Source organism: Ipomoea nil, unplaced genomic scaffold (genome assembly GCF_001879475.1).
Source record: "Ipomoea nil cultivar Tokyo-kokei standard unplaced genomic scaffold, Asagao_1.1 scaffold1735, whole genome shotgun sequence".
Lineage (NCBI taxonomy): Eukaryota > Viridiplantae > Streptophyta > Magnoliopsida > Solanales > Convolvulaceae > Ipomoea > Ipomoea nil.
Window position 1 is genome coordinate 258,768 of NW_017618163.1, and position 72,089 is coordinate 330,856.

The 72,089-nt window shown below is 34.2% G+C and overlaps 3 protein-coding genes and 2 non-coding genes across 5 annotated transcripts; 1 reads left to right on the forward strand and 4 right to left on the reverse strand.

Moving 5' to 3' along the window:
* The first annotated feature begins 1,350 nt into the window (after positions 1-1,350).
* Positions 1,351-7,740, forward strand: LOC109191993. Its single transcript, XM_019342622.1, has 4 exons — positions 1,351-1,360; positions 3,071-3,674; positions 5,128-5,209; positions 7,672-7,740. Exons 1-4 carry the CDS (start codon positions 1,351-1,353, stop codon positions 7,738-7,740), a joined length of 765 nt encoding a protein of 254 aa, XP_019198167.1.
* A 1,657-nt stretch (positions 7,741-9,397) lies between these two features.
* LOC109191977 (prefoldin subunit 6) lies at positions 9,398-12,584 on the reverse strand. Its single transcript, XM_019342614.1, has 5 exons — positions 12,391-12,584; positions 12,236-12,306; positions 12,023-12,147; positions 10,362-10,422; positions 9,398-9,746 (listed from the first exon to the last, which is right to left on the reverse strand). The coding sequence occupies exons 1-5, from the start codon at positions 12,470-12,472 to the stop codon at positions 9,690-9,692; spliced, it is 396 nt and encodes a 131-aa protein (XP_019198159.1). The 5' UTR covers positions 12,473-12,584; the 3' UTR covers positions 9,398-9,689.
* A 2,527-nt stretch (positions 12,585-15,111) lies between these two features.
* On the reverse strand, positions 15,112-15,183 carry TRNAQ-CUG. Its single transcript has one exon. It is a non-coding gene; the product is annotated as a tRNA-Gln (tRNA).
* A 14,049-nt stretch (positions 15,184-29,232) lies between these two features.
* On the reverse strand, positions 29,233-33,752 carry LOC109192016 (phospholipase A1-II 4-like). Its single transcript, XM_019342644.1, has 4 exons — positions 33,748-33,752; positions 31,723-31,971; positions 30,761-31,115; positions 29,233-30,072 (listed from the first exon to the last, which is right to left on the reverse strand). The coding sequence occupies exons 2-4, from the start codon at positions 31,953-31,955 to the stop codon at positions 29,440-29,442; spliced, it is 1,221 nt and encodes a 406-aa protein (XP_019198189.1). The 5' UTR covers positions 31,956-31,971; positions 33,748-33,752; the 3' UTR covers positions 29,233-29,439.
* Positions 33,753-51,930: 18,178 nt separating this feature from the next.
* TRNAQ-CUG lies at positions 51,931-52,002 on the reverse strand. Its single transcript has one exon. It is a non-coding gene; the product is annotated as a tRNA-Gln (tRNA).
* Between the last annotated feature and the right edge of the window lie 20,087 nt (positions 52,003-72,089).

Here is a 72,089-nt window from a genome sequence, read left to right on the forward strand (position 1 = left end):
TTTTCCACTTTTTGAAAATAGGAAAAGCCTGATTTTTGTGTTTCAAGAAATAGACCCAGACCTTACGAGAAAAGTCATCAATAATAGACATGAAATATCTACAGCCTCCCATAGACTGGAATTTAGTCGGTCCCCATACTCTTTTGTTTCCCAAAAACACAATGCTCACAAAATTGTAATTTACCCGTACCTGAATCACCAATGAGGCCTTTCTTGCTTAGGAGATGCATGCCTTTCTCACTCATATGCCCCAGACGCATATGTCATAGTTGAGTGAGATCTGCATCAGACATCGATGAGGATACCGCTACTGAACCTGTCACAGTACTGCCATGCAACACGTACAAGCTTCTAGATCGAGAAGCTTTCATGAGAACAAGAGAGCCTTTTATGACTTTCAGAACTCCACCTTCAGCTATGTACTTGCACCCCAGAGATTCCAAGGTGCCCAAGGATATCAGATTGCGTTTCAAATCAGGAATATACCGAACATTGGTAAGAGTCCTGACAACATTATCATGAGTTTTAATCTGAACACTTCCAATTCCACTAACCTTGCATTGGGTATCATTACCCATCAAGACAACTCCACCATCAACTGGTTCCAGAGAGACGAACCAGTCTTTGTGAGGACACATGTGGAATGTACAACCAGAGTCCAAAATCCACTCAGTCTTGCTCCGTTTGTCACCGGAGCTAACAGATAACATAACATCGCCTTCTGAATCACTTTCAACAACACTAGCTTCAGCAAACTTCTTTTCTCTCTCTTGCTTGTTTTTCAACTTGAAGCATTCAGTCACATCGTGACCCTGCTTCTTGCAGTACTTACAGGATTTGTTGGACTTACGTCCTTTGGACTTGGATCTAGATTTTTTATTGCTACTCTCTGTTTCAAGTGAACGACCCCTTACAGTCAAGCCTTCACCTTTGTCCTCAGACTTAATTTCAAAGTCAAACTTTTCTTTGGACAATAGGTTTGACTTAACATTGTCAAAAGTAAGGGTATCACTACTATTACCATACAGCATAATTTCTTTGAAATGTACGTTTATCCGTTACTATTATTATAACATTAGGATGAGTTATGATAATATTCAGTATTTGATATGTGGTGCAACACTAATAACCTAATAGCTAGACTACCATTATGATTAGGAGTCTGGTTAGGGTTTAGGAGACCTAAAGACAATCAACCACAATGATGGCCAGTGGTTATATAAGGTCACTAGTCCTCTCACTGCTCACATTACATACCTCATACACCATCTAGAGAGAGCTGAGTAAAGTGAGAGACAAAATACTCGTTATCTCTGCAGCAGTCTGGATCGCTCATCCGTATCAAGAACTATGGCTGGAGGTTAGTCGATCCTATTATCACATATTATATGATGCATGTGATACTTTAGTCTAACAGTTGGTATCAGTTGCCTGTATAATCTCTGCCTAGTTTGTTTAATTGCTTAAATATTTGCACATTTATATATTTTGTTATATAATTGAGATACATGTGTAAATATTCTTGAGTATGCAATTAAATTTTCTGGACTGCTGAAAATAATTTTCCGCATTAAGAATTAATTAAAAAAAATTATTATTGGATAATTATTTTGGCCTACTGCTTCGCCATTTTTTCTCATGCCGACATCCATTTTTTCTGTTGGAGCTGCTTACGGTAGAAAATTGAAGAAGATGATGATGTTATGTTAATGGGCCAGGTCTGGCCCAATTTGGGCTAGACCTGGGCTCATTAAGAAAAAAAAAGAAAATTATAATTTTTTTTTAATCTGGGCCTGTTATGGTTTTGGATCAAACCTGAATTGATATTTGGATTACATCAATTCATTCAGATTAACATCTTCATCATATTTGGACTTCTTCTAATTAAATTATCCAATTGAAATTTTTTTATTAAGTCTATTATTAAATTATTATTCAACTTTGAATAATTATTCAGTTTTAATTTTTCAGTTGAATTTTAATTTAATAATGTTTCAGATTAAATTGTATTAAGTGTTGCAATTTAATTATGGAGTATTTTGTGAGTAATATGCATAATCTGAGCATGCTATGTATCTCTTTATTGCAATAATTATTTGACTGTTATAATTATATGCCTAGAAAAGCATGCTCATTAAGGAAAATTTAGAGCCTTTTAGGTCTGAATTATATGCTTTGCATGATTTAATGCCTTTAGGTGAATTAGTGACTTTCAGGTTAGATTATGCATATTATTACTCACTCTTCAGTTATTACTCCATTCGTGTTTTATAAAGTTCCTAAAGCACATAAAGTACATAAACAATTCGTAGTTTACCCTATTCAAAGCCTTATCCATAGGTGAAACTACTCTTTAGATCTCTCAAACGATTTTACTTCAAAAATGAGAACACATGAATTAGGGAAGTTTCTTGGGGAGGAATACTAGTTCTATGGCCCTGGCTTAAACGCCTTGTTGCTACTAGTCCCCTTGCGACGCTACTCTGTCTAAGGAGCTGGTTTTTAACCGAGCTTCGTCTCGACCAACTTTCCTGGGAGTATACCTAAGAATTGTCTATCATATTTTGGTTTAATCTGTTTGTTTATTAGGTTTTCTTGCTAATGTGATTATGTTCTTTGGTTAATTAAAGAGTAGCCACAGCATCTTTAATTTTTCCAAAATTACATTTAAGTTTTACTCACATAAAGTTAATGCAAGAATATTGTAATTCACTCTGCGTGATATGGCAAAATTTAGCCCACAGGCAATTTTGTTATATTTGTAGGGTTAATTAGGATGAAATACCATGCTATGATCATAATTTGCCCACAGGGATTATGTATCGGCATATAGTTTTGGTAGTTTTGTCATTAAGAGTGGAAAAATTAAAATCGCACCCATTCCGTTTCCACCATTCAGTTTTGGTAAATTCATTATGCATAAAAATTTAGCCCACAGGCAATTTTTATGGCATCCAAATTTATTTTTTTGCATAATTTTACATTGGTAATATTATGTACTTCAGTATCTCTCTCTAATTTTTTTGTGCCTCGAAAATTCTAACCAAGCATTAATTATTATTCTTTACAGCAACTCATCCTGTCACCCAAACACAAATTAATGTTCCAATCCTTAATGAAGATAACCACAAAGAGTGGAAAGATGCTATTCTCTTGCAATTAAGATTATTAGAGTTGGATTACGCTGTTCTCAATGAGGAACCCCCTGAGGTTACTGAAGAAAGCACTGGCGAAGCCAAGCAGCTTCGCGCACAATGGGAGAAATCCAATGGATTATGTGTGCTCTTCATTAAGTCAAGAATTTCCAAAAAAATTCGTTTTTGCTTTGAGGACATTAAGAAAGCGAAACCCTTGCTCAAAGCTATCGATGATAACTTCATTGAATCAAAGAAAGTTTTGGCAATGACTCTAATCATGAAGTTGAGAAATTTGCGTCTTTCCACTGTCAAGGGAACGCGTGAACACATTATGCAACTCAGGGATATTGCGGCTCAATTAAAGGAGTTGGAAATCATTCTACCAGATGATTATTTGGTGCTTTTTGCACTTGATACCCTCCCTCAGGAGTACAATCCTTTTAAGATTTCCTACATCACACATAAAGAGGACTGGTCTATCAATGAGTTGATAACCATGTGTGCAATGGAGGAACAAAGGCTTGTGGCTAAGCTTGGGTATGTTCCATCTTCTTTTGTTTGTTTCGAATCTAATATGTCAGAAGTTAATACTAATTCTTGGTGGGTTGACTCTGGTTCAACAATCCACATTGCAAACTCTTTGCAGGATTTGACAAAATTGAGACAGCCAACGGGAACTGAGTGTAGCATCTTCTCTGTAAACAAGATTGCGTCACCAGTCGAAGCTGTCGAAGTTTGCAATTTAGTTTTGGACAATGGTTTTGTAATGACGTTAGAAAAGACATTTTATGTTCCTAGTTTTTCTAGGAACTTAGTTTCAGTATCTAGACTTGTACCATTCGGATATTCTTTTGAATTTAATACCAATAATATCAAGTTATTTCATTATTATACTTGTGTTGGTACTGGTACATTGTCTAATGGTATTTTCCGTCTTAAATTAAAGAATGATTCAGTTTACAATTCTTTACATGTTCTAAACGGCACCAAACGGTGCAGTATTAACGACAATTCCTCAATGTTGTGGCATCGGAGATTAGGTCATATCTCCCTTGAGCGTATTAAAAGGTTGGTAAAGGATGGAGTACTTTCTACTCTAGACTATACTGACTTTGAGACTTACGTTGACTGCATTAAGGGTAAGCAGACAAACAAGTCAAAGAAAGGTGCCAATAGAAGTACAACGTTGTTGGAAATTATTCATACTGACATATGTTGTCCTGATATGACAATACCTGGTCAGAAATATTTCACCACCTTTATTGATGACTTCTCAAGTTTTTCCTATGTGTATTTACTTCATCATAAACATGAAGCATTGGATGCCTTTAAATCATTTAAAGCTGAAGTTGAAAACCAATGTAACAGGAAAATACACATAGTTAGGTCTGATAGGGGTGGTGAATACTATGGTAGATACAATGAGAATGGGCAAGCACCGGGTCTATTTGCTAAGTTTCTTCAAGAGCATGGGATTGTTGCCCAATACACCATGTCTGGTTCTCCGGACCAAAATGGTGTAGCTGAAAGAAGAAATCTGACCCTTCTGGATATGGTGCGGAGTATGCTTAGCAACTCTAAGCTTCCTAAGTCGTTGTGGGATGAAGCACTTAAGACGGCAACGTATATATTAAACCGTGTTCCAACCAATGCTGTCCCTGAGACACCGTTTGAGTTATTCAAAGGTTGGAAACTGAGTTTGCAACATATGCGTGTTTAGGGATGTCCGTCTGAGGTGAGGATATATAACCCACACGAGAAGAAACTTGACCCAAGGACGATTTGTGTTTTCTTTATTGGATATGCACAATCTTCTAAGGGTTATAGGTTCTATTGTCCATCTCATACTACTAGGATAGTGGAATCAAGGAATGCTGAATTTCTTGAAGGTGACTTGATTAGTGGGAGTGATCGGTTTAAGGACTTAGTTCCTTCTTTCGATCATATTGACTCTCACCCTTCTACGTCATCTGGTGGTACTTATCCGCAGTGCTCCTTTAGTTCTGCCTGCAGATATACCACCTACCGTTCAGATTCCACAAGCTGTTGAGGATCAACCTTTGGAAGAACCAGTTCAGGACTTACAGCAACCGCCTGAACTAGATTTCGAACCAATGGTTGAACCAACTCAGGATATACAGCAAGATTCTGAGCCGATGCAGACTGAACCGATTCAAGAACTGCCACCAGTTCCTGAAGAGGTAGTTGCCCCGCAGCCTATACAAGGTGATGAGGGTCCAACTTTAAGACGGTCTACTCGGATAAGGCGATCAGCAGTTCCTAGTTATTATGTTTCGTATCTACAAGAATCTGACATAGGGGCTGAAAATGATCCTGAAACATTCTCTCAAGCCACAAATTGTGCACAGTCTGACTTATGGTTAGAAGCCATGAAGGATGAAATGAATTCCATGAAGGACAATGGAGTTTGGGATCTTGTTGAGTTGCCTAATGGGGCCAAGGCCATTGGCTGTAAATGGGTTTTTAAGACTAAAAGAAACTCATTAGGCAACATTGAGAGATACAAGGCCCGGCTTGTTGCCAATGGATTTACTCAAAAAGAAGGAATCGATTACAAGGAGACTTTTTCTCCTGTATCAAAGAAAGATTCACTTCGGATCATTCTGGCATGAGTTGCACATTTTAATCTTGAGTTGCAACAAATGGATGTGAAAACCGCTTTCCTAAATGGTGATCTAGAAGAGGAGGTTTTTATGAAACAACCTGAAGGTTTCTCTTCTAGGGGTGGTGAGCATTTAGTATGTAAGCTTAAGAAATCCATATGCGGTTTAAAACAAGCCTCCCGTCAATGGTACATCAAGTTCGATGGGGTAATTTCTTCATTTGGTTTTGTTGAAAATCCCTCAGATGACTGTATATACCAGAAGGTGAGTGTGAGTAAAATTTGTTTCCTTGTTTTATATGTGGATGACATCTTACTTGCCACCAATGATAAGGGGATGCTTCGTGAAACAATTTCTTTCTAAGAACTTTGATATGAAGGATATGGGTGATGCCTCTTACGTTATCGGCATTAAAATTCATAGAGATAGGTCCCGAGGTATACTGGGTTTATCTCAAGAAACCTATATAAACAAAGTTTTAGAGAGATTTCATGTGCAAAATTGTTCATCTAATGTTGCTCCCATAGCTAAGGGTTAGACTTTTGGAGAGCTGTAAAGAGGGTTCTAAGGTATCTAAGATGAACCAAAGGTTACAAGCTTGGGTTTAGGCAGACCGACAATTTAGATGTTGTCGGTCATTCAGACGCGGACTTTGCTGGCTGTGTTGATTCTCAGAAATCAACATCAGGGTGCGTCTTTATTATGGCCAGTGGGGCTATCTCATGGAGAAGTGTTAAACAGTCCTTAATAGCTACTTCTACCATGGAAGCCGAGTTCGTTTTCAGTTTCGAGGCAACTTCATAGGGTGTTTGGCTAAAGAATTTTATCTCTGGGCTTAGAATTATGGATTCCATATCTAAGCCATTGAAAGTTTACTGTGACAACTCAGCTGCAGTCTTCCTAGCTAAGACCACAAAAGTGGGAGTCGAATTAAGTACATCGACATCAAGTTCTTAGCAATTAGGAATCGTGTCAAAAATAAAGTTATATTCTTTGAACACATTCATACTGAGTTGGTGTCAGCAGATCCCTTGACTAAATGCATGCCTTCAGTTAAATTCAAGGATCTGGTTCAGAAAATGGGACTTTTTCCCACTATGGAATTTGTATATACATTCAGTTTAAAATTCTTTGGCATTCAGACATTTTCTCAATTAAGTGTGTACACCTTCATTTGCTTCATATTGATGAGAAAATGTACTTCAGGGACTTGGAATAAACATAAGGTTTATTTCGTTGGGTTTTGTTTCCTAATTAAGTGCTCAATGGCAGTTTGCATTTGATCATAATGGATACTACTCGTGCTAATGAGACCATATCATTATGGTTGGTGTTTTTTCTGTTATTGAGTGGTAGTGCTTGCACCAAGTGGGAGAATGTAACGTTTATCCGTTACTATTATTATAACATTAGGATGAGTTATGATAATATTCAGTATTTGATATGTGGTGCAACACTAATAACCTAATAGCTAGACTACCATTATGATTAGGAGTCTGGTTAGGGTTTAGGAGACCTAAAGACAATCAACCACAATGATGGCCAGTGGTTATATAAGGTCACTAGTCCTCTCACTGCTCACATTACATACCTCATACACCATCTAGAGAGAGCTGAGTAAAGTGAGAGACAAAATACTCGTTATCTCTGCAGCAGTCTGGATCGCTCATCCGTATCAAGAACTATGGCTGGAGGTTAGTCGATCCTATTATCACATATTATATGATGCATGTGATACTTTAGTCTAACATGAAATGCTTGTACGATTTAGGGAGAGAGACAAGCAATAAAACAGCACGATCCTCATCTTCAATTACAACATCAATATTCTCCAAGTCCAATAAAATAGAATTAAATTCATCCAAGTGAGATTTAATCGAAGTACCTTCCGTCATACGGATTGTGTACAGGCGCTCCTTCAGGCGCAGCTTGTTCGCCAGAGATTTGGCCATATAAAGCGACTCGAGCTCAGACCATAAATCTGGCGCAGTCTTCTCACTCACCACCTCACGTAGAACTCTTTAGACAGGTACAATTGAATGGTTGAACGTGCTTTGTCATCCAAATCTTCCCAATCTTCATCTGTCATTGCAGCCGGTTTCTTCTTCTTACCAGCTAGCGCTTTCTTCAAACCGTTCTGGATTAGAACGGCTTCCATCTAAACCTTCCAGATAGAAAAGCTAATTTTTCCGTCGAACTTCTCGATATCGAACTTGGTGACAGTCGACATTTTTGAAAATAATTCTCAATTAAACCGCTCTGATATCACTTGTTAGGAATATAGCGGAATAATGCAGAAGCAAAGAATCGAAAAGTGAGAATTATAGAAGTTAAATAATAGGGAAAATATATAAATGACAGAAAGAATTTAATAAAGTGGAAAAAAAAAAATATATATATATATATATATATATATATATATATATATATATATATATATATATATATATATATATATATATATATATATATATTAATGCATACGTGAGAAAGGAAGAAAGAATTCAATATTGATGATACCTTAATTACAAAGCTATGACACTATTTATACAACAAAAATGAGAGCTATGCGGCAATAGTAAGGAGGAGATTAGAAGGCGGATAACGTGCAAGAGAGGTGGACAGCATGCGATGCGGAAGGTTGAAGAAAAAGTCTTCATGCATTAATTAGAGCCACATAATTTGAACAATAATAATAATAATAATAATAATAATAATAATAATGATAATAATAATAATAATGTTCTATTTTATATGTCTTACTATTAATTGGTTAGAACAACTCTTTCTTTTTTGTTTATTTTTTTAGTATTTTTTACTTATTTTTAAATTTAATTTTTGTGTGCTTAATAGTACTTTTAATGTAGTTTATTAATATATAAACTTTATATACTAATACTGAACTTAATATTATGAAAAATTGGATTAAACATAACTTTAGTTAAACATCGTTAACCGAATCAGACACATAAAATGGGACAAATGGAGTAATAATTAGTAGTGGTGGTTGCTCAGATGGGGGTGGTGTAGTGCTAGTGGTGGTGATGGTGGTTATAGTTGTGGTGGTAGCTATGGTGATGTGGTGGTGGTGACGTGTTGGTTGTAGTGGTTGGGGATGTGATTATGTAGCGGTGATGGTGGTGGTAGCAATAATAATAATAATCTAAAAATTAACTTGAAAAGAGATAAGAGAGAAAATAAATAAATAAATAAAACTAAAAAAATCAAAAAGTATCTTACGACAAAATCTAGAGAGTAATTTTTCACCAAATTAAAATTTTCCGTTGCCGAGAATATATATTTTCATTTTTTTTTTTTTTGAATGCGAATATTTTCATTTGACTTTATTTTTCATTCATGAATAATAACTAAAACACAAAAATATTTAAAAATTGACTTCCGGAAATTATTTTTCGAGTTCCCAAACAGATCCTTAGTGTGATCTAATTGCACAAACCACAATTGATGACCTCAAGACTTTTTCTTATTAATATGCCTTCTAAAATGAAAATTTTAAATAGTTGATAGCTTATTTACCATTTCTAAGAATATTAAATTACTAATTTTATTACAATTTTACCCCCCACATTGGCCATACATAGCATTATACCATGAAGCATTCTCATACAAATCTTGACACTACCATGCCTAAAATCTTAAATTTCACAAGCCAAAACTTCAATAGTTTTAGTATAATAAGGAAAGAAGCTTCACACATAACGTTTGTCCAGATGAACTAAATGTACTCTGTTCCATACAACTGAAATCAATGGAAGGCCCAACCCCAAGATACCGAGATCTTAAAAACTAAAAATAACACAGATTTGATTACTGTGCATCACTGCAAATGTCAACTGGGAGAGAATGATATTCATGTGCCACAGCAATCAAAAATAGCAGCTACATAATCTTCAAGCTTGCCGGTATATTACGCTTTGCTTTTTCCTGCCTGGGTTGATTGAATTCGTTGTTGTAATTTAAAGATCTGCAGTGCACAACACAAACATGTTATTATGAGCTTCCAACTGTTACTTTTTCCAGAGAGAATCTTGGTGAACTCTAAATTTTTGGAATATCGGATCAGAATGAAAACTGGAGGGTGGTTTGGTAATTCCGGACTATTTAATAACTTTACCTGTTGCCTGTTGGGTTAAGGCCAAAAAAAAAAGTAATAGACAACCTTAACCACACATGAAGTTTACTAGAATTGAAAATGCTGCATTTGGTATGAACTAGAAAAAAAAAATGTACTCTTTACTAAAGACGAAGAGGCAAAATACCCTCCATATTTCCAGGCTCAGCACTTTTAACTCTTTATGGCTCAAATTTCTTAACGTTAATTAGTCCTTCTGATATTACTTTAACTTATATGACAGACAAAACGCATCAAACTGTACGTGTTCTGTGGACCCCACCAGTCAAAGTTTAAATTTTTAATTATACTTTGTACTACTAAGTTCCTTCCAAATTGCCAGATGTTACCTCTGTTGGTCAGTTAAAATCAACAGCAAATGCATTATATATTTATATTATATTATACTGACCATGGAAAAGCAGTTCCTATAAATGCAATCGCATGAAACATAAATGCAAAAGTTACCGTTTCTTTCTTGCTGTTTTGCTTTTCTTCTAAATCTTGAAGGGTGGCATCCAAACGCTTCCTGTTAGGAAACAATCAAATGAATTTGTAAATAATCTAATTGTGCAGTTTGAAAGTTAAGTATAGATGTAAATAAAGGTTTAAGTACTACATTAGTCCTTGAGCAATACAATTGTTAAATGTATAATTTAGTGACTTTATTGCCTATAAAATTAAGTTGGTAAATTTTAATCTCTCGACTACTAAAAATGCAACAATTAAGTAAAATTAAAACAATGTCAGCAAGACTGTTAAGTCTGCTTACATGGCTAGTTTATAATTTTACTTGGTTATAATTTTGATAGCACAGAGATAAGAATTACCAACTTCATGGTATAGGGACTAAATAGAGCATTTTAATTTAGTACAAGCACTAAATCCACTAATGTAGTACTTAACTTGCAAATAGACTACAAAATAAAATATGCAATAAGTCAGAACTTGTGGACTACAGAGTATGTTATATATGAAACACTGCGGAGAAAAAATAGTTATGGTGAGCAGCAAAAACTTGCGTGAGACCGTCTCACAGATTCTTATCCGTGAGACAGGTCATGTCAAGATGTATTACACTTTCCCTTATAAGTAAGGGACACTTTATTCCTGATTAGTATTACATTTCCATATTGACACGACCCGTCTCATGGATACCTTATCCGTTAGACGGTATCATAGGAGAGTTACTCATAGTGAGCATGTCTTTTCCTGTAGCCTACATAAATGCCGGTTGAACTATTTCTTCTACTTTAAGGTCACAATTACTATATCCCATTCCATTATCTCAAACCCTCCTTCCATTTTCAATCCAACTCTAACTTTACAAAGTGTGCTTTATTCAATTGTAATAGAGTAGTCACATACCTTACAGTCAAGAAACTTGTATCTACAGCTAAACCAGAAGTTCTTAAACTACCCAAAGAAAGCATGAAAGAACCTAACTTTTCAAAACTATGCTGCTATAGAAGATAGGATTTTTACTGTAATTAAGGATTCAGTTGGTAGCACCAAGCTCTTTGTCTATCGGTCTAAAGTTCCAGACAGGCAGCATGAATTCAAACTTTAAGTTGCAAAAACAGTGGAGCATAAAAGATTTTACATCAGAACCACAAAGCAAGGATCAGAGCAGAGGATGGAAGGAAATGAATAAATATCTTCCAACAACTCAATGTTTTTATAATGGGGTATGAGCTATTGCACGAGTGCATGAAAATTGCCTACTGTTATCTTGCTCCTTCCCCCCCCCCAAAATACAAGTACACAAAAATCTCGTGAGTATCATCCACACCCAAAACCAAAACGAACACGAAATTATAACTTACTCCAATTCCTCCCCCCACCTCCCCCCAAATCACATTTCATCAATGTAAACCCCACCTAATTTTACAAAAATTTACAGCTAAACAGTGGGCACAATTCCCTTTTTTTTCCCGAAAATTGCAAACAAGGCCCCCTCTTTTATAACTCCAACCTAAGCCTTATACTTCCTGCTTCTACATGTACAAGGTAGGTTCAAGACAATATGCACACAAAGGCAAGCACCCAAATTAATGGAAAATGCAATTAGAATCACAACACATTTGAAACTAACAATAACCAAACAAAAGAAATACTCCGTAACATACAATTCGGCCGAGATGTACTCAATTCGCTTCTTGACATTGGCCCTGGCCTCTGCCAGGTCCTGCTTTACCAGCACGGGCCCGATCAGTTTGTACACATTCGCTTCTTCATTCAACAGATCCAATTCCTTCATTCCCAAAAAAAGGTAAACAAATAAAATTGATAATCCCAAGTACCAGAAACTATCAATACATGAAACATAGAACGCAAGCGACCTTAAGGACAAGCTCGTTTTCACCGAGCTGAATGGTGTACTTCTTTCTGACTTGGTGGTTTTTGGCTATATCTGAAACACAGGAGAACGCATATTTGAGCAAACATAGAAGACAGAGACTAGGGTTTATTGGAAGAAAAGGATGGAGAAGATTGCCTTTTTGTAGCTGGCTGAGATCGTTAGCTTTGCTTTCTAGGTCACGCTGCAGGTCCCGTAGAGTATTTGAGGAAGACGCCATCTTCGCTGATTCCCGGCGGAGCTCTGGGGACTTTCGTCGTCGACTGGACTGAATTTACAGTAATTTAGGGCAAAATAAATATTGAACCCAGAATACAAGCGGAAAGAAGAGGAAAATAAAAATAAAAATCCCTCTTTCTATTTGATTTTTGACCCCCTTTTTCTATATAATTCATGTAATTTCTACTCCGTACTATACTGTTTTGTACCAAGTAAATTCATATATGTGTAGTAAAAAAAATATTTATTATTATTTCATAAATTATAACTAGTAAAAAACAGACAATTTTATTTTATTATTATACTTGTGTAATCGTTAGCGTCACATTTCAACAATAGAATGTTGGTTTGGGCCCACCAATATTCCGCCCCAATAATATATGCTCTTTGACAAGACACTCTCACACTTTGAGCGCAAATTATGCTGTGGACTCATGTTCATAATGCATTGTGGACACAAGTCATGCATTGTGGACATGAGTCCAAAACGACGTCGTTTTTAGGGAAAACGCGGCATATCAGTTAAAAAAAGTTAATTTTGTCTCGCCGTTAACGGCGTTATTCGTTTGTGGAGTTATGAATGTAAAGTTATGGAATTATGAATGTACAGTTATGTAATTATGAATGTACAGTTATGGAATTATGAATGTAAGTTATGGAATTATGAACACATAGCTCTGACATTATGAACTTACAATTATGAACATATAGTGATAAAATTATGAACATAGAGCTTCGAAAATTATGAATGTATAGTTATGAAATTATGAATGTACAGTTAGGGAATTATGAATGTACAGTTATAGAATTATGAATGTACAGTTATGGAATTATGAATGTAAAGTTATGGAATTATGAACACAGAGTTCTGACATTATGAACTTACAATATGAACATATAGTGATAAAATTATGAACATAGAGCTCTAAAATTGTGAATATAGAGTTTCGAAAATTATGAATTTACAGTTATTGAATTATGAATGTACAGTTACGGAATTATAAATGTACACTTATTGAAGTATGAATGTACAGTTATTGAATTATGAACACAGAGCTCTAACATTATGAACTTACAATTATGAACATATAGTGATAAAATTATGAACATATACTCCTATAACGAAGCGGTCTGAAATTTAAAAAAAAAAAAAAAAAAAAAAAGTGGAAGATAACGGTGCCACTAACGGCACCGTTACCGTGTCCACAATACATGCTGGACATGGGTCCATAGCATAACGATTGCACTTTGAGATATTGGTAGGAAGGCTTCCTACCTTTCCACAGCTCGTAGGAAGTCTTATCAAGTTTCTTGCAGGGTACCCTATTTAAAAGGTAATTACTTGTCAAAATCGCCTCACCCCACATATTTTGAGGTAGGTTGGAACTTATAAGCATCGCATTCATCATATCTTTCAATGTGCGATTCTTGTATTCAGCAACACCGTTCAATTGATGTGCCTTAGGGTGTCGTGTGCTTGTGTACGATACCAACACTAGAACAGAAGCCACCAATAGGTGTTTCGTACTCACTACCTCGAACGCTTCTAACACTACAATAAATTTCATATTTAATGACAACACAATTTGTCACCAAACCTATAGATTTTGGTCACTAATAAAATTAGTGATCAATTTTTATGTCGTCACCTGTTGTCTATGTGTGTGTGTATGTTTATTTTCAAGTGAGAACTTACTTTATTCTGTGAACCTGAGAACCTGTGTACATTCTTAATGTTACATCATCCTACGACCTAGAACATGGTGCATGCAAAAAGTCAAACCAAAACATGATGCACATGTATGAATTGTGTTTGCAATACAGTGTGCATTGTGTTATAGATATATACACCATCCACTAGTCTAGATAAATGATCCAAATTCATTTTCATGTTCACATCTTAACATAGGTTTTCATTTCAATATATATATATAGAATTAATTTCACTTTTGGTCCCACGACTTTTGAGTTCTTATCACTTTTGGTGCACAACTTTAAATTTTTTCAATTTTGGTGCCTAACTTTGTTATTTTTATCAGTTTAGGTCCTTCTAGCCAAATTGACGATAAAATATTTCCAGATTTTTATATTTTAGGGGCAAAATCGTCATCCCATGGAAAGATCTTCAATATTTAAACAAAAGAAAAATCATATTAAGAGGAAAAGAAGAGTTTGCCAATGGTCGAAACTATAAATCCCATAGATCTGTTTGGTTTCTGCCCATCTTCCCCATTATTCTCATCATCAAACACCTATAGATATGATTTTACGGTGATTTTGTTTAGATATTGAAGATGTTTCCTTGGGATGACGATTTTACCCCTAACAATATAAAATCCAACAACATTTCGCTGTCAATTTGGCCGAAAAGACCAAAATTGATAAAAATAACAAAGTTAGGCACCAAAATTAAAAAATTTTAAAGTTGTGCACCAAAAGTGATAGAACATCAAAAGTCGTGGGACCAAAAGTGAAATTAATTCTATATATATATATATTAAAAGTACAATAACTGGGGGATCAAAAAGGAGAAAAAGAAACTCTTTTGAAAAATATTACTCCGTATAAAATTGATATTTGTTTGATATTTTTCGGGAGAAAGACACTTTTTTATGTCACAGGACAAAACACTTTTTAAAAAGGTTCCACCGAGATTTGAACTCGGGTTACTGGATTCAGAGCCCAATGTCCTAACCACTAGACCATGGAACCATTTGCGCTTGATTAATTTTTGTTATTAATAAGTATATAATGGGAAATTGGGAATATGGGATATTGGGCAATAGGTTAGGCCAATAGTCTGAAACTCTCAATCCACTGTCAAACAATCAGATCCACTAAAGTAGCCCAGATATTGGTTCAAATAAGGAAGCAATAAGCACGCTTAAAAACAATAACAAAATGAAACTACATACAAAAATAGATCTCATGCAATAATGTATATTATCAAATGAAATTGTAATAAAATTAAAATGACATTTTAGTTTTGTTATAATAAAATTAGTGTACATTTCAAATGAGACTGAAGTGTAATTAAAATGATATAACATCGTTTTGCTTTATGGTTCATGTTGCTACATGGACCATGATCCAAAGTAAAATTTGACTAGAGTAATGCTACTCACTCCTAACAATTATAAAACATGCCATGGGAGGAATTTAGGAGGGAAAATTAGAATGGGTAAGAAGAATTTTTCATTTTAATAAACTAGTATTTTCACCCGTGTGATGCACGGAATGGATTCGTTATAATATTTTAAGAATATTTGGATCAATATACAATTATATAAATTATAACATCGAATATTATATAATGCAATTGAAGAATTGAGTTGTATCGACTATATTTTCGGATGTTATCATTGTTTGAATTCGAGCAAATTATTGCCCAATTAATAGCTAACGTGTAGATGTACGCATCCGGTGTTGAAACTTTAGAGATTTTATATATTAGTGTTTAGGATTTGTATTAAGTGGCAAATTTGCTCTTTGTCTAGCAACTCAGTTATATAAATCATTTGCTATCCAAATTTATTTGTATGGAAGATATATTTTTTGTGTAGATATATACCAATTTTGTTATCTTTACATAAAAAGAAAACATAATATCACTGGTTGGAATTACACATTATTGAAAACCTCTTTGTAGACGACATTGCTAGTAGAAACGGAAACTTGTCCATCATCGTCTAGAGCTAACACCTTTAGGCCATCTGGATGGGTGGCTCGGGAAAAAGCCACATACAATTGACCATTGCCCATTGCATTACTATTTTCTCTAGAAAATCAATGAGCTCGGATCCATATGTATCTCATATAATACATATACTATAGTTAATCCGTTTTCTTTTTGAAATAGTTAATCGGGGATCACTTAAAATTTTGAGTCAAATAGGAATATTCATTTTCTTTTTCAATTGGCCTAATTTATGTGTTATTTTTAATCATAGTCAATTACTTTTTTTTTTTTTAAAATACATATGAATTGGTTAATTATTAATAACAGGTTTTTTAAAAAAATATTTTCAATGAATTATTAATAATAAATTCTTTTTTTTTTTTAATTTACCTATACTATTGTTAATTCGTTTCCTTTTCGAAATAGTTAATCGGGATCATTTTTAATTTTCAGTCAATTATTAATATTCATTTCCTTTTTTAATTGCCATATAATTAGCATAGTCATGCAATAACGTAGTAATAATCTTTTCTGTGCAAAGTATTCTCAAAATAGTTTACCCATTGCATGACTATTTCCTCTGGAAGTCAATGAGTTCAGATCCATATGTATCTCATATAATACATGTTGGTCCCGGTAGGTCAAAGAGAGTCTAGAGGGTGGGGGGAGGGGGGGGGGGGATGAATAGACTAATCGATTCTTTTTCAAAGAATCTCCTTTCGGAGATATGCACAGTGGAAATGGTATTCTGTTTTAATTATTCTTTGCACACTTTCGTGTTAGTAAAAACTTAGCGTTTGGTCGATATGATATGATATACAATGCACGAAAGTAATAGCTGAATGTAAAGAGATGAGAGAGAGAGAGAGAGAGAGAGAGAGAGAGAGAGAGAGAGATTTTTATAGTGGTTCGGCTGTTAACGAAGCCTACTCCACTCTTCTTTCACAACCCATGAAAGGGTTTGCACTATCACTCCTAGTACAAACTACTTCAAGCTGGCTTCCTTGATCACTAAGCCGGACAGCCACTTGAAAGATTTTCAACTCCTCGAGTTTACTCCGCCTCTATCAACTTCTTCATAAGTTGAGATGTTGGAAAGATAATCAGATGTTTCTCCAACAGGTTGAAGCTTGTCTTGATGTCTGGATTAATCTTCACTTGAGAAATTACAAGACTGCTTCAAGTTGTGAAGTATGTAGAAGAACATGCCTTTGAAAACTTCACAAGATCACTGGTTATGAAAAGCTTTTGTAGATGAGACTGCTTAAAGAGCTTTTCTTTTGATTGCAAGAGTGAATTAACCAGCCCCTTCTTCAATGGTGAAGAGAGGTATTTATAGGTGGAAAAATCCATCCGTTGGAGGGAGATAAAAATTTCAAACCTAATAACCAGTGAGTATTACCCAGTGGGCATTGGGCTTTTAATGCCCTTGTACTGTATAGCCGTTGGAGCCAAAAACATTATAACTTTTGTCCTTGATCTCTGACAAAAGTTAGTCTTTTAATGCTCCTTGTCTTTAGTGAATATCATTCCTAGGACACTTTTTGTCCGAATGATTTACCTATCTGAGTGATAGACAACATTCTCATTGCTTCACTTAATGAGTGTTGTCTGTTTACAAGTCTGTCTTTGACTTGTTTACTTGGAAATGAGGAACGAAAGATTGTCCTATCTTTCGTCCTTCCTTCTTAGATGAACATTCCTTTTGTAAAATCAGTCTATCCGAGACTTGCTTGAACCTTCTTTCGTCTGGTAGCATCTTTTTATCATCTTGTAATCTTCGAATCTTCATGTTGACCTATTATACTAGTCTCGTGCATGATTGAACATATCATGCCTTTGTTATACGAGACTTATCTAACAAATGAAAAATAGGGGTCTACATTCTAAGACAGTTTGGTATCATCAAAATCTAAATACACTTGTTCGTAACAATACATATACTTAATCAGTTTTCTGTTCGAAATAGTTAATCGGTGATCATTTTTAATTTTCAACTAATTATTAATATTCATTTTTTTTTTGTTTCAATTGGCATAATTTTCATGTCATTTTTTATCTCAGTCAATTATTATCTTGTTACTACATATCAATTAATTAATTATTAACAATAGCTTTTTTTTTTTTAATATTTCCAGTCAATTCTTAATAACACATTCATTTTTCAAATTATATATATACTATTGTTTGGGCAGTCTAGCCATTTCTTTTTTCATTTGAATCAATTTGTGATCATTTTTAATTTTTAATCAAATATTAATATTCATTTCCTTTTCGAATTGGCCTAATTTCTGTGCCATTTTTATTCTCAATCAATTATTCTTTTTAATACATATTAATTAGTTAATTATTAATAACAGATTTATTTTTAATATTTCTAGTCAATTATTAGTAACAGATACTTTTTCCAATTTATCTATACTATAGTTAATCCGTTTACTTTTCGAAATAATTAATATTGGGATCATTTTTAATTTTTAGATAATTATTAATATTAATTTAGTTATTCAATTGGCCTAATTTCCGTGTCATTTATATTCCCAGCCAATTTTTTTTTATACATATCAATTAGTTAATTATTAATAACAGATTCTTTTTTAAATATTTTCAGTCAAATATCAATAATAGATTCCTTTTCCAATTTACATATACTATTGTTTGGGCGGTCTGACTATTTCCTTTTTTATTTCGGTTAATTTGGGATCATTTTAATTTTCAGTCAATTATTAATATTCACTTCATCTTTCAATTGACCTAATTTTCGTGCAATTTTTATTCTCATTTCTCAGTCAATTATTCTTTTTAAATACATATCAATTAGTCAATTAGTTAATTATTAATAACATATTCTTTTTAAATATTTCTAGTAAATTATTAATAACAAAATACTATACCAATTTACATATACTATTGTTTGGGCGGTCTGACCATTTCCTTCTTTCTTTTTTTTTTTTTTTTTTTTTTTTTTTTTTTTTTTTTGCAATTGAGTCAGTTTGGAATCATTATTAATTTTCAATCAATTATTAATATTCATTTCCTATTTCAACTGACCTACATTCCATGTTGTTTTTATTCTCAATTAATAATTATTTTTTGTAATATTTTTTTTAACTATAATTTCACATTTGAACATGGTGTAGATAAACAAATAAAACATATGCATATTCAAAGAATGTAAAACCATGCAATCTTACAATTTAAACAAAATACACAAATTTAAAATTATAAATATAAAATATAACAAAAATATTGAAATGACTAGGGACAAATGCCTGTAAAATGTCAACCATCAATCATAGAAACAATGTTTAATGACCAAAGACATAAATGGCTAGACTCTCAACAGGAAAACATTTTATTAATAATTAATAATTTCAATCCAGGTTCTCAAAATTCACAGCTCTTAACAAATCCACCATCCTTTGCATCACATTTCTTATTTCTCTCCATCCAGAAAGTCTTAAAGGGCAAGAAAAGTCAAATAACTTAATAAAGTTACACAAAAAGAAAAAATGTTACTGACAAATAAGTAATCACAAATGTAAACAATACTGCACCTCATCAAAGAAATCATCATCTTCTTTGTCACAAATATGCCTAGGAAAAACTGCATCCTTGAATTCTCTCACAACTGTGTTAAAATAGAACTTCAAAAAATTAGCCATTACCAAAAAAAATTATACAAAAAACTCGGCCTTCTTTAAATCTATTCGAATACTTTTGAACATTGACGGTAAATATGTTACCGGACAATACTATCGTATAACTGAGTAAAGGTAATTGTGTTGCTATAGTTTCAGTACAGAAATCAAAGTGTGTCCCTGCTCAGCTATGGACCTTCTACTTATACTAAGTTCCCCAACGGTAAGTAACAGTAGTATGATGAGGAGCCGAGCAATTATTACCCTGTGTTGAATGAGCGTAGTAAATGGTCTGTAATAATCATCTTTGTCTGTTGGACTTCTGCCTGTTGTATTTTTGCCGTAGGACTCTTCTTTAGTGTTTCCGGGTTCGATGTTTGTTAGTGGTCTGGGTCGGGTGCTTGACCCATTACTCTGTCACCAGCCCCCCTACTCCCGAGTTTGCGAATGTAACTAAGTTGGCTTGGGAGTAAAAACTGCATCAAAGATCCTTTTTTTCCTTAACCGAAGCCACGAAGGCCCGGATCTCAGCTCGAGATTCGACCAGTTTTGGCCGAGGCGGACCTTGGCCAGTTTGGCCGAGGCGGGCCTCGACCAGTTTTAGCCGAGGTGGACTTGGCCAGTTTTGGCCGAGGTGGAAGGCGAAACTCGGCCAGTTTTAGCCGAGGCGAACCTTTGGTCGAGGCGGACCTCGACCAATTTTGGCCAAGGCGAACTCGGCCAGTTTGACCGAGGTAAACCTCGACCAATTTTGGCCGAGGCTGGCCTCGACCGATTTTGGCCGAGGCGGCCTTGGCCAGTTTGGCTGAGGCGGACCTCGGCCAGTTTAGGCGGAGGCGAACCTTGGCCAGTTTGCCTCGGCCAATTTTGGCCTAGGCGCGACCTCAGCTAGTCCCGCCTCGGCTAGTTTAGGACAAGGCGGACTCAGCCAGTTTGGCGTGGCCGAGGCAGACTCGACAATATTTTTTATTTTTTTTCGTGTGTGTGTTTGTATCTTACTTCGACCGGTCGTAGGCTCGATCAAAGGTCGGCTCTTCCGTAGGGTAGTGAGCGAGGTTAGACCTCGTACTATTCCTTTGGGGATAGCGTTTTCGTAACCAAACTTTGAGTTAGACCAAGAAACGTCGTTCTGTCGGGTAGCTAGCTAGACCGAATCCAGTGCCGACCCTTAGGGAGTTGAGTGCGGTAATTAATAACTTTTATTATTATTATTATTATTATTATTATTATTATTATTGAATCAGAGCCCCGCCTCCGCTACCATAGCCGGGGACCATGGTAGAGGCCGAGGCCGAGCCTTGGCCATGACATCTCTTCTTTGTTTCTTGCCTCTAGCATGGTGGATGAGGACAAGCCTCCTGCTTTACTAACACAAGGGCTCCATGATTTTTTTTTCTTATTCAACAAAATTGATCAGGGCGGACCATGAACAATAGTTACATCAATAATTATATTGTTGATCTTGTTGTGTTTTAGCGAATAACATGTTTTTTGCGCTGCACGGGTTCCACCTCTAGCTCCTTGTCTCTTTCTTCCATGATCTGATCGTACTTCATCTTCGTGTCTGATGAGGATGGCTCAGGGCCCTCTCTATTTCGCCACACGTTTTCGTTCACGGATTGGCCTTGTTGTTGATGCTGTTGTTGTTGCCCTGGATACTTCACAAACTGAGTGAAGTATTCCCTTTGAATGAGCTCCTCTATTTGTCTCTTAGGGGAAACTTTCATGCACTCTTCTGGAAATTGCACCATCTCCATATCCTCGGCTTGGTCTAGGATTATGGCATTACGCTAACCGGATGGGTAAGTGGGGTCAAATGACACAAAGAGATCAAACGGGGTCCTCTTGAAAATTGGTCTCTACTTCCCTTCTTCGATGGAGCTGCGTTTGACACCTGGTTGGTTGGACCCATTTTCTCAGACTTTCCTCCTGTCTTGCCTTCCTCCTCTTCCCTTTTCTTCTTATCGGTTTCTTCTGCTTCTGCATAACGGTTGGCTGTCTTCATCAAATCCTCATAAGAGCGGGGGTGATGGGCATTCAGTTGCTTGTGAAGATCTCTTGATCTTAGGGCATGGATAAATATCGGGATTGCCGCCTTGGAGTTAAATTCGTAAACATTGTTGACATCCTTTTTTCCATTTGCTCAGGAAATCTTTCAGGCTCTCGCCTCTATCTTGCTTTACTACGCAGAGGTGAGAGAAGGGTTTCTTATGTTGTATATTGCCGGAGAAGTATGTCAAGAAACTTTTGGATAATTCTCCAAAGTTTTGGATCGACCCATCCGAGATGGTATTGAACTAGTCTTGGGCCACCACATCCAAAGTGGACAAGAATGCCATTCACATGACAGCATCCCCCGCCATGATCATTACCATAGAAGCCTTATACCTTGCCATGTGGACACGCGGGTCGGCGGTCCTTGTGTATGCTTTGATGGCGGGCAACCTAAAATCCTTCGGCAGAGGCGTGTCCATTATATTTGGGGAAAATGGAACTGCCATCCTCACTTCGGGTTCCAGCGATTGCTCCCGCGCTTCCACTTTCTTTGCTAACTCTTCAATTTTTCTTTGCAGTTTTTCGACTAGGGCCGACTCATCAAGGATCTGGCGTGGGGCCGGCTCATCAGGGTGCCAGCGTGGGTTTCCGGCTCATCAAAGTGCCGACGCGGGGCCGACTCATCAGGGTGCCGGCGTGGGGCCGACTCATCAGTAACAGGCGCGAGGCCGGCTCATCATGGTGCCGGCGCGGGGTCGGCTCATCAAAGTGCTGGCACGGGGCCGACTCATCAAAGTGCCGGCGCGGGACCGACTCATCAAAGTGCCGACGCGGGCCGACTCATCAAAGTGCTGGAGTGGGACCGACTCATCTGATTCGCCCATTTTCTCCGTGGGTGATTTCTCCGCTACTCTACTCTCGTGTCGGTGAGGGCCTCTGGTGGAGGACCCCTCAGCCCGCGATCCCAACCTTTGCCGAACGGACGCCCTGTATCCCAACCGTTCCGGGGCAGACTGGGAAGGGCCTGGTTGTCGTCTGTCCGGTCTACTTCTTTGGGCGTTCTCCTCGATCTGGACCCCTGTCCTGGTGTGACGGTTGTGTCTTGTCGTTGCTGGGTTTCTTCCCTTCGTGGGGATTCCACTTCTATTTTCTGGGGCCGTGGCGGGAGAACTTGTCCTTGCAATCCCGCTACTGCCTGCTCTAGCGCTGTCGCTGCTTGCTGGATGGCTTCGACGGTCACCTGGAGGTTCATGATTTGGATGGATGCCCCTGTTCCTCCATTGTTGAGTTGTTCTCGGAGGTCCCCTACTCTTCCGCTAATGAGTAGTTCTTGGAGGTCCCCTGAGGTGTTGCCGTTGTTCAAGTTGCGGGAACCGTGGGCACCGTGGGAGCTGCAGGATCCTGAGCGTGCCATTGCTTCAAGCTTGTTTGCTGGAAGAGAAAGATGTATGTATTCGCCTGCTTGAGAGTTGATCTCAGGCTCTCAATGAAAGCACCAATGGCGATAAATATGTTACCAGACAATATTATCGTATAACTGAGTAAAGGTAATTGTGGTTCTATAGTTTCAGTACAGAAATCAGAGTGTGTCCCTGCTCAGCTATGGACCTTATACTTATACTAAGTTCCCCAACGGTAAGTAATAGTAGTATGATGAGGAGCCGAGCAATTATTTCTCTATGTTGAATGAGCGTAGTAACGGTCTGTAATAATCATCTTTGTCCGTTAGACATCTGCCCGTTGGATTTCTGCTGTTGGACTCCTCTTGAGTGTTTCCGAGTCAGGTGTTTGTTGGTGGTCTAGGTCGGGTGCTTGACCCATTACTCTGTCAAACATAATCTTTAGGAATATGTGCATGAAGAAAAGTTCCCTGAAATTGAAGTGTTACAAAAAAATATAGTAAAAATCATATGCATAAACAAAACATTTTGAATTTAAAAATATTCAAACGATAGTACAAAAAATACAATGCCTCATGGAATACACACTCTATAGACTTTATTGTTTCAACACCTCTTCTATTGCATTCCTCTATTCTTAGGAGAAATTTCATGCCCAACAATGTCGATTGAAGTTGAAGCCATGCGTATTTGGTGTAATAAGATTTCTACGCTAATTTGTACTCTGTTCAGATTCAAATGTTTATAACCGAGTGGAATTGTTTATAGCTATATGATTAGCATAATGAAGTGTATAAATAGGACTCTACAGCTATACATTTTGCAAAATCGTCTATTTAATTACACAAATTCTAGAAGAAATGGGATTCTTGCTTTATTTGTTTTTCATGAGAAGTGACAAAAATGCCCTTACTAAAATAGAAAAAATTATGAGAAGGACTAAAAGTGTCCAAAAAATGATAGTCTGGGATGTAAAATGGCAAAAACGATAGTTTAGGACTAAATTTGGAATTGCCACCAAAGACAAGAGACCTCCGGTGGAATTAACTCATATTTTTTCTCACATTTATTTCTCATTTCTAATCGTACTAACCAATTGTATTTTTATTGACAAAAAAGGTAGTCACGAATATTATCAACAAGAGTGACCAACAACTATTTGTCACAAAAAGTACAAAAAATTGGTGTCCACATTATACTTTGTCACAATTACAGTCGTTCCCGCCATAATTATAATGCCACCAAAATAAACATATATTTAGTGACAACAAATAGTGACAACGCATGTTACGACACTATTATTCTAGTAATAGTGACAACTTATTCGTAACAAATATATACTTGTCACAATTACTATATTATCTGTGACAAAAAAAAAAAAAAAAAAAAGTTATCACAATTACTCCACACAATAGTGTCGAATTATTTTTTTAGTCACAAAAAGAGTATTATTTGTGGCTAAATTATGAAGTGTTACAAAAGATTTGTCACTAAATGTCTTATTTCTTGTAGCGCGGCTTCCCGAGTACTTCACACCAAGCTGTACTCCTACACCACGAGAACTACACACAAAGCTACGTTCTCACGGGATTTTCACACTCCCGTTGTTACTCCACCCTCACAAGTTACTAAGAAATTAAATAAAGTATTTCTCTCTCAGACTTAAATAATTTATTTCTAATGAAGCTTAGATCCCCCTTTTTGGCTAATTTGTGTATTGTTTTCTTTTTCTCTCATTCGTATTTGCGTTGGGAAACTTCGTTCTTGTAAAATTGGTGATGGCCTTCAAGTCTGCTTGGACAATTTAAAGCCAATGTAAGCTATTTGCCCGTTGATCAACTTTCGATCTTGATCGTCCATCTTCGTATGTAATTGATCAAAAAGTGTCAACTTGATCTGCAATATTAGGTAGTAGTCTTTCCACCGCTTGTCAAATAATTTAAATAATTTTGACCGTTGCTCGTATGTGGATCTAACATACTATCCCTTGAAAATTGTAGCCTCCAAAATTTGAATAAATTCTTCATGTGAAAGTTTGACAATCCACGTGGATCATGGTCCATGGAATAATAAATTGATAATATACATTCACAGAATTAAGTTCCAGTGTGGGTGCATGTTTCCCGTGCAGTTGTGCGGTGAGTAATGTGCGTGTGTTTTGTACTTAAGGTGCGTGAGACTTGTGTTTAAGGTGCGTGAGTTTTGTACTTAAGGTGCGTGGGTGTGTACTTAATGTGAGTAGTTGTTGAAACTTAAGGTGCATGAGTTTTGTGCTTAAGGTGCATGAGTTTTGTACTAAAGGTGTGTGAGTCTTGTGCTTAAGGTGCGTGAGTCTTGTGCTTAATGTGAGTAGTTGTTGAAACTTAAGATGCGTGTGCTTTTGTACTTAAGGTGCATGAGTTTTGTGCTTTAGGTGCGTGAGGGTTGTGCGTAAGATGCGTGAGTTTTGTGCTTAAGATGCGTGAGTTTTGTGCTTAAGATGCGTGTGTTTGTGTTCTAAAGGTATTTTATTTGTGTGCTTAATGTGCGTGTGTTGTGTACTTAAATTGCGTCAGTTTAATGCTTACTGTGAGTCCAACCGCACGGGAAGCCCTCTCCCGCACATGATCCCTTCCCTACATTCACATTTTAAAAACATAGTTTTTTTTTTTAATGAATTATCTACTCAATGTAGTTTTTTTTTTTCTTTTTTTTTTGAAAGCCAAGAAAGCCATTATATTAACTCAGCAAAACGGTTCAGACAAGCAGGTGGAGAACCTCTCCAGACAGAGTGAGCGGTTAAAGCACCCTCCTCTTTAGCTAAACAATGGGCTACCCGATTGGCATCCCTGCTAATAAAGCTATCATAACAATTGGGAATCAAACTAACTAGCTGTAAACAAGAATGAATAACATGGCCAACATACGAACGAAAATTAATGCATTGATGGAAACTCGAGCAGAGGGTCTGACAATCAGAATATAAGACTACGTCTGTAAAACCTTGCTCTTTTGGCCAAGACAACGCCTCTTGGACTGCCATCGCTTTGGCCAATAACGAATTGTTGGGGCAACTCAGGGGTCCATTCATCACTACTTCAAAGGAGTTGTCGCCATTCTATAACAAGAACCCGAATGTCGCCGAGCCACTATGAGCGTAAATACCTGCATCCACAAAACCAAACCTACCGGTGAAGGCTAATTGATGTGGTGGAGGGATAAAAGTAGCGGACGGTGGTGTAGCTGATGAGGGAAGCCGTAGCTGGTTGATGGATCGCCATACAACCCACCGCGCCTACAAGCTCTGACAAACCGACTTCGGAGATGGTAAAGAGGACGAAATCGTATTTAGAAATTCTATTGTGCGTCATCGTATTCAAACTAATCTAAAAAAAAAAAAACCTGAAATTAATCTAACGAAAAGAAAAAGTATTTATAAATATAATATCAATATAGAAGATGTGTGATTTATAATCTGTTTTCTATTCAAATTATTTTATCCAATTAATTATGTTTCATATTTTATTATGAATATCTTTTATCATGTTTACAGTGTTTTTGGTTTATTGCTTCCAATAATTAAGATTTCATGTTATGCTCTTATTTGTAAGTTTTGTTTTATAAATTTTTATTAATAATTACTTTATTATTTAGGTTCAATTTGACAGAGCTTATTTAGAAGCTTATAGTATAGGCATGGACGAAGCCAGAAGAGGCAGCTGCCCCCCTCACCCCACCCCCACCCAATATATAACCTTTGTATGTATTCAAAACGGGCCGGCCCGCCCCACCGCAGGCTTTTGTGGGCCGGCCCGCGGGCTAGGGTTCGTGCAACCCTAACCCGCCCCGCGCGAGTTGGCCAGCTACGCGGGCCGGCCCGCAAATTTTTTTTTAGTGTTTAAAAATTTTTTAAATTAATATTTTAAAAATATTAATCTCACACACACACACACACACACACACATACACACACACACACACACACGTTACACAGTAAGGCAGAATTTTATATATATAATTATATATATGATGTTACACAGCAAGGCAAAATTCTGCCTTGTTGTGTAACGTATATTTATTTATTTATTTTTTTATAATAGGTCTAGCTCGCGGGTTGGCTCGCAGTCCGCGTGGGTTAGCCCGCGCGGGTTGCAGGTTAATTTTGGCTCGCCCCGTTAGGCCCGCATGTTCACGGGCTTGCTTTTCCATGACTCTAACCCGTCCCACTGTGGGGCGTGTGCGGACCAACCCGCGGGCTTCGGCCCACTTTAATAGTACTATGTATATATGTATATATAGTACAATTTTTAGTATTAGTATAAAAAACAGAAAGATATTAACAAGTATTGAGTTAGATTAGTTATGCAAAGCATGTGTTTGGTTATAATGAAGGTAATGGGTTCAAATTTTTGCATAAACACATTTTCATAGTTTTTTTGGCTTCAACACAATCACGTTTTTAATAGTTTTTTGTTTTTAATATTTAATACACACACATATAACATTCTTTTATATTAATAATGAGATGCATAATTTATAATGTGTTTTTTTATTCAAATTATTTTATCAAATTAATTATGTTTCATATTTTGTTATAAATATTTTTATATAGTTTAGATGGGTTTTATTTTCTGCGCATATCCAACAATATTTATACCTATATTTCTTAGATATTTTTTTTTTCAAATTATCTCTTTTGTTTTAACGTTTCGCCTTCACTGGAAAAAATTTCTGGATCCGTCCCTGCTTCTTCGCCCCCACCTCAATGGAATTCCTGGCTCCGTCCCTACTTATAGGTTATTATTTTAAAGAGTTAATACCTCCGATGGTCCCCCGAGTATTAACGATTTACCAGCTGTGGTCATCCGAGTTTTAAATGACCTCCAATGGTACGGTCCTCTATGTTTTAAAAAATAACCACCCGTGGTCCTAATTCTTAAAAAAATCCGAGTTTAAAATGACCACGTGACGTCCTAAATGGACCACAAGTGATTATTTTTTAAAACATGGAGGACCATTGGAGGTCATTTAAAACTCGAATGACCACAGTTGGTAAATCGCTAATACTCGGAGGACCATTGAGGGTATTTACTCTTATTTTAAACTATTTAAACTATAAGTTATAAGGTATGTTTGGTAATGTTTCCAAAATAAGCTAGTACCTTAAAATACGAGCTTATTTTGAAAGGTAGCGTTTTAAAAATAAGCTAATAGTTTTCTAACTTTTTTTTTCATCTTTATCCTTATTATTTTAAATAAATGACATCATTTATCCTCCCAATTATAACCCTTTTGGCCTTTTCACTTCTCCAATATTTTTTTTCATCATCTTCCTCAACTCTTCATTGCCCACCAACTCCTTAAAGTTACAACTCTTCACCGGCCAGTAATATCTCAATCAACGAAAATTTAAGTGAGACCTCTATTGAGATGAAGGAGATTCACAATAATATTGCTACTTCATTATGAGATGCTAGATCATGATTATGCTAATATATAGTTTCATTTCAAAATGCTAAATTTTAATATGCTTAAAACCTATTTAACTTTAAAACTATTTAAATTTTATGAAGATGTCATTTTTAGTCTTTTTTTACATTTATCAACCTATCAAAAAACTAATTTTACCAAAGACTTTTAAGCATAATTAGCTAGTTTAACAACTCTTTAGTTTTCAGCTTCTAGCTTATAGCTTTTCATCAGCTTTCAGCTACCTTATCAGCTAGATTTGCCCAACATAGTCTTATTATAATAATAATGTGATTGTTATAAGCTTATTTAGTTTTAAATTATTTATTCGTTTTTATAAACTGTAATTATTTATTTATGAAGGCATTGATGGATTTAGGAAAACATCTAGAATTATTTTCATGTGTATGTAAATTATTTAAAAAAATTGAAATTTATTTCAAGTCATTTGACATTAGTATTTTTTATTTATTTAATTTAAATTTTAGTTATAAAATAATAATTAATTTCATGTAGGATCCACTTTTATTATTATGCTCGGAACCTATAAAATAATAGGACTGAGCCTGATTATATTATATATATTGCAGAAAAGAGATGATTGAAACATAATAATTGAAATACAAGCTCGCAAACAAATCTCGCACACACATGCATTGGACTAGACAGCAAGCCACAAGCGGCTAGTTGCCTCAGCTCCAATTTTATTCAAAACACACTGAATAATTATAGAAATTAATTAAGGTCTTCATGAAGCTAGAGATCGAAGACTTAGCTTTATTCAAACACACATATTGCATTCTGTTTAAAATGTCTCGTCCTCGTCCACTTCATGATCGTCAAGGATATAATTCCCGTCGTCCTGCTGAACCATTCCTTTATCCTTTATGTTAAACCATTCTGTGGGTATACGATACTCGTCTTTCAATGCACCCTGATACCTATTAACCCTGGCAAGATCAAAGTCACCCTGACGCTCAAACCCTCCTCGAGACCCTTGGTATCCATCAATTCCATGCATATAAAGCATCAAGTCATGATAGGAGAGGCCCTCAAGATCCTTCAAATAGTGGGATTTCTTAGATTCAATCACCAAACCCACCCCCACATCTACGTAAGGTATTTTTGGGTTTATCTTACCCTCCATGGGTGCAGACTCGGGAAATTTTGGAAAAGGATCATTGGCGTCGGAGATTCGCAAGGCTCGAAGGTTTTTTTGTTGATTAGAGAAGGCGTTTTTAAAATTCTCATCCCCTACTTTGAGGCTTGCATACAAGAAAGCAGTGACTGGGACATGTTTATTATGGTTGATTGGATTGGCAGCCAGGTCTACTGCGTTTAGTGTTGCCATGGATGCACCCAAGCTGTGCCCTGCCACGGTTATGCTGATGTCCTCGTCCTTGTATAACTCAACAAGTCTTGCAACTTCTTCACGAATCTATATATATATATATATATATAACAAAAGCAAGTCAAGACAAATTCTATACAATATAATTAGTTTCACTTTTAGTCTTACGGCTTTTGAGATTATCACTTTTGGTGCACAACTTTAAATTTTATTTTTATCAGTTTTGGTCCTTCCGGCCAAATTGACAGCGAAACGTTGCCAGATTTTATATTTTAGGGGCAAAATCGTCATTCCAAGAAAAGATCTTCAATATATAAACAAAATAAAAATCAAATTAAGATAAAAAGAAGGGTTTGCCTATCGTCGACGCTATAAATCCATAGATCTGTGTCTAACTTCTGCTTGTCTTCTTCCTCATTATTCTCATCGCTCAAACACTTATAGATATGATTTTACAGTGATTTTGTTTAGATATTGAATATGTTTATTTGGAATGGCGATTTTACCCCCCTAAAGATATAAAATCCGGCAACAATTCATTGTCAATTTGGCCGAACGGACAAAAAATGTTAAAAGTAACAAAGTTATTAGGCACTAGAATTGATAAATTTTAAAGTTGTGCACCAAAAGTGATAGAACCTTAAAAATCGTATGACCACGTGAAATTAACTCTTCTACTATACAATACAAATTGAAAAAAAAAATAAAAAAATAAAACGGAAGCTAGCTAGGGGTGTTATCAATATATATAAAATAATTATACATATATATATACCTGATCTCTGGCACTCATTCTATTGAGTTGAGAATCTTGAATGGTGGTGGTATACATATCGTAAAAGCCCTTATGCACCAGAGGATGAGAGTTTTGGCCAAAGATTAATGGCGCATTAACAAAAACCAATGTGATATCAGTAATGGCCTCTAAGAATCGGCGTGTTCCCCTCCAAACAACCAAAATATCTCTTCGTCCTAAAGCAACTTTTCCCTCATCCGTGGCCACAGCAATATATCCATTCCAGTTTGATTCCCTTAGCACTGCATCCACTCGGGCTGGGCTCACAGTGTACCCTGTCCTAGCTCCGATTGGGAATCCAGATGTTGCATAAAAGTATTTGGTCACTTCATATCTGCATGCACAAACATACATGCAATGATACACATACACTAGTAAGGCATATATATATATATATATATATATATATATATATATATATATATATATATATATATATAACAATCACTAGACGCTCCTCGGACGCTCGGGGGCGCCCAGGCAGCGGCGATTAATCAATGCCTAGGTGCAGTGTATTTTTTATTTTTTAAAATTTTTTTAAAAAAATTAATTGTAATTTTAAGACTTGTTCATTATAAACTATTTAATACTTTAATAATTAATAATAAAATATTAAATATTAACCCAGGGTTATTTCGCTCAAAACCATGTACCGTTTTGAGGAAAATAATTCATTTAAAAAAGAATGAAACAATAGCTAATCAGCCGACTAGGCGGCCTAATCCGTGCCCAGGAGGCTTAGTCAGAGCCTAGGAAGCCTAGGCGGTCAGGGCCTAGGCAGCCGCCTAAACCACCAATTATGGTGATAAGTTAGGTGTCCGGCCAATGTTTATGTGCGGATTAATTGGTACATACGCGGGGTTTTTGCAACACTGATAAGAAGGGTGATATGATGGAAGTGAATGATAGAACGAAGAAAGAAATTAAATAGAATGCAATACTTGAAAGGGTTTCCCTTGGCTACTCCACACTTGGCAAGGAGGTTTTTCCTGGCATATCGTGATAATCCCACATATTTGGAAGCTGGTTCGTCTATGAAAGAATTGCTTGCGGGTGCAACCATGGTTCCGTAGTGAATGAGGTAACGGCGGAGATCCGAATCCAAAGGCTCCAGTAGCCCTTCCCAGTTATCACTCCCACTTAGAACCCTCCATCTTTCACCAATGCCACTCATCTTCAATTCTCTCTCTCTCTCTCTCTCTCTCTTCTTTTTTAATTTCTATGGATTTCTGTTGTTCTCAAGTAGTAAGTGGTGTTGAAACTCCTCACATACTCCCCTTTTTATACACATCACCCACGTTATATATTAAGAGTAAATACCCAAAATAGTCCATCGACTATAGTTAAATTCACAAATTGGTCCTTGACTTTCAATTTTAACCAATTAAGTTCTTAACTTTGCAATTTTGACACGATTTAGTCCTCCATCTATTTGACCGTTTGTTGACCGTGATCGACGATCTTCAGAAGAACCTTCAGCTCTCGTCAGAGCACGTGGAGGCCTCCAGGATGACGTTGCACCGGTTCGGAAACACGTCGTCTTCTTCGCTCTGGTACGAACTCAACTACATTGAATCCAAAGGGAGGATGAATAAAGGCAACCGAATTTGGTAGATTGCTTTCGACAGTGGATTCGAATATAACAGTGCGGTCTGGAAATGCAACCGGAACTTTAAAAAACCGACATTGGATCATGAAATTACATATATATCCTCAAATGTAACAGTGCGGTCTGGAAATGCAACCGGAACTTTAAAAAATCGACGTTGAACCATGAAATTACATATATATCCTCAAAAATCACAGACAAATAGACAGAGGACCAAATTTGGTTGAAATTGAAAGTCGATGATCAATTTGTGAATTTAACTATAGCCGAGGGACCATTTTGGGTATTCACTCATATATTAACTATTCCGTCTGGCAGTAACCAACCAACTTCTTTTTTCTGTGGTCAGGTCCACCTGGTTCGCTCCGAGAGGCACACTTGTGACAATCGAACCCGGGTGGTCAGGTCCACCTGGTACAGAAGCTGGCTCAAAGGGAATCGTCACTTGTGACAATCGAACCCGGGTGGGCAGGTCCACTTGGTACGCTTCGAGAGGCACAGAAGCTGGCTCAAAGGAAATCGTCACTTGTGTCAATCGAACCCGGGTTATCCCGAAATTCTCCCCCACAAAGAGAGTTCATTTGCCACTTGAACTACCCTATTGGGTTTTTTTTTTTTTTTTTTTTTTTTTTGAAGGCAAATAAACTCATAATATCATTAGCTCAAAGCAGATATAAAGCTACGGTGGGTAGGGGTGTGCAAACTTCGGATAATTTTCGGTTAACCGACCGAACCGACAAATTTCGGTTAACCGTTTTCGAACCGAACTTTTTCGGTTCGGTTAATGGTTAAAGAAATTTTAAAACTTCGGTTAACGGTTAATTCGGTTCGAAAGGTCGGTTAACCGAATTAACCGAACGGTTAACCGAAGTTTGTAATATATATATAAATAATAATATAAATATAAATACTAATTTGAAGTTATGGATGTTTGGAGTTTATAATTAATGTTTTTGTATATTTTGTTATGAATTTATTATAATATGTATTTTATTTTAATTGGATTTATTATTTTAGGTGTTATTTTTAGAATTTTAAATTTTAACTTTAAAAAGTTCGGTTAATCGGTTAACCGACCGATTAACCGAAAAAAATTTCGGTTCGGTGAATTCGGTAGAGAAAACTTCGGTTCGGTTAACGGTTAAAAGAAAAAAAACTTCGGTTAATTCGGTTCGGTTAAAACGGTTCGGTTAACCGAACGGTTAACCGATTGAACACCCCTAACGGTGGGCTGCCTGATTTCTTTCTCTACGGGACCTTACAACCGGCTATAGTGTCAATATAAGAACAGTCGAACCCTACGTTAAACATACTAGAGCAAAAATTAAAACAATCATAAACTACCAATATGTGTCACAAAAGGTATTTTATATTCATTACTTGGAATTGCTTGTAAATTAAATGATGCCACTACATTTTAAAATAAATATTTAATTAATTTAGTAATTACAAGGCTACAAGTTTGACCTTCAACAAGAGCAATCCATTGACATTACCTTCATGGTTTAAGTCATTCGTGAGTTTAACAATAAAAAAATAAAAAGGTTAAGGCCCTGTTTGGTAAAATGGATGTTAGCTGATAGCTGTTTGTTGTTAGCTGATTGTGTTAATTAGAGGGTATAAATAGTTGATAACATTAGCTGATTGTAGAAAAGTGTTTGGTAAATTAGCTGTTAGCTGATAGTTGTTTGGTATAATTTCTTTTCTCAAAAAGCTAATTGAAAAAGTTGCTAGGAGTAGCTTTTTTAATTTTAGCCTTTTGGAGTTGCAAAAAGCTAATTAACCAAACATTTATATTGATATTTTAACTAAATCAAACAATTAATAGTGGTCAAATAAGCCAAAATTGGCCTATAGGCCAATTTTTTACCAAACAGGGCCTAAGTTAAATTCAATGAGGTCTCTGCAGCCCTGCCGGCTCATAATCAGCGCAGGTAGAATGCAGAGAGAACTTTGTTGGTGACGATTTGTATGGAAAGGGGAGTCAAGATCGTGAAGGAAGCAAGAGAAGATTATTTTAGAAAGAGAAACTCTACGTCTAAGTCTAGATATAGCAAGAAAACTCCGTGCTACAAATATAAAGAGATGAATAGGGGTGGCATTTCAGTTCAGATTATCCCAATCGAACCGAACCGAACAATTAAGTTTTAGTTTATTATTAAAAACCCATTGATGTTATATTTTATAAACTGAATGGTTTCGGTTCAGTTCACTTAAAACCAAATGATTTTATATATATACATATTGGCCCTGTTTATTAAATGGGTGTTAGTTGTTAGCTTATTGGGTTAATAAAACCAAATGATTTTATATATATACATATTGGCCCTGTTTAGTAAATGGGTGTTAGTTGTTAGCTTATTGGGTTAATTAGACGGTATAGTATAACTAGTTGATAACATTAGCTGATTGCAGAAAGGTGTTTGGTAAATTAGTTGTTACTTGTTAAGCTATTTGGTATAATTTTTTTTTCTTAAAAAGCTAATTGAAAAAGTTGTTTTGAGCAATTTTTTAAATTTTGACATTTTGAAGATACAAAAAGCTAATTAACCAAACACTTATATTGATTTTTTTAACCAAATTTAACAATTAATAGTGGTCAAATAAGCCAAAATTAACTGATAGGATAACTATTTTACCAGAAAGGGCCATTAAATGTAGAGCCTTGGTACGCATTCTACCTACAGCCACCAATCTAAGAAAGAGCTCATTCATGCGTTCATAACTTGTCTTTTTGCTTCACAAATATGGAACCTGTCACAACTTATGTTTCCACTACAGGAAGGGGAGGATTTCATGCATTAATTGGGTGGATAGGTGGTTAAGAGTAACAGATGGTGTGTCCAGCGCAAAACGTGTGGGGGGTTCTTCATTCAATTTGGAGTGCGAGAAACCAATAGTGTTTAATTCTTTGTAATAGTTTAGTCAATTTTAGTAGTGATTGGTCCTATACTGGCTTAATTATTTATAATTGTATTCAACTTTTAGATTCTATTAGTGACTGTGAGACTTATTATGTTCGTAGATATGATAATTAAATTGCTCACGATCTTGCAAAAGTAAATGGTGCGTGGACGGCTCACTCTATATGGTGTCAGAATCCTTCCAAGCTTTTTAGGCTCTAGCCTTCTTTAATATATTTGATCATTTACCTTCAAAAAAAATATTAAATAATTATATATTTTATTTATACTCAAATACTTTTATATTTACAAATTTACCTAAATGTATATACTAAATCTCAATTTTTTAATTCAAATTTTCATAATTGTTCTTTGTTCTTTTTTTTTTTTCTTCGAGTTTGTGACGTTGTCGTCGTATGGCATGCAGACCCAAGTGAAGAAGTTGGGCAGGTTTATACTTCTTTTAAATTGAGAAATTTGCAATATGCATTGTGAACTTGTTTAGATTTTTAAATTTAAATTATTAGTGAAAATAAATAAACAATTATTTGTGCAAGAGAACTAGTTAGGAAATGTTTAAGTTCTCAAATTGAATCGAAATCTGAACTGAATCAAATGCGATTTGAAATCGAACTATTTCAAACTGAACCAAAATCAAACTGAATAGTTTCATTTTTTCAAAATCAAACCAAATCGAAACCAAAAAAATCGAAACACCTACCCCTACACATGAAAAGATATTGTCCAAAATTGAGAAAACAGCAAGAGACTATGAACATGATGATATAGAAAAATGACTCAGATTATAATAAAGTGATGTGACATATCATCCTCATGTAAATGAATGCATGCACCCTTACATTTCCTCTTGGTGACACGTTCTAACTAGAAGAAACGGTGGCATACATGCATTGGAGCAATGCAGAGACAAAAGTAAATGAGTATCATGATGAAAAGGTGGCATACATGCGCTTTCCTTGAGCAATGCAAAAACAAAAGTAAATGAGTATCGTTTCAAAAAAAAAAAAAAAAACAGTAAATGAGCATCATAATGATGTTCCTTGCATAACTTATTTCTGGGTTTGTGCCTATGATAGATCTGCAAATTGGGGTGAATGAGGTTATTTATACCATTTAATATAAATGATGTAAATATAAAAGTGCTATTTATACCACCTCATTAAATGTAGTCAAATATTAATATTTATTATTTATTTTTATTTAATAATCAAATTACTAATTAAAAAAAAGAAACAGAAGGTGAGACCGGAGAAGGCGACCTTGGTAGCCTTCTACCTGGGTTGCCTTCTCCGGTGAGAAGGCAGCCCCTTGCAAAAAAAAAAAAAAAAAAGTCGGCGATGGGTTGCCTTCTCACCGGACAAGGCAACTGGGCTTCCTTCAACCTGACACGCACAATTTTTATTTTTATTTAAAAACAAAAAACAAAAACCTGACACGCATAATACTATAGCTACTATGCACTGATTATGTACTTGAAATTTAAACGTCGAAACTCAAATTATATTCGTATAGTCGTTTTCTTTTGGGTACGTTACGCATACGCCAATAACTATTCAACGCACATACCAAAACGCATAATTCTGGAGAAATAGCCAGCACCTCATGGTGAACAGCTTATGGTAAAAAAAAACCGCACACGCCATCCTACACCCACGCACACACCACCATAAAAATTCTCCTCAATTTATTTTTTAAAACCAACATGCACAATACTATAGCTACTATGCACTGATTAACTACTTGAAATTCAAACGCCGAAACCCAAATTATATTAGTATAGTTGTTATTTTTTGAATACGTTATGCTCACGCACACACTAAAATGAATAATTTTGGGAAGAAAACAAACACGCCATGGTGAACAGCTCCTGGTCTAGAAAAACACACATGCCATTCCACACTTACGCACACACTACCGTAAAATTTCTCACAATTAAAAAAAAAACGACAAGCACAATAATAAAACTACTATGCATTGATTATCTACTTGAAATTCAAACGCCGAAACGCAAATTATATTCGTATAGTTGTTTTCTTTTGGATACGTTACGCACACACCCGTAATAGGTAACACACTTACGCACACACCAAAATGCATAATATTAGTGAAATAACCAGCACTTCATGGTGAACAGCTCCTGGTCCGGAAAAATCCACACGTCATTCCACACCCACGCACACACCGCCGTAAAATTCCCCACATTTAAAAAGAAAAAAAAAAAAAACAACAAGCACAATACTATACATACTATGCACTGATTAATAGTTCGATAATCCCAAGTTCCAGAAACTATCAATACATGAAGCATAGAACACAAGCGACCTTAAGGACAATCTCGTTTTCACCGAGCTAAATGATGTACTTCTTTCTGACTTGGTGATTTTTGGCTATATCTGAAACACAGAAGAACGCATATTTGAGCAAACATAGAAGACAGAGACTATGGTTTATTAGAAGAAAAAGATGGAGAAGATTGACTTTTTGTAGCCGGATGAGATCGTTAGCCTTGCTTTCTAGGTCACACTGCAGGTCCCGTAGAGTATTTGAGGAAAACGCCATCTTCGCTGATTCCCGGTGGAGCTCTGGGGACTTTCGTCGTCGACTGGACTGAATTTACAGTAATTTAGGGCAAAATAAATATTGAACCCAGAATACAAGCGAAAAGAAGAGGAAAATAAAAATAAAAATCCCTGTTTCTATTTGATTTTTTACCCCCTTTTTCTATATAATTCCTGTAATTTCTACTCCGTATTATACTGTTTTGTACCAAGTAAATTCATATATGTCATGATCAAATACTTATTATTATCTTATAAGTTACAGAGTTTAAATTATAGCTAATAACAACAAAAAAAATAACTTTATTTTATTATACTTATGTAACTGTCAACGTTACATTTCAATAATAGGATGTTGGTTTTGGCCCACCAATATTGAGTTATTCCCCAAAATGGTCCCTCGACTATTGCTTATTCTCAATTTTGCATTCGGACATTCAATTGCACTCAATGTGATCCCTTAACTTTTAAAAACTATCCCAAATTGGTCCTCTGTAACCCTTTCCATCAAGTAGGCGTTAAGTTTGGGAGTTTTTGGTCATTTCGTTATGTTTTGTGGTTTTTGTTCCCGCTTTGGCTTAAATGTCCGATTCTCCTTGACTTTTCCGTTAACTACGAAATAGTCCGGCGACTAGCTTGTTCTTTGGCTGTTGTTGTTCGAAGCGGTGACTCCGGCGACCTGCGAGTTCCATGTCGCTGGCCCTGGAGTTGATGCTGTTAGCGTGACAAACAGAGCACCCAAGCCTGCGTCCATCCCCGTTGGTCCCTTTAATAATTCCAGAAAGCTTGAAGGTGATGAATGTCTTCTCAAGGAGTTCAACACCAATGGCGTGGCTCGGTGGCTGACCTCGGGGTTGAAGATGCATTTGTGTTTGAAGAAGAGAAATCTTCCTGTGCAGATTTGCCGGTTGTTTTCCCAGGTATGAAAGCAGTCGAAGAGTATCGGATTGTCTAACACATGAAAAGCAAGAGAGAAGAAGAGAACGAAAACAGGAAGAAGAAGGTTTTTTATCTGATAAGTCAACAAGGAGCAATAGCAACATATATACTGTGGACGTATGCCTCTTGGCAGTTATAACTACCCATAACAAGAGAATGACATAAAAGCCTTAGAGAGCTTGTCATCGGCGAGGTCGGTCAATAATGATGACGCTTAAGTGGAGATTACTTTGGACGTGCGCGAGGACTCCGTGGCGATGCACAACGTGAAAACCGCGGGCGGCGCTGACGTGGAAGACCTGGAGCTGGCTCTGCTGGCCGGAGGCTTGGAGAAGAAGGCCACGCTGGGGTCCACCCTGGTGAGAAATGCCTCGTGACCAGCTCGCCTGAAAAAGAAAATGAAAAGGAAAAAGAAGAAGTCAAGGCACACAGCAGATGAATGGACCAAAATACCCCTAAACTTAACGCCAGGTTGATGGAAAAGGTAACGGAGGACCAAGTTGAAATAATTTTTTAAAGTCAAGGGACCACATTGGGTGCAATTAAAAGTCGGAATGTGAAATTGAGAATGAGCTATAGTCAAGGGACCATTTTGGGGAATAACTCCACCAATATTATACCTCAATAATATATGCTCTTTGAATTGTCAAATCTTATTAGGTGGACCATGATCCACACAGTTGTATAGACCATGTGTTATGAAATAATATTACGAAAATATTATTTTTGAAAAATAAAAAGCACAAGAAACGAAAGGTTAAATGTTAGTACGAATCCAGCGAAAAACTCTTTCCTTAAAATCTTATTTGCTACCTCCCAAAGGTGATAGGATCATTATATATAGCTTAGGTTTCTCATGGTAAAACATATTACGACTCAATGTTTGAGCATTCAAACAAGTGAGCCCGACCAACTAGAACACGGGTAGAACACAAAGATTTGAGGAGGAAGATGAGCATAGGTTTTCTGGAAATCAAGAGCGTGGGTATTTGAGTTGTAAAATCCACCTGCTCATCCAAGGCTTTTATATAGGAAATGAAAGATAAATAACATTTATCATGGCATTTATACTGATAATAAAATCAATCATTGTAACCTTCATAACAGACAACCATTAACTTGGAAATTAATTTTAAAATTTATAATTGAAATTAAATTAAAATTAATTTCGTAACATCAAAATTAATAGACTAGGACGGTAATCCGAACGGTAGTTCGAGAAGTAACTACTCCGAACAATACCTATGAAAGGCACCCAAAAGGTAACGAGAACTTACCTTTCAGTCTGAAGGTCGAATAGTCACTCGTCTTGTGACTATTTGGTCCCCAAGCCTGAGTAATAGGCACTCGCCTAGGTCAAGTAGTCACTGCTCGGACGGTGTCAAAAGAGTTGGAAAATATTTTTGAAAAGTTGGCATAACTTAGCTCGCAAGACCAACCACTTTTTCGGACGACATTCGTGCCCTGCACCTCGCCTAGGTCAAGTAGTCACTGCTCGGACGGTGTCAAAAGAGTTGGAAACTATTTTTGAAAAGTTAGCATAACTTAGATCGCAAAGCCAACGACTTTCGTGTCCAACACCTCGCCTAGGTCAAGTAATCACTGCTCGGACGGTGTCAAAGGAGTTGGAAACTATTTTTGAAAAGTTGGCATAACTTAGATCGCAAGGTCAACCACTTTTCTGGACGACATTCGTGCCCGCAGGTGCCGAGGCTCATTCTAGATTTGATTTGCATCACTGCGCGCGATAAAGTGTCTATTCTATACAATTCAACATCCATCTAAAAGGGTATTGTATATATAGTGGTGCAAATCCCATTCTTTTTCCAATGTTGGTCAAATGTTTGTTTCAAGCCTTTCCACATTTATTTTTCAACTTAAGTGGGCCTACTTTGAGAATCAATTTCTCATTCAACCATTATCCATTTTGAGCGTACAATATATCAATCTCTTTATCTCACTACGAAGAACCCGAATCCAATTTGACTCGACCCGAATCAGAAGTGAACCCCAGATATATTTGTACCACAAAATAGTCACTTACAATGTTATTTTAGAATTTGGGGTTGTAACATTTTCTAACAACCATGTTTGAAAATCCAATTCAGTTTCTAATAAACAAGTTAGAGTACTAGAATCATACTCTAACAAGTAAGTTAGAAAATCATGACCAAATGATTTTTTAACTCTAGCCCGTTTGCTATGTCTAGGCTCGAGCTCAAGTTCTTTTCCAGATTCCCCACTATCATTATCCATAGCCACGTCGAAGGTCCGTTTCGACGTACTATGTCCCTCACTGGACCTACAAGAAAATACATTCAAAAAAGGATGCATTCCTTGATTCTATTATCGTGTTCTTATGTACATCCGAATTATGAGAATCGTGTACTAAGAACTGATAAGCACTACTATTATGTGCATAGCCAATAAAGATACAGTCCACCGTCTTAGGACATATCTTATTTTCTTAGGTGTAGGCACCAATACTTTGGCAAGACACTGCCACACTTTAAGATATTAGTAGGAAGACTTCCAACCTTTCCACAGCTCGTTTGCATCACTATTGGTGCATATTTGTGTTGTGCATTTCCTAACATTGTTGGTGCAAATTTGCGTAACTATTAGTGCGGCCGCACTGACTGCATGTTAAGGCGCGATTGCACTGCCCGCACGCGCCTGCACGTTAAGCCGCGGCTGCACTGACCACTAGACCATGGAACCATTTGCATTGGTTTTATTTTTGTTATCAATAAGTTTGCAAGAATGAGAATATGGGATATTGGACAATAGGTTAGCCCAATAGTCTGAAACTCTCAATCCACTGTCAAACAATTAGATCCATGAAAGTAGCCCAGATATTGGTTCAAATCAGGAAGCAATAAGCACGCTTATTTGCTAAGGATTGAATAATGCCGTCAAAGATACGTTGGGAAGTTCATTTTTAACAGAGTAATCAATTGTTATACAGTGGATCATGGTCAAATACAATTATTATATGAAATTGTAGTAAAGTTGTAATGATAGTTTAGTTTACTAAAATGATACTAGTGTATGAAAAATGGAACTAAAAAACAGAGTTCATGTAATATAATAATGTATAATGTCAAATGAAATTGTAGTAGAATTAAAATGATACTTTAATGTTGTTATAATGAAACTCATGCGTGTGGAAAATGAAGCAAAAAAACAAATTAAAAAAAAATCCGCATAGAATAACATAGTGAAAAATGAAACTAAAAAAAAAAGAAAAAAAGAAAAAAAAAAAAGAACTCATAGAATAACATATATTATCAAATGAATATGAAGTGTAATTAAAATTATACTTCAACGTTACTATAATTAAACAAGTGTATATGAAAATAAAACTACATACAAAAATGGAGCTCATGCTGTTGGTTTTATGACTTTTGGGCAGTTAACAGCAGGTTAACACTACCGTTAGAATAACGAGAAAATAGTAAAAATATAGGCGAAATATATGGAGAAAATATAGGAATGTTGTATTTAAGAGAATTGCTAAAAAGTTCTCCTCTCTCCTCTGTCTGAAAAAATTGCTTCTTTTTCACCTGAAACCTGTCAACATTGCAAAGGGCGAAAATGAAAATGAGTAGTTGATGCAATTTAAATAATAGTAGCAGCCAGTTAAAACAAAATATATTAGATAATACTGCTTCAAAGAGAAAATTTGTGTGATTGATAAAATAAGGCTTCAATGAGAAAAAGTGTGCAAACTAACTCAAAATGTAATGTAAAGTTTGCAAAATGAAGATAAAAGAAACTATTATCAGATACAACATAATTGATAACCACCTAAGTTCTTGCTAAAAAACAGACCTCTTGAGAGATTATCTTAAATTAAACAAAATTTTCAACTTTAGATATTTGGTCATTTTCTATAATACTCCATAGCGGAAGGGTGACATAATAAATTTTAGAGTTAATACCCAAAATAGTCCCTCGACTATGTCGTAATTACCAATTTGGTCCTCGACTATCATTCTTACCCAATTAAGTCCTCAACTATACAATTTTTACCCAATTTAGTCCTTTGTCAATTTGACTGTTTGTTGACTGTCAAAAGTTGAAATAAAGTTGTAATTTTACAAGTTTTCTCCTTCCTCCTCATCTAGCAGCGCCAAACCATGTAGCAATAAGCTCCGGTTGGGTTCTAAACCTGTCAGTATTGAAGTAGTGGTTATGCATCGGATAGCCCATGAATTTGATTTTTAACGATTTTTTGACGATCGAAATCTGATCGGAGTGTATTGTTGCATGGTTTGGCGTTGCTAAATGGAGAGGAAGGAGAAATCTTGTAAAATTATAATTTTATCCCGACTTTTGACAGTCAACAAACAGTCAAATTAATACAGAGGACTAAATTGGGTAAGAATTGTATAGTTGAGGACTAAATTGGATAAGAATTGTATAGTTGAGGACTTAATTGAGTAAAAGTTACATAGTTGAGGACTTAATTGGGTAAGAATGGTAGTTGAGGACCAAATTAGTAATTATGACATAGTCGAGGGACCATTTTGGGTATTAACTCTAAATTTTATATATAGGAAAAGGGAAAACCACATTTTCCAATTCATTAATGCTAGTGGCCTATTTGTTTCTATGCCACCCCCTATTCTGGAAGCAAAAGATTTGGTACCGTTTGTGAACAAATAATAAATGGAAACAAAAAAGTGGAAGAGATGCGTGATTTTCAAAAATCTCCCTTATGTGATTTTCAGCTTCATTGATTGCAATGGCAGAAAGTTAATGTGATGAAAACCCTGCCAATCCAAAAAAAAAAAAAATGACCTAATTATGCACCACTTTGGCAGAATTTCTTAAACCATAAGCAGTTAAGCACAAAGGAAATGTTTGACACCATTAAAAAAAATGAATATATTTCACTGAGTACAAAAGTCATATACTATAATAAAATCACATAAAAGAACTCATATTGAGAGTCTTAGTTACATAAAAAGACATAATTCTATTATACTAGAAATAATGAGTCCAATTCTAATTATATTGGAAATAACAGGCCTAATCCTTGACAAACTCTTGGATTGTTTTGTCCTGTACGCTCTTCTTGGGCCTCCACGATCCAGTTGCTTTTCTTGGGCCGGTCCATATGGCTCAGGCCTAGTATGCTTTCCATCACATGCAATAATATATATTGTCAAATGAAATTGTAATAAAATTAAAATGATACTTTAATTTTGTTATAATGAAACTAGTGTACATCAAAAATGAAATTAAAAAAAACATAGCAATATTGTCAAATGCTACTACATGGACCATGATCCACGGTAAAATTTACCTAGAGTAGTGATATTCACCACTAAAAAAATTTCTCTCATGATATGACATTTTTTTTTTTGGGGTGGGGGGTGGGCGGGGGGAGAAACCTCATGATATGACATTGTTTGATTGTTTACTTATTATTATTATTATTATTATTATTATTATTATTATTATTATTATTATTATTATTAAAAGTTAGTGGGGTAGCTAATCCATCGCATCCAATAATTATAAGACATGTCGTGGAGAGAAATTAGAATGGGTAAGAAGAATTTTCCTTTTTAATAAATTACTCCGTACATATAATTTATTTTTAATATAATACATATTCAATTTTAGTATATTACAAGTTCATTTAAGTAGGAATTATATTGTCAACTATCTTGTAGAGTGATAACATCCCGATTATTATTACAATTAGATGGTCATAAGTTCGAATTCTGGTAGTGGGGACTTAAATTATTTGGGCTGAAAATATCTGAGAAAGTATAGAACAGATACTATCTTATAAAGAATCATGAGTATTTTTTTTTTAAAAAAAATATGAATTATATTAAGATATGCATGTCTCAATTGTTTTTTTTTAAAAGAGAATTTTTTATTTTCCACTTATGGTCATTTGGGTATTGTACAATTCTTACTTTTGACCATTACCTATCAATATATATAATTTTTTTCATATTTAATTAGTACGTGACTATCAAATTCTTTTCACATTTGATCATTTTGATTAGTTTTTCGACCAACGTAACTTTAACTAAAATCTATACTCGTATGATAGTCATATGAATTAATGAAATTTAATTTAAGAAGCATGTAATGACAGAATGCAAGTGGTCTTCTGGCTAGAATTGATAAAAATCCAGACAAGGTTACAGAGAAAATTGATTAAGATGACTAAGGGCTCGTTTGGTTCGCGGAAAATATTTTAAGAGAAGTGGAATTGGAATTCCATGGAAAAATAATTACTAGGAAGATGAATTTCATTGTTTGGTTGGTGGAAAAAGAATTACTGGGAATACTAATTCTATTGTTTGGTTAGATTTGAAATTATAAGGAATAATGAGTATAAAGACCTATATGCCCCTACAAATTAATAAAAATAATATAATTAAAAAAGAAAGCAAGGGTAAAATAGGCAATCTATTCACTTTTTATTCCCATCTTCCATGGAAAACAAAATCCTTGGTCCAACCAAGGATTTTGTTTTCCTCAAATTTGAGGAAGTCATTTTCCAATGGAAAATGAATTCCATGAATCAAAGAAAACAACACTTTCCTTCACTTTAAGGAAAATGTTTTCCTTTGGAAAATATTTTCCATGAACCAAACATCCCCTAAAAAGTGAATAGATTTCTTATTTTACCCTTGCTTTCTTTTTTTTTTTTTTGAAAACCCTTGCTTTCTTTTTTAATTATACTAGTATTTGCGCCCGTGCGATGCACGGAATAGATTTGTTGTAATATATTAAGAATATTTAGATTGATATATAATTATTGAAATTAGAACATCAAATATTATATAGTGCAATTGAAGATGTGATTCTAATCATTTATGTGTTTTGATGTTATCATTGCTTGAATTTGAGCAAATAATTGCTCAAATTAATAGCTAATATGTAGATATACGCATGCGGTGCTGTAATTTTGGAAATTTTATTTATCATCGTTTAGTATTTTTTTTTATAAATTTGGCAAATGTGCTCGTTCTCTAGCAACCCAGTTATAGCAATGAATTGCTATCTTAATTCATTTGTATATATGGAAGATATTTTTTTTTGTCTAGATATATAGCAATTTTGTCATTTAAAAAAATATAATATCACCGATTGTATTTACACATTATTGAAACCTCTTTGTAGACGACATTGGTAGTGCCAACACAATTTTGTCCATCCTCGTCTAGAGCTAACACCTTCCGTCCATCCGGACATGTTACTCGGTTGAAAATATATAGTGGTAGAATATCACTCAATTAATGATCCTTTTATATTTTTAGTCAATTATTAATATCATATTCATTTTCAACCAATTGTTCTTTTTTATTTTCATTCAATTAGAATATCAGATTCATTTTCAGCCAATTATTCTTTTTATTATTTTCAGTCAATTAGAATATTAAATGCAGTGATATTTTTACCTAATTTTCATTCAATTTTTAATTGATGATTTAGATATTATTATTGGAATATTTTTGTTTCATTTTTAATTTACATTTACTATTGTTTAAAATATGCATTTACTATTGATGTTGTAGAATACTATTATTAAAATATTTTCGTTTAATTTTCAATTTCTGCTTCATTTTTAATTATAATTCAATGATCTGACCATTTGTTTTTTTTAGTCAATTATGGATCATTAATATCAATTTTCTTTTATATTTTCAGTCAATTAGTCAATTAGAATATAGATGCAGTGATATTTTTACTATTGATAATGTAGACTATTATTATTGAAATATTTCCTTTTCATTTTTAATTTTTCTTTACTTGATGATGTAGAATATTATTATTGAAATATTTCCGTTCCATTTTTAATTTTCATTCTATTGTTTGAAAGTGTGAAACATTTATGATATAATTGTGATTTGATTTATTCTATTGTGTAATATTATTGTCAAAAATTAAAATGCAATAATTTGACAGTTTCTTTTTCCATTTTATTCAATTATGGATAATTTTTTTATTTTCAGTCAATTATTAATATTCATTTCATTTTCCAATGTATTATAATTATTAGTCAATTATACTAAAAGTGCGTTTGAAAATCCAAAAAAAAAAATGTAAGTATAATTTATTTTGTGCTAATAATGTTATACCTTAAGTATAAAAATATGTATATAGATTATCATAAAAATTACACAAAAGAAAGTGATGAGAATTACCATAAATAATTATTAAGCAATAATATTAATTATTAATTATTAAGACGTGCATAATTTATTTTGTACTAATATATATAATATTATTAGTACAAAATCAATTATACTTTATAATATTATAAGGTATAATATTATGACACGTATAATTGATATTGTACTAATAATATTATACCTTATATATATATATATATATATATATATATATATATATATATATATATCACCATAAAAGTATTATAATAGTTACACAGAATAGAATGATAATCCATTGTGTACCAATAATATTACACCTTTTAAATATAAAATAAAAATATTAGGCAATTCTGTTAATAAATAATTAATATTTTGATACATTAATTTTAGCTAGGAAATAATTAGGATGGAAATAATTATAATAAAATATTATGCAATATCAATGTCATCGAGAATATCAATGTCATGAAAATGAATTTTTGAGATCCAATTTTCAGTCTTGGGATCACTCATCCAAAAACATCCCTCTCCATGGCTTTCCCCTGACTTGCACCGCCCTCCCTCCTCTAATTTTCGGTGTGTTTTCTTTTCCATTAAGACACTTTTATATTTTCAATTAATTAATAATATCAGTTTCTTTTTTTAATTTACATTTAATATTGTTTGAGTGAGAATTTTACAAAGGATGATTTTTTTAATTTTTTAATAGTATAGATAGATTTAAATTTTAATTGTAAATAACATAAATAATTAGTATTAACATTATTATTGTTGTTATTATATACATATTAAATTTTAATTGTAAATAATATTTGTATCCAATAATAATAATAATATGGGTTTGATAGAAAGTAAAGTACGTAATGAAAACATTATTATTATTATTATTATTATTATTATTATTATTATTATGGTAATAACATCACGGTGAATATTTGTTGTTGACTAAAATGGGGTAACCATGTGATGATTGTCAAAATACCATATTACTCATTAGTCAATATAAACAAATATAGGTACTCAATATAAATACCATATTATGCAATATTATCAATTAATAGGTTTTACTTAATTTCCATTATACATTTGCTTATCAAATAAGATTTATTAATTATTCGACAAATAAAATATTTAATTAATTGGGTAAAAAAGTTTAGGCAAAAAATGAAGTAGGGGGATTTTTCATATATATATATATATATATATATATATATATATATATATATATATATATATATATATATATATATACACATGTATATATATATATATATATATATATATATATATATATATATATATATATATTCATTAATATTAATATTCAAGAATTCAGATTCATTTCATTTTTATTTTTTAATCAATTATTAATATTCATTTCATTTTGTGCCTTTTAGTCAGTTTCAAAACATTTTAATTTTCAATCGATTATTAATAGTCATTTCCTATTTCAATTGGCATAAATTCTGTGTCGTTTTTATTCTCAGTTAATAATTATTTTTGTAATATTCTTTTAAATATTATTATTTCACCTATGAACATGCAAGTGTGGGTAAATGAATATTCAAAAGAATGTAAACCCATTAAATCTTTCAATTTAAACAAAATACATAAATTTAAAATTAAAATTTAAAATATAAAATCTATATGCTTATTCATGCAGTTTACTGAATATGTTTATTACTAATTAATTATTTTACCAATTGTATTATAAAATACCATACATATTATTACCAAATATGCTATTATGTTATTATCTAATTAATATTTTTTTGTACACGATTTTACAAATAGAATATTTAATTAATTGACTACAAAAATTTGAGCAAAAAAAAATGAAATAGGAAGATTTTGTATATATATATATATATATATATATATATATATAAAAGGTATTATTTCTATAATTAAGGCATAATATTATTAAATCAAAATTATTTAAAATATATAGATCCACATTAAGAAAGATCTTATTAATTTCGGATATTAAAATTATATATTTATATTAAATGTGAAATTATAAATAATTAAGTTTCAATAAGTTTAGTTATTTCCTAAGTTATATATGGTTAGTAATGAATATTTTCTATATTAGATTATGCCTATATATGGTTTATCTGTATTAACCATCACTATATTAGATTAATATATAATTATTTTAATATAATATATAATTAAATCTAAACATATGGTTAATATTTATTCAATATTATTATGAATGTATTACAATTATAAATTTACAATTATAGCTTTGTATATGAAAAACATAGAAACTAAAATAGTTTAAATCAAAATTATTAAAAACAATGCATTTACAGTACAAAAAAAATTATTCTTGATTCAGTAATTAATTATTAATATAATTGTCTAATATAAATTTACAATTATTAATAATTATTTTTGGTAATTATTAGGCATTAAAAAAAATAAAAAGAATAATAAAAACATAAGAGGAAATATAGATGTCATACGATATCTTACATAAGGCAAATTGATATAAAATGTAACCTAGAATTATAGTAGGAATAGGAAAAGTAGGAAATAATATATTATATTAAGAATTGTATTATCATATTTTATTATACAATTGTTGTACAAAAAAGAATTTTATTTTTATTAATAGTATAGAAAATTTTAATTTCATTAGATTTTAAATAAATATTACCATAATTATATGTAGTAATTTGTCATATATAAATTTCTTACTTTAATAATATTTTTTATTACAAAGGAAGGGGATACTCATACAACCTATGCCTACACTGAGGCTCAAAACCTAGACCTCCCACATAGGGGAGCAATCCGATATCAGTGAACCACAAGCCACCAATTTACTTTAATAATATTAATCATATGATAATCTATTCTATTAATAAAAAACAAAATCCTTCGTGCATAACAGAAAGAGAACAATAAAAAAAACCATCAAATACTCAGTACTTAAAACACAACTCACAATATATTTTTTTTTAAAAAAAAACATTGAATGGAACAAATAATCCATATTCTTATTTAGATTGCACAAACGCACATCCTCCAATTCAATTGGCCAAGGGGTCAGCATCCTTGCTAGCTAGCTAGCTAGCTGTATGACTGTATGAATGAAAATTACTTTAATTTAGACATCAAATCATATACTTATTATTTATCTCACACTAATCAACCAAAGCTTAATCAATTATATGTAATGTGTTTCACTCAATTACTTTAGACATCAAATCATATACTTATGTGTTTCACATTAATCAACAAATTAAAATTTTAATCAATTATATGCTATGTGTTTCTCTCAATTGGTACAGCTACATCAGCCCTATGTGTGACATAGTTACATAAATCTTATGAATATTTTGTTTAAATATAATTTATACTTTGATGTGGAGTAGATATTTAAATTAATAAAATCAAATACATTCAACGCAAACGTATAAAGATCAAACAGTTACCACTGATGTAATTTTATGAGGATCAAGTGCTTTACCACTATGTGAAAAGTTATAATTAGTGGCTTTATGGGCGGAGTCTTGTTGGCTTAGGATTAGTCCACCCGTATAACTCGTACCTCCACACAGGTTATATAGGTCAATTTGGAAACGGGACGGGTTAGAAATTATCCAACCCAGCCCGTCTAAAATAAATAGTTATTGCATTGACCGTGCACCACGACCCAAAAACGATGTCGTTTTGCATTTTTTTTACTCTAGCCTTTTCGACCGCAGCTTTTCCGTCTCACTTAACTACAAAGTTACCAAAAACAGTGAACTCGGGTAGTATCTCCTACTGACTCCGTAACCATTGCATCGCACAAATAACAAAAACCATGCCTGGAAATAAAATATATAAACAATATTACAAAATTATTGTTTTAAACAAAGCAATAATACAAAAAATACATATAATACAAAATTTAAAAAAACAACAATTAAAAACAAAACAATAATTAAAAACCATGGAAGATCAATTACAAACAAAAATAATACGAAAAAAATACTTTTCTAAAAAAATTAAACCTTTTTGCATCAGCTTAGTCGGAGCAACTACGTACAACTTGTTTGGAGTGGCATCGACCCGGACAAATCCATAATAAAGAATATAAATGAAAAAATAATAACTTTTTTTTTTTCACAGAGATAGAAATAGATAGAAGAGAAATTGTACCTTTAATGCCTTGAAATATGCATATTAGTTTGAGCAGCTATTGAACCACAATGATTAAATTGGTGATGAGAGAGTCACCTGCAAAGAAAAAGAGGGATGCAATGTAAAATGAAGACTTTAATTTTTTTAGTCATCAATTCATTGTATTTATAGGTGAAAAATATGAGAATTATAAATTTGTAAGATTTTCCAAAAGGAAATTGTATTTATTTATTTAAGGTATGGCCATAATTAATTTATTATATTGATATTCATAATCAAATCATTATATTAATATTCCTAATTAATTTTATTCCAAATTAATATAGATTGGTATTGATTTTATTTAATTTCCATTTGACAATTACTTACCAAATAAGTTTTACTACAAAAATTTTGGGGGGAAAATTTGTTAGGAGGATTTTACTTTTATATATATATAGATATAGATTACTTTTATTAATTTGTAGGGGCATATAGGTTTTTATACTCATTATTCCTTACAATTCCAAATCCAACCAAACAATAGAATTGGTATATCTAGTAATTCGTTTTCCACCAACCAAACAATGAAATTCATCTTCCTAGTAATTGTTTTTCCATGGAATTTCAATTCCACTTCCCTTAAAATATTTTCCGCGAACCAAACGAGCTCTAAATGTGATAAAAATTTGATATATATATATATATAATGAAAAAAAAAAAGATACAATAAGTGAGGGATCAAAAACGAAAAGAAACTGTTTTGAAAAATATTACTCCGTATAAGATTGTTATTAGTCGGGAGAAAGATAGTTTATGCCACAGGCATGCAACACACTTCTGATAAAGGTTCCACCGAGATTTGAACTCGGGTTACTGGATTCAGAGTCCAATGTCCTGACCACTAGACCATGGAACCATCTACACGTGTTTAATATTTGGTTAGCCCAATAGTCTCAAATTCTCAATCCACTGTCAAACAATTAGATCCATTAAAAGTAGCCCAAATATTAGTTCAAATTAGGAAAGACCGCGGTTCAAAAAGTATTGTAGTCCAGTCATCAAAACGGTGTCATTTCTTTTAATGAAAGGAAATAGTACCCGTTTTGTAAAAAGAAACTCTGTTTGTATAACATATTCTGCTTCATTTTATATACACTGCAGTTTCATTTCAACACAACTACAGTTTCATTTCGATATAACTATAGTTTCATTCGATATTATACACTCAAATATGTGAAACTGTTATTTAGTTTCATTTTATATACACTATAGTTTCATTACAACACAACTACATTATCATTTCAATATAACTACAGTTTCATTGAACAATATAAACTCAAATATGTGAAAATGTTATTCCGTTTCATTTTATATACACTGCAGTTTCATTTCAACACAACTAAATTTTCATTTCAATATAACTACAGTTTCATTCGACATTATACATCAAATATGTGAAATTGTTATTCAATTTCATTTTATATACACTGCAGTTTCATTTCAACACAACTATAGTTTCATTTCAATTCAATTACAGTTTCATTTGATAATATAAAAACAATATGTGAGACAGTTTCATTTTAAATATACTGTAATTTCGTTTTGTACTTAACACACAAAAAATATAGGGTCCGTTAAGCTGTAACGGCATAATCCATAAAGTTTTGTAGGCCATGGTACACGATATAATTGCTGAATCAGGGAGCCTCCGTCAATTAGCACGCTTATTTGCTAAGGGTCTCTGTAATATCTTCCTACTATACCCATCCGTGATCATAACAGTATCGTCCCCTTCCATCTCCACCGTTGCACCGCTACCTCCGGTGACACTTTCGTCATCTTCGTGCTCCTTTCGAGCAGATCTTGATCTTCCGTGGAACGTGTTTTCGACGGCAAAGAAGAACCCAGCAAACTCATGCAGAGAGAAAAATATCACTTGACTTGAGATTTACTCATTATCTTTTCTAAGTTATCCCTATATATTTTTGGAATAAGCGTCAAATAGGCCATTGAACTGCACACAATAATGCAATTAGGTCACTGAACTTAAAAAAGAAAACAACAATTAGGCCACTAAACTAACCAATTTCATTCAATTAGTCTAATTTATAGGTTTTGTAGGTTAGTAACAGATCACCCAAAAAATTTAAAATATTTTTTTTAAAAAAATTATTATTTAAAAATAATAAATTAAAATTAAAAAAAGAAAAAAAAAAAGAAAAAAAAAATGTTTCTTCGCTCCGCCGGAGACGAAGAAAGTTTCTTCGTCTCCGGCCAAAGACGAAGAACCTTCTTCGTCTCCGGCCAGAAACGAAGAACCTTCTTCGTCTCCATGGCCGGAGACGGTTAAACTTTTTTATTTTTTTTTTAAATTTTAAATTTTAAATTATTATTTTTAAATAATAATTAAAAAAACATTTTAAAATTTGGGTGACCTGTTACAAACTTGTAAAACCTGTAAATTGGCTTAATTGCATGAAATCGGTTAGTTTAGGAATTCAATTGTTGTTTTTTAAAGTTCAATGGCCTAATTGCATTATTGTGTGTAGTTAGATAGCCTATTTAACCCTTATTCCTATATTTTTTAATTATTCATCTCAACATGTTAACGCGCTGTAACAGCAATCTAATAAATTAATGCACTATCATTCACGTTGAGAAAGAAAGTAAATAATCCATAGTGTATTGTGGACTCTAGTCCAATACACAGAATTTGATTCAGGTACAGAATTCATGTTCATAAAAGCATCTTCAATAGTGGAATTTTTGGTGTAGTTTTTGAGTAGTTTTTGTAGGCGTGATTAGAAAAGAGAAAATAAGAGGGGCGAAAAAAAAAAAACAAATCAAAATCTGAAAAACAAAAAAAAAAAAAACAAAAAAAAAGAGGAAAAAGTGTCAAATAGGCCATTGAACTTTTACACATTGTGTAATTGAATCATTGAACAAAAAAAAGTGTGCAATTAAACCATTAAACATTCAGAATTTGTGCAAATATCATTTTTTACAAGTTACTTTCAAGTTTCCCATAAATATGATGTCATAATGTCAAATTATATATAAAAATTTATTTTAATTATTATTTTTCAAAATTAAAAGAAAAAAAAAACAAATTTTTAAAAATTTCCACATTCTTCTGAATTTTTTTTGAAAAAGTTATTTTCAAACAAAAAATTATTATTTCCCCCTTCTGAATTTTAAACTTCAGTTTAGTATCTTTAATCATAATGTCTCCATGTGCAATTTAAATTAAATTTAAAACTTAAAAGAAGGTGGAAATAATAATTTTTTTCTTTGAAAATAACTTTTTAAAAAAATATAAAAATTCAGAAGAAGGTGGAATTTTTTTTTTTAAAAAAAATTGTTTTTTTTTCTTTTAATTTTGAAAAATAATAGTTAAAATAATTTTTATATATAATTTGACATTATGACATCATATTCATGGAAAACTTGGAAGTAACTTGTAAAAAATGATATTTGCACAATTTTTGAATGTTTAATCGTCTAATTGCACAATATGTAAAAATTCAGTGGCCTATTTGACACTTTTTCTAAAAACAAAAAAAAAAATTAAATAGATTTACGCACCCAATGCATGCGCCTGCCTAGGCGCGAGAGTTGCGCCTCATATGCGTGAGGCCCATCTCTCCCTTCACATATGGTACACACAACCTGCAAAAACCTAAGTTTTTGCGGGAAGCACCCAAACAATCTCCCTCTTCCCTCTCTCTCTTCCAACAAAGTAACTTGACCTCAAAACTAGAGTTTTTTGCACTTTTGGTCCCACGACTATAGTGGCACTATCAGAATTGATCCACGACTTTCAGACCTTGCAATTTTAGTCCACGACTATTGATTTTTTTGCAAAAATGGTCCTTCCGGCCACTTTTCTGTCAACATTCCGCCGGAGAAATTTTTTCCATTTTTAGCAGGGCTAAAATTGGTATTTGACTTATTTTCAAAATAATAATAATAATAATAATAATAATAATAATAAATAAATAAATTGACATTTGACTGGGTATTGCTTTTTTCTTATGATTCTGTTACCCTTATCCCTCCCACCTGCTCCAAGCTTTCCTTAATACCCACCCTCATCCCAGTGCTTGTACCCCAGCCCCTACTTCCAGCAAATTGAAAACCTCACCCTTTTCATGACCATTCAAATTGGCTACTGTCATGAACCTCTTCCCAAGAAGTGTTCTCTATGTAAAATGAAATGCATTTCTATGTGAACTGACCCTGAGGATTTCTTGGAGGAATGAGAAAAATGGAGCTTAGTGACAAAGACTTTATTTTGAAATTGTAAGACACCCTTCTTCCTTTTTCCCTGCAGAGCACCATTTTAGAAAGTGTAGGATGTATTTGGTTCAATTGCTCAGAGGCCAAGGATCGTGAAATGGTAGCAAGGAAGTATGTGATAAGATCTGGCCTTTGAATACTTTTTATTTTTAAAGGAGGTATTGATATTCTTGGTTTCTTTTGCTTACAGTACTATTACCTTTTCAGGCTTAGGGAACATGTTGAAGGGGCTGATAATAATCCTCTTCCTATATTCTCAGAGGGAACTTGTGTCAATAACCACTACACTGTCATGTTCTTTCCAACTGCCACGTATAATCTCTTAAACATATTTCATTTCGCTCTGGTGTTAAAAGATCCTTCATTCCATCCCTTCTCAGAAAAAGCTTTATTCAGAATTTATTATGGTGTTTCCGTGTACCTTCAGGTGAGAGGGATAAGGGTAACAGAGTCACCAGAAAAAAAAAAGCAATACCCAGTCAAATGTCAATTTATTATTATTATTTTTTTTTTTGGAAATAAGTCAAATGTCAATTTTAGCCCTGCTAAAAATTGAAAAAAATTTCTCCGGTGGAATGTTGACGGAAAAGTGGCCGGAAGGACCATTTTTTGCAAAAAAACCAATAGTCGTGGACTAAAATTGTAAGGTCTAAAAGTCGTGGATCAATTCTGATAGTGCCACTATAGTCGTGGGACCAAAAATGCAAAAAACTCTAAAAAACTATGTAAAATTTCCTTAATGGGGATGCTCTAATACACATACACATAACACGATATAATGAACATGAATTTTGTGCATTATGAATATAAATTCTATGTATTATATAGTGTTTATGTGTCCTCAGCTATATAATACACAAAATTTATGTTCATAATGCACAGAATTCATGTTCGTATTTATGTATATGTGTATTATGAACATGAATTTTGTGCATTATGAACATGAATTCTGTGTATTGGACCAGGGTCCACGATATAACGATTGCAAATTAGGGGGTCAAATACAATATTTAATGCTTAAAAATGCCTAATTCTTTGTATGTTTCAACATTTCTCCCGTTAAACTTTTTTTAAAAAAAATATTATTTATGGATTGCAATATTATTCTCTAAATATTTGGTGATTTTATATGTTTATATTAAGGGAAAAAAATTAAATTAGATATATTGTAGTGTAAATGTTTGGTAATTGGAATAGTTTTTAACAAAAAGAGTTGTTTTTTTTTTTTTTTTTTTTTTTTTGGCAGTGGATGAAAATTTGAATTGAAATCGGAACTAGAATCAAAATATATAAATAAATATTATATATGTGTGACTTGAAAATAAGCATTATTTTTCAAAAAAGTTATTTTTTCGTCTTCATTGCTTGTTGGAAAAAAAAAAAGGCAAGAAAATGATTTTCAAGGTTGCTTAATTGTAATCTTCGATGCTTAACTTTGATTGTTATGTATATTGTCTGGCTAATTATTTCACCAAAGTTTATGTTAAATTTTATATTGTATTTTTAATACTCTAACATATTTATAGTATATGTTCAACAATAACGCCAATCCTGATTGTGATGAGTTCGAACCTAAGACCTTCTTTATGGAAATCGTCAATGATTGAAGTTTTTTTCCATAGAGATTCAAAGATTATGAAAAGTAAAGAACATCATGGAAATGTAAAAAGCATAAGATTAAAGGATTACGGGAAGCATTAAACTTAAACATAGAAAATTATGAAAGTTTCTAATTCGTTCTTGAAAAATTATTGTAAGTGTACGAATTAGTAAACATTAGATTGGCTAATTTATTAGTTTATTTTATTAATATGTAATGTTAATTAGTATGAGTTGTAATTAGTTTTATTGGACCAAGCTAAAATGTGTGGTGGAGATTTATTGCTAATAAGTTGGACAAAGAGCAAGTCTGAAGATCTCAAATTAAAGAAGATGTGGTTGAGAAGAATTCAAGCCACATGTGAAAGCTACAATCAAGGATTGGAGGAATGGTAATTGCGTACAGTATATAAGGAAGGGAAAACGAAAGAGGAAGTTGCCAACTCTGAAATTCTGATCACATATGCAAGCTTCCTATATTACTGCTTTAATATTGATTATATTATATTTGTGATTTAATTCTATACTTCAAATCAGTACCTGTGACAGCTGAAGTGCTACACACCAAAGATAGTTATGGCATGCACGGTTCAGTCCTGAATAGGTGTTTTAGAAGAGTTGTAGTGGTAAAGGCTGTGAGCCGTTTGTAGTTACCTCTTGTAATACTCTGTGGTGAACATCTAGTGAATTGGGCAGACGTGGGTTGCCCCGCAGACGTAGGAAAAGGAGCTCCGAACTGCGTAACAATTCTACTGTGTCTTTACTTTATTTATGCTTTCAATTTCGTTATTTATACGTTGATTAAATTGATTTAATTTAACAGCGAAATTGTCTCGCAACATAAAATCAAGTAGAATCCTTAGTGTTAAATTGATTTCAAGATACACAGGCTTTTTCAATTGGTATCAGAGCCTCCAGACTTAAGTTATTAGTCTGTCGATCTGGCTACTCCGTGCCCCTTGATCTCAATTCTTCAGCGGCTATTATTATTATTTCTGATTTTGTTAAATTGTTCGATCTCATGGGTTATTGAGTGTTACAGAATGGAGCACACTAAAGCTCTTCCCCAGCTAGTCGGTGACAACTATGCATATTGGAAGGTGCGCACACGTACTCATCTCAAAGCATAAGGTGAAGCAGTATGGTGTATCGTTGTAACAGACTGGGAACATCCAACCAAAGCCAGTACCAGTGAGGATGAAACTCGAGTGACGAAACCTGAAAATGAATGGACCCAAGTTGAGAAAACAAGTGCTGGACACAACGATGAGGCACTAGATATTATTTATGGGCTAATTCATGAAAGTCAATTTCCTATTGTTGCAGGCCATGATTCAGCTAAAGGCCATGGGAAGCTCTAGAGGCTACTTATGAAGGCACAACGTCGGTAAAACAATCGAAACTGCAACTGGTACAGTCAGACTTCGAGGAGCTCCAGATGAATGAAGATGAAACCATCGTGACCTTTCACACTCGTGTGCAAGAGCTAGCAAATCGAGCTATGGTCCTCGGAGAACCGTTCACTCAAGAAAAGTTGGTAAAAAAAATTCTACGATCACTACCACCTCGGTTCCGGATGAAAGTTACAGCGATCCAGGAACATGACAACTGGGAGAAAAAGACCGTAACACAACTAATGGGGAATCTAAGAACTTATGAGATGGAAATCTTAACATATCACACGAAAAAACAAAAAACAGTAGCATTTACCGCTGAAGAAAATAATTGTATACCTGACTTAGATGAAATAGGTGATGATCCAGTTGTATTTCTTACTAAACAGTTTTCTAAAATTTTGAAACAGGTATCAAAAGGTTCACGAAACAAGAATATGCAAAAGGGAGCGTCATCATCTAAAACGAGTTCTAAATCAGGATCATCAACCTTCAAGCCTTCTGGTTCACGTCCAGGACAGTCCAAAGAGAAACCCAACAGTAAAAGATCAGATGCTATGAATGTGAGGGCTTCGGACATGTACAAGCAGAGTGCCCCACCTATCTTCGACGCAAGAAATCCATGTCAGCAGTTACTTGGAGTGATGATGACTCGGGCGGTGAAACAGGAGGATCTGATCCAGACGAAATTTCTGGTAATTTTGTTGCCTTTACTGCACATATGGCTGTTGGACCGTGTCATGAAGATGTTGTTGACTCAGAGGGAGGCGAGTATATCTCTGCAGAAGATTTAGAGTCAAGTGAATCATCTTTTGAAATTGAGTTTAATAAATTGTATCCCAAATGGGCAGCACTAAGGAAAGAAAATCGTAGATTAACTAGTGAAATAGGGATTGTAACAACTGCAAAGAAAGTGTATCAAACTCAAATAGCCGATAGGGATCTGCTTCTTAAAGAGGCATTGGCTCGAGAAGAAAAACTGAAACAAGAGGTACAGACTCTGAAGCAGGAGCTGAACACCTACAAACGCCAAATCCAAATGATGGATACCACGTCTACACTTGACGAAATCCTCGAGTCTGGAAGAAAGACTTCTGCAAAATTTGGTATAGGTTTCACAGGAAACAGCTCAAAGGATAAAACGGTGTTTGTCAAAGCGTCAAGACCTGGTCAAAGAGATATTCCAGAATCTAGCACAGCGACACATCGCGTTGGTACAGTAAGATCACTCAAGCCATATTATAAATCCTATAACCCGGTATGTCATTATTGCAGGTTACGGGGTCATACCAGACCTGAATGCTATTACTTCTACAAGGATCAAAGAATCGAGAAGTTCAAACACAAGAACATCCAACCCTTTACAAGACAAATCTGGGTGAAAAAGACAGATTATATCTCATTCGTATCTTTCCACTCTAAAAGTACAGGTCGAGAAGAAAAATGGTACTTCGATAGCGGGTGTTCACGTCACATGACAGGAAATGCTAAATTTCTTAGTAACGTAAATACAAGCAAAGGTGAAGTTACCTTTGGTGACGGTATAAAAGGACAAGTAACTGGTATAGGCACACTAAATGTAGTTGGTCTGCCAAAACTAGAGAAAGTTCTACTAGTCAAAGGACTTCATGCAAATCTTATAAGTATAAGTCAACTATGTGACCAGAACTGGAACGTGAGCTTCACCAAAAATAACTGCAGTGTCCTAGACAAAACAAATCAATGTGTTATGGAAGGTACAAGGTCAACTGATAATTGCTATATTCTCACTAACAATGTTTTGTGTTGCAGGATCAATGTAGATGAAACTGAGCTTTGGCACCAAAAGCTAGGACATCTAAGTTACAGACTTCTTGACAAACTTGTGAAGATTGAAGGTGTTCGTGGATTACCCAAGCTAAAAGTCAAACCAACCATATGTGGTGCATGTCAAGCAGGAAAGCAAACCAAATCCTCTCATCCAGCTCAGCACACCATAAACACAAGTCACTGCTTGGAACTGATCCACATGGATCTCATTGGTCCAACTCAAACAGAAAGTGTTGGAGGTAAGAAATACATACTAGTTTGCGTAGATGATTATTCTTGTTTTTCTTGGGTTACCTTTCTCAGGGACAAGTCTGAGACCCTCGAAGCCTTCAAAACTCTGGCATTGAAACTTCAAAAAGAAATGAACCCATCATTCGAATCCGAAGTGATCACGGACGAGAATTCGACAACAATCTGTTCGATACCTTCTGCAACCAAACAGGAATCACACATGAATACTCAGCACCGAAAACACCTCAACAAAACGGGGTTGTTGAACGGAAGAACCGCACAATTCAAGAAATGGGACGAGTTCTGCTCAATGCCAAAGGACTACCTCAAAAATTTTGGGCAGAAGCTGTGAACACTGCATGTCACATCATCAATCAGGTATATCTACGTCCAGGCACGAATCAGACTCCGTATACATTATGGAAAGGTAAGAAACCAAACATTAAATATTTTCATGTTTTCGGATCACGTTGTTTTATCTTGAAGGATCGAAACCCTGTCGCAAAGTTTGAAACAAAAAGCGATGAAGGCATCTTCCTCGGCTATTCAACGAACAGTAGGGCATATCGTGTATACAACAAAGTTACCAAAATCATCATAGAGTCCACAAATGTTGTAATCGATGATCAACCGAGCGATATTATCACAACGTCTCCGTCTGGACCAGTGACAGAACCTGACACAAGTTGTCCTGAACCTAATCCAGAGTCTCCTATGCCATCTTCCACGTCAACTCAACCTGAGCAAGAAACTGAGTCTGAGTCTGAATCTGACACTGATCACGGTAACATTAATATCCCTACTCGCATCTAGAAAGCTCATCTAATACAAAACGTAATTGGAGACCCTAGTTTCGGCGTAAAAACCAGAGGTAAACCGAAACGTGATTATTTCAATTAGCAGGATATTCTTGTTATACTTTGCAGATCGAACCAAAGAATATCAAAGAAGCTCTAACAGACGAACACTGGATCAAGGTCATGCAAGAAGAACTAGGGCAGTTCGAATGAAATAAGGTATGGTTTCTAATTCCTAAACCTGACAATGTTAATGTTGTATGTACAAAATGGATCTTTCCCAACAAAACCGATGCAGCTGGCAACATCGCTAGAAATAAAGCACGGCTGGTAGCCCAAGGCTACTCTCAAATTGAAGGAATCGACTACGACGAAACATTTGCCCCTGTTGCACGGCTAGAGTCAATCCGACTCCTTCTATCGATTGCTTGTGCCCTAAAATTCAAGCTGTTTCAGATGGACGTTAAAACAGCCTTCTTAAACGGTTATCTCTCGGAAGATATATACGTTGCTCAGCCTAAAGGGTTTGAAGATCCACATCATCCAGACTATGTCTACAAATTACAAAAAGCTCTTTATGGCTTAAAACAGGCTCCAAGAGCCTGGTATGAGAGACTTACTCAATATCTTTTTCAGAACAACTACAAAAGAGGAGGATCAGACAAAACGTTATTTATAAAACGATCAGGTAAACACATAACAATTGCTCAAGTGTATGTAGATGATATCGTTTTTGGATCCACACAACCAGGAGAGACAGACCAGCTAGTCAAGGTAATGCAACAGGAGTTTGAAATGAGCATGATAGGTGAACTAACCTATTTTCTTGGATTACAAGTGAGTCAAACTAAAGAAGGGATTTTTATTTCATAAGAAAAATATGCGAAAAATCTTCTATCCAAATTTGGGCTTGAATATTCAAAAGATGCTCGTACTCCTATCTCTACGACTTCAAAATTGTTCAAAGATGAAAAAGGAACGTCTGTAGACTCTACTATGTACAGAAGTATGATAGGCAATCTACTATACTTAACAGCCAGTCGACCAGATATTATGGTAAGTGTTGGGATGTGTGCACGCTATCAAGCCGATCCAAAAGAGTCACACTTAAAGGAGGTAAAACGTATTATAAAATACGTTAAAGGTACGATAAATTATGGTATTTGGTACTCGAACGATACTAATCTGAATCTTGCAGGATACAGTGATGCTGGCTGGGCAGGAAATGCTGACGACAGAAAAAGTACATCAGGCGGATGTTTCTTTATCGGAAAAAATCTAGTCGCCTGGCTAAGTAAAAAGCAGAACTCGATTTCACTCAGCACAGCTGAAGCTGAGTATATAGCGCCGGGTAGTTGATGTACACAATTACTCTGGATGCGTCAGATGTTAACTGACTATGGTATAGAACAACAAAGTATGACATTGTTCTGTGACAACACTAGCGCAATCAACATCTCTAAAAATCCAGTCCAACACTCCAGGACGAAACACATAGACATTCGACACCACTTTATTCGTGAACTAGTCGAAGAGAAAGAAATTATCTTGGAATATACTCCAACAGATAAAAATATTGCAGATCTATTCACCAAGCCGTTAGAAAAATCGAGATTTGAACTGCTTAGAGCTGCCCTTGGGGTTTGCAATCCCACAGCTTAATCTTTCGCACCAGGTACAACAAATAATCTCTAATTAATTTTCTTTAACGTGGTTGTTTATTTGTTGCAGGAAAATAAAATTTTAAACCTCTCCTACTTACTTTTAATTTTTCTCGCCCCTATACCTGCTTGTTTCCTTAACCGGCTCGGCTACCTTATATATCTATTTATTAATTCCACCACTACATAATTAAAATGTGTATTGAAATATTAATTTCAAACAACTTCCACCACTCTCTCCTAGTATGACTCTAATTCTACCCCTATAAACTTGTCACATCGCTCATCCCATCCATCACAACTTTTGAGAAGCTCATTAATTAAAAAGTCTCATTGTCTTTCTTAATCTTACACGCCAAACCCACATCCTTCCTCTTCATCCTTACCACGCTCAAAATTTGCACTGTCAACAATGGAAAACGACAACCCCTTTGCCATTTTCACAACCAAATCCGAAAGATTGGAGCTTTTCTGCCACATCATCAACGCTGAATCTCCGCTTACATCTGATGATACGGATCGAGTTCTCGCAACGATCAAGCACCATGCAAGCCTTCTTGAAGGACTCTCGGACAAGGAAATCAGACAGATCCAAGCTCTAGCTAGGTTCATATCAGTAGAGCCGTGGACTTTTCCGGTCGAATCAACCAAACCACCTCCGCCACAATCAGAGTTCGTTCAGGTCTCATCCCCGGAAACTATGGTAGTATCTTCACCTTTAGATGAAACTGTTTCTGCTTCTAGAAAATTAAATTTCAACATCCCTTTACCGAATCAGTTTGTGTCTGTCTCTAGTGATATGTGTGCCCCTTCCTTTCCTTTACAAGGTGATCCGTATGATTCTTCACATAAATTGCCTGAAAATCTTGTGCCATTATCTGATTTTGTGTATACTGTGACCACACCATTCTCCATTCGAAATATCAACCAATTTGTGTCTCCTATGACTTGTGCTGCTTTTTCTATCCACATAAATTTTTCAGTCCCATCGTCTCTGTGTCCGTGAGCAAATCTTCCCGAAAAAGGGAAAGAAAAACTTACTGTTTCAGGTACAGCCGGGAAAAGAAAAATTGGAGCATTGGCGGATGTTGTCTACTTGTCTGATTCCAAGCAATAAAAAAGAGGGCCCACAGTGCCACCCAGAATGACAAGGTCCAGATCAGTCTCAGGCCCAGTACCAAGTCCAGCCCCTGCACCAGCAGCTGTTACTGTCCCTTCTGGCTCAAAGATGAAACAACCCAAGAAGAAATACCACCCTATTTTACTATCTCCGGCTTTGATGTCTGATTGGAGTGCTCATGCTACTAGAGATTTTATTCTGGAGAAATCCATCAATGTGGAAGAGTTGACAGAAAAATGCAACATTGTGCCTATCTTGCGAGATCAATGTCTGTTTGCCTCACTTATTCATGCTAGACCATATTCCACATGGCTCACTGCCGAGTTCTACACGAATTTAACTTTGGATACTTTTTCGGAGGGGTCACCTCGGTTTCAACAAGTTTTCATCCGGGATAAATGGTATCCCTTAAGTCCGGCCGTGATCAATTCCTATTTGGGTACTCTAAATCATCAAGCTGCCCCTGACCCGAGTCCTAATCTCCTAGCCGCTACTTTAACTCACAACAAGATTGTCACTTGGCCAAACACCGGACTCGAAAGCCTAAAGCTCACCACGGTCTACTCTGTTCTTTTACGGCTTGCCTCAACAAATTGGATGCCGGCTGTTCGTCATCATCTTGTGTCTGACCAGCTTGTTGCCCTCCTTTACAAAATCAGGAACCGACTCCCTTTCAATCTTGGAGAAATCATCTTTGGCCATCTCGCTCAATTTGTGCGACATAGGGAACCTAAGGTACATCTTCCGTTTCCTAGTCTAATTTTTGGGCTTCTACAGGAACATGGGTTCAAGCCCTACAAAGATGAGGTGGTGATTGCTAATGACTCAGTCTATAAATATGATGATCGTTTAACCCATAAGGATCACTATGATGATAGAGCTACGCTCATGATCACTCCCGACGCACCAACTGCCACGCCCTCTGTGTCTGCCCCTGCATTATCCGCTGACACTGCTTCAGCCCCGAATCCTCGTCCTACGGCAGTGTTCAAGGAACCTCAGACGCTCATGGATCGCCGTCAAATTGTTCTCACTCTTCAAGCGTCAATTGCTCAAATTCGCACATCGGTTGCTTCTCAACAAATAACCATTGATGGCTTAGAAAAATTGTTGGGTGCTCAGTTGGAAGAAATAGCCAGAATGGAGGCCATCTATGCTCGGATTCGAACTAATACTGGTGCTGGCACTGAGTCTATTTCTGAGAGCGATGAATATGAGTCGGGCACCCCGTCTGCAAGTTAATCCAATCCACTAGTATGATGTTCACCGGTTTGTTTGTCATTTATTTGGCATAAACAAAGGGGGAGTATTGGAGAAAGGGGGAGTATTGGAGAAAGGGGGAGTATGGGAATGTTTGGAATGTTTGGTAAGTTTTTTGGTATACTTTGGTATGGATGTTAATCCTTGGTTCGGATGCTATTAATAATTTGGTATGACTATAAATATTTTTGGTATGACTATGAATGACTTAAGTATGAATGTCTTGGTATATTTGGTATGTTGACTGCATAGTATGAATTGGTTTTAATTGGAATGCATATGAAGAAAGGAAAGCTCCAAGTTAGGGGGAGTAATTCAAATTACAGTATGGAAAGCGTGACATATATGGTATGTTTGGTACAACACTATTTCGTGTATGATTCACTATTTATTAATTGGATGAAGTATGTGAGTCAACATCAACCAAGGTTCAAAATAAAATCCAACACACGATTAAGCTTTGGTCTGGTCCTAAAAGAATTAAAATTGCATATTTATTTTTCTCTATATGTTCAGTACGTATGCTATGAGATATTAATAAAATATTTGTTTTTCTTTTTCCCAAAGTATAATGATACTATTGTTTTACCAAATAAATTGCCAAAGGGGGAGATTGTAAGTGTACGAATTAGTACATATTAGATTGGCTAATTTATTAGTTTATTTTATTAATATGTAATGTTAATTAATATGAGTTGTAATTAGTTTTATTGGACCAAGCTAAAATGTGTGGTGGAGATTTATTGTTAATAAGTTGGACAAAGAACAAGTCTGAAGATCTCAAATTAAAGAAGATGTGGTTGAGAAGAATTCAAGCCACATGTGAAAGCTACAATCAAGGATTGGAGGAATGGTAATTGCTTACAGTATATAAGGAAGGGAAAACGAAAGAGGAAGTTGCCAATTCTAAAATTCTGATCACATATGCAAGCTTCCTATATTACTGCTTTAATATTGATTATATTATATTTGTGATTTAATTATGTACTTCAAATCAGTACCTGCGACAGCTGAAGTGCTACACACCAAAGATGGTTATGGCATGCACGGTTCAGTCCTGAATAGGTGTTTTAGAAGAGTTGTAGTGGTAAAGGCTGTGAGCCGTTTGTAGTTACCTCTTGTAATACTCTGTGGTGAACATCTAGTGGATTGGGCAGACGTGGGTTGCCCCGCAGACATAGGAGAAGGAGCTCCGAACTGCGTAACAATTCTACTGTGTCTTTACTTTATTTATGCTTTCAATTTCGTTATTTATACGTTGATTAAATTGATTTAATTAAACAGCGAAATTATCTCGCAACATAAAATCAAGTAGAATCCTTAGTGTTAAATTGATTTCAAGATACACGGGCTTTCTCAATTATTATTTAATGTGATATTCATTAAAGAGGAATGAAAATTCATTCCAAATATTGATTCTCTCAACTTTACCCATAGTGTGATATTTTAGATATAATTATATCTATAGTGATGAAACTCATGAAACTACAATGTCTTAGAAGAAACCATTGACATATTTAGATTTTAAAGTAATACTCAGAATTTGCATTGAAGATAGACTAGCCAATTTACCAAGTTTCTTACTATGTTTCAATTCATAAAAAGCAAAGCAAGGAGTTTATTATTTCATTATCTTATCTTGATTTTTTTTTAATAATAGTTGGAAGGCTAACATAGAGAAAGAATTGAATCAAGGGGATAAAGAGATATTGCTTGATTATACAAGCTCGGAAATTGCAATCATTATTGTGTGGACCATGGTCTATACAAATTGTATGGACCATATTTGTATATTGTAAAATAATATACATTCAGTACAAAAATAATGTACATTGTATTTAGGGGATGTACATTATTTTTGTACTGAGTGTAATTATATATATATTGTATAATGTATATACAGTATAAAAATAATTTACATTTAGTATATTAAAAATGTACATTTTATTATGGTCCACATAACACTGTGTGGACCATAGTCCACACAATAATTTGCCAGGAAATTGAGTTTAAATTTCTATCTTACAAAGAAGAGGTAAATTGGGTAACGCGGAAAACCTACAACTAATATTTAAGAGTGTACACGGGATAAACTTTTCTCTTGTGTAATAGCTTATAAATCACACACAAAAAAAGGTAAATTGCACTAGAAAGACCATGTGTGACGGACAAGACGGGGTAAGTGTTGGCAATAATGATACTCGTGTAATAAATGTTTTTTTTATGTATCTTTTGGAGTGCTTTGATGAAAGGATGGATGATGATGATGCATTATTAATTATTTTGGAAATTATATTTAGTTCTCTCACGGATAATCTACACACTATTGTGCTTAATATAGTCCAACCTTGAGGAAATCAGGGTTCTAATCTTCACATGATCGAACCTCGATGGTAGGGTATTGACTTTTTGGATTGCAGTAGTTAGAGAAAATATAAAAACAGATATTACTCTGTAATAGAGTAATAGTTTAAAAAAAAAAAAAAAACATATTAGATTACTCATTGAGCAAGGTTTTATTTTTGTGTGCAAGTTTCTCGGACTTTTGTAATTAACAAATACATATTAGATTTATCTTCTTTATGGGATAATGCTTTACGTATTGATTCATCCACATTAACAATTCGTTGGTGTACCAATAAACTCATAATTAAAGTTTGAATTTTACGTTATAGAAATAAATTTCTTAGTTCTAATAATACAAAGAGCCATAGCCCCTATGTGTACCGGGTACGAGTCATTAAGAAATTCCCATTAATAATATTGTTGTTTTTTAGTACTTTTAACTCTGTTAGAATGTAATTTTTTAACCTACTGAAACACAAAGAGTCAATATCGCCATTGAGACTTGAATCCATGACCTTCCATTTGAGAGAGTCAGTTCATGCCACTTGACTACAAGGTCATTGATATTATTATTGTTGTTATTGCTATTATTATTGTAGTTCTTATTATTTTTATGATCTTCCTCTCAATAATGATCGTAGAGGCCAAAGGGTTAGGCATTGCAAGGCTGGCTTTAGTACCACAATATTGAGGGCACATCGATAATGAATTAAAGTTGACGGCTATTATTATACTATAACAAAGGGTTCGAATAATTTCTTGAAGAAGTCATCAGTTTTTTTTTTTTTTTTTTTTTTTTTTTTTTTTTTTTTTTTTTTTTTTTTTAATTACAATGGAAAAAAAAAAAACATATCAAAACTACATAAATTAAGATAAAGTCACATCAATCAAAGAGAGAAAAAAAAATATAGGTCATGTTTGGTAACATAGTTAGCTTATCAGTCAATTTTGATTTATTTGACCACTATTAACTGTTTAACTTGATTAAACAATCAATAAAAGTGTTTAATTAATTAGCTTTGTAGTTCATTAAAAATAGTTAATTTTAGGCAATTAGACTTGTATAAAATTATATAGACTGTATAAAAATAGGATTACTTGGAGAGAAAAATGTTTAATTTGGTGTGTTTCTTTTAAAATTATTTTAATTGCAATTGTAAAAGAGGGAGAAAAAAGTTACGTAAAAATTACAATCTCTTTATTTTACAAGAATTATAGTATAAATAGAATTTGTCAAAGGCCTTGTGGTTGAGCAACATAGATGTGGCTCCTCAAACGAAAGGTTTCAGGTTTGAACTCCCGTGTCGGATCATTGACTCTTTGTACGTGATTTCGTAGGTTAAGAAAGTATATATATGTATGAACAGATACTACATTGTAATAAAGTCAAATAGTATAAATAGAATTTCCTTGCTAGAATTAAGGATTCCAACTTTTATCAATTTTATCAGTAATTTGTTAGTACAACCATATCAATTGTTTTTTTTTTTTGCAGAACAAAAACTTAAAGATGGATTTTTTCCTAATGTGGGTGGTGTTACACACACACACACACACATACATATATATATATATATATATATATATATATATATATATATATATATATATATCAAAAGGTTGAATTAGTTTAAGTGGTAAGAACATTCGTTGTTAATCATGAGGTCAATGGTTTAAATTTCATTTCAAAAAAAAAAAAAAACAATTTACAACTATTTTATATAAAAATAAAATATAAAAAAAAAAAAATTGGGCCTAGCCCGTGACCGGCCACAAGAGGCTCGATCCCAGGCCCGGGACCGGCTTGGGTAGGTCCGGCACGGGACCAGACCAAGATATCCTAGGCCGATCTTGATTAGTGCTAACCTAGCCACCTAGGCCCAGGTCCAACACGAGAGACCGACCGAGGCCCGGATTTAGCTACCTCTAATTGTGGCATGTTTTAAACATTTTATGTAATATTTTCCTTATTATTATTATTATAGTTGTTGTTGTTGTTGTTGTTATTGTTGTTGTTGTTGTTGTTGTTAGTAGTATATTTAGTCTTTAAATATGATACAAACATAGTTCGACTAAGCTTTAGCTAGATTCCTTTCCAAAAAAATATATATATATTAAAAAAAATACTTTAGCTAGCAGATTAAGGAGTTTGCATTGGTGAACAATTAGGTTCGGTCCTATCATTTTATATGTTTGGAGCATGACAATAATAATAATAATAATAATAATAATAATAATAATAATAATAATAATAATAATAATAATAATAATAATAATAAAAAGCTCCATATAAAGTTAACATATATTTTTATACTTAAAATTTAAATTAATGAAAAATACTAATGTCAAATAACTTGAAATAAGATTCACTAAGTTTTTAAAAATTTTAGATGAATAATAATAATCATAAAAAAAATTCTAAGTGCTTTTACAAATGTAAAATAATCAATAACATCAGTTTTTATAAATAAATAATTTATAGTTTATAAAAGTGAATATACAATTTAAAATCAAATAATAAGCTAAGCTTACAAACATGTGGGAGTTAAAAATCTTTTTGACTATGGGTGAGAAATCAAAATACTTCAAAATGCGATGAAAATATTCATAACAAAATACGAGACATAATTAATTAGATAAAATGGTTCGAATATAAAACACATTATAAATCGCGCATCTTCTATATATAATTATATTGATATGATATTTATGATTTTTATTTTTATTTTAGAGATGAGAGTACACAACCACTCACGCCAAGGAAAATTATTAGAAACTTCTAAATTACATTTGATTATATGATTCATAAAAAAGTAAACTATCTTTTAATTTTTTTTTTTTTCATTGAACTACCAACTTAGCTACTTTGTTTTTAATTAAAACTTGTGTATATTAATTACTTATAGTTATATATATAGCATATATATAAGGGTGGGGGTTGGGCTCCCTCCAAGCATGGGCCTTGGTCAAGGCCAGGGTCCAGCCTACCCTTACCCAGAACAATAGTTATGCTGTGCAACTGAATGTACCATGCGCATGGTGCATACGATGCAAAACGATGTCGTTTTGAATAAAAACGTGCGTCTCACTTTAAAAAAAAAAAATCAGGTTCGATTCTCGGCAATAACATTATTGTTGATATATAGTTATGAATTTCTGGATATATAGTTATGAATTTCTGAATATATAAAAATGCTATTGTCGGGAATCGAATCTGATTTCTTCTTTAAGTGGGGCGCGCGTTTTTTTAACCAAAACGGCGCCGTTTTGCAACCGTATGCACCTTGCAAGTTGCATTCGGTTGCACAGCATAATTTGCGTACCCAGAACCAACTTGTCAACAATAGGTAATTTATGAGTAATCAGTTATCTATATTGAATAAGAGGTTCTTGAATCTTCTTGCTGCGACAACTAGAGCACTTAGTGAAAGTGAAAGAAAATTATCACGATTCAATTTTCTATTCCAATTGATTCAACAGCATCTCAAAGGGATTTTTGTTTGTCATAAGTCAAACAAACCACTCAAACGTTGTCAAGAAGAAGAATTTATAGCGAAAGCCAGAAGGTTAAAAGAGTTAACGCTTACCAGATACATCTTTATGTAAATACATTTTTATGTACTTATATATAGATTATTTGCTTACATTTTAACGCTTACCACATCCCTTTTTATGTAATATGGATTAGTATTTGCTTACATTTTACACCAATACTTTTTTATGGGTGTGCTTGGGCTTCTAGAAGAGGTAGTATCTTTAATAAGATGAAATCTCAGACTGTTGAATTGACAAATTTACCTCGGAAGTCGGAGCGTTACAGTACTAGGTTTAGTTCTATTGTTCTAGAAAGCTGCTTGTTTTCAAACATTCATTTCTCCGTCGGTCAACGAGGTGCAGCTTCAGATAAGGGACAAATAAGATCGAATACTGTTGATGGTTCAACATGGAAATATAGAATTTATTTAATTTTAAAATATTTTGACTTTTTCTCTAATAAAAAAAAAGAATTTATTGAAAGTAGAATCATATTTGAATTTCGTATACTCGTAGGGTCCAACAGCTGCACATATTTAATTTGATAAAATTAATTTTCACATGATCCATCATGCATGATTCATCTAATTTGTCATCAAGACTTAGATACAGACATATTTCACATTATTCAACCTTATGTCCCCTTGCTTCATCGTATATATATTTTGATATGATATTGCACCAAACACCACTAGACAAATATAGATATGATGAACTCAATTATCTCACTTATCTCTTTTATCATATCTTGATATTTGATATTCACACATAAAACTCTATAACTAAACAAAATAGAATGGTTAATTTCATGACTAAATTCTCATCACAATTCGATACGAGAATACGTGCTTTTGATAATTTTTTGATGGGATCCTCCACATCGTCTATGAAGATCGCCTTGGTCTCCCTTGTGCTTGATGGATTATCTTGGATAACTAGTCTTCCTCACTTGG

What these genes read in the sequence shown, in the direction of transcription:
- LOC109191977 (XM_019342614.1), bottom strand. Translation starts at nt 12,472, where the DNA reads ATGGCGTCTTCCTCAAATACTCTACGGGACCTGCAGCGTGACCTAGAA. An exon ending in TCTCAGCCAGCTACAAAAAG is followed by an intron (nt 12,307 to 12,390) that starts GCAATCTTCTCC and finishes CCTGTGTTTCAG; the next exon opens with ATATAGCCAAAAACCACCAA. An exon ending in GAGTACATCTCGGCCGAATT is followed by an intron (nt 10,423 to 12,022) that starts GTATGTTACGGA and finishes GTTTCCTAACAG; the next exon opens with GAAGCGTTTGGATGCCACCC.
- LOC109192016 (XM_019342644.1), bottom strand. Translation starts at nt 31,955, where the DNA reads ATGAGTGGCATTGGTGAAAGATGGAGGGTTCTAAGTGGGAGTGATAAC. An exon ending in GCCAAGGGAAACCCTTTCAA is followed by an intron (nt 31,116 to 31,722) that starts GTATTGCATTCT and finishes TTGTGCATGCAG; the next exon opens with ATATGAAGTGACCAAATACT. An exon ending in GAATGAGTGCCAGAGATCAG is followed by an intron (nt 30,073 to 30,760) that starts GTATATATATAT and finishes ATATATATATAG; the next exon opens with ATTCGTGAAGAAGTTGCAAG.
- LOC109191993 (XM_019342622.1), top strand. An exon ending in AGGCTTGTGGCTAAGCTTGG is followed by an intron (nt 3,675 to 5,127) that starts GTATGTTCCATC and finishes ACTTATCCGCAG; the next exon opens with TGCTCCTTTAGTTCTGCCTG. An exon ending in ATCAACCTTTGGAAGAACCA is followed by an intron (nt 5,210 to 7,671) that starts GTTCAGGACTTA and finishes GATTGTGTACAG; the next exon opens with GCGCTCCTTCAGGCGCAGCT.